Source organism: Homo sapiens, chromosome 11, assembly GCF_000001405.40.
Source record: "Homo sapiens chromosome 11, GRCh38.p14 Primary Assembly".
Taxonomy (NCBI): Eukaryota; Metazoa; Chordata; class Mammalia; order Primates; family Hominidae; genus Homo; species Homo sapiens.
The window spans coordinates 134,569,050-134,639,459 of record NC_000011.10 but is presented as its reverse complement, the minus strand read 5'-3'; the positions used below and the strand labels follow the sequence as shown (position 1 = coordinate 134,639,459).

The window sequence follows — 70,410 nt, the reverse complement described above, 5'->3', positions numbered from 1 at the left end:
CTCCAAACTGGGAAATCCCAGAGGCTGGGGTGTCTCCTGGTCAGCCCTCGAGGCAGTTTCTATTTTCCTCCAAGTCCTCCTTCCCCTCCTTCCCCTCTACTCTTGCAGGATTTTCCTCCAAGTCCTCCTTCCCCTCTACTCTTGCAGTGGGTCTCGTGTCAGGCAGTTTCTATTTCCCTCCAAGTCCTCCTTCCCCTCTACTCTTGCGGTGGCTCCCGTGTCAGGTGCACTGTCAGCTGCAACGTGGGCCCTGCATCAGCTCTCTGATTTCTAGCCACAAAAATTCCCACTCATGCCGGCAGCTGGGGATGCCATCTGGGGCCTCCTCCTGCCCAGCAAGAGCCTGCTGAGGCTGGGCTCCCCGCACTGAGCTCCAGAAGTAGCCCAAATGAAGTGTCCTTCACAGAGACCCTACCAGCCCTGCCAAGACAAGTCCTAGGACCGGGACTGGAGTGCAGAATCTTTAGTGCAGGCATCGAAGGTGCTGAGAGCCAAAGCCGCAGGCAAGACAGAGTCTTCTGGGGAAAGCTCAGATCTAACCTAGAGGCCATGCTCACCCACCTGATCACAGGGTGGGCTACAGAGCTAGGAGTGGAGAAGCCAGAGAAGAAACAGGGCAAGAGCAGGTCTGGAAGAATGAGGGCAAGTATCACAAACCTCAGCACAAGTTTCTGTCATCAGGGAAGTGCTAGCAATGCAGAGAATAGCACCCTAAGATCCAGAGACAGCTGCACACCTTTTTTTTTTAAGTTGAAGGAAGTGTGAGGAGCAGCAATTTGTCCTTTTTCTTAAATGAGATGGACCATAACCTAGTCCCTTAGGCCCTCAAAATTTCATACAGGTGAATGTATTGTCATGATTCTGTCCTCCCATTTCTGGCACACCCGCATATCACTATTTGCACATTTCTTAATCTCCAGGTCCAATCAGTGTGGTGTTTTTTATGTGACCAGCATGATGAGCCCTGGAATGTTGAGGCAGTTAGATCCCGCTGGACTGCATTCGGATTAGAGATCAAGAAAGTTAGCAGAGCTATGGTGCACAAGAGTAAAACTGTACTGCTGTACTTGCTATGTAAGAGCAAGCTGCCATGGGTTCTTCCTCATTATGAGAATTGGCAAAAAAAAATTTTCACCAAATAAGCAGCTGCCTCTCAGGAGTCAGAGATTGTGTCTTATTGTAAGTGCCCTGGCAAGAGACAGAAGCCAACTTTCTGTAATTAGAACAGGGAAAATTTAATGTAAAGAATTACTAACTAGTAACAGTAACATGGTGAACTACTAAAAGGGGTAAGAGAAAAATAACTCAAAGGAATACAGACTTGGCAAATGCAGGGATTTCTACCTACCTCTAGGACTGAGTGGGACAGCCAAGGAGGAAAAGGGCTCACTCAGCCTCAAAGTTAAGAGTCAGACCTGCGGCTGTCAACTGTGGGTGGAAAAGAAGTCCCCTGAGGTGCTGACAGGGCAGGGATGGTCCATGGGAAGTCATCCTCTGGCATGCCGGACAAGCTTACTGGGCACCCCAGGACCCCAGAATTCCAGCCATGCTGCAATAGGAAAAAGAGCACACAGGAATCAGGAACAGAGGGCTCAACCTCTGCTGTACCTTGTAACTTCCCTCCAGGGTCGACTATTGAAAAAGCATCGCATTGCACCCGCTAGCTGGGGAGACACAGCCACAAGGCCAAGCTCAAGGATCACAAAGCAGGCCAAGGGAAGACAGATTCCGGTGGAGAGGCAGTGAGATGATGATCGGCGCATTAATTCACTCCAGTAAGAACACCACTCCAGAGGAGTAGCTGTGCCTGGAGCTTCCCCCTAGCTAAGCTTATGATATTATCCATCAACTGCCAATCTAGTTTGTTTGTATAGGGGCCAGGAGGGTGACTTTAATAAGGATATGGCCCAAGACACAGCCTAGCTGAATGAGGAAAGCACAGACTGTGGCAGATGTCTCTGGTTTCCCACAGCATGTCTTCAACCCAGCTCTGGTTTCAGAGCTGCCTGAGATAGACAACTACATGCAAGTTCAGGTTCTCAGTGGAAATGCCCTGCTTCAAGCAGCGTGTGTCAGATCCTCCCTCATTCTTCCTCAGGGCCCTCCTCCCCCACCACAGCCTCTCTGTGCCTCAGCTTCTTCCAGCCTATGGCACTCGGGCCTGGAGGTCCTGTTGTGTGGCGCTGACCAAGCTCTCACCTGGCTCACCGGCCCAAGGACAAGTAGTGTAGCAGCTGTGGGAGTTAATGTCCCTGGAGACAAATTTCAAACAATGTGAGATGGGCCTCAGTGACTAAATGTCCATCCCAGTAATCTTTATGTGAAAAATTATCAGAGGTCTCAGCAAACTTTAGTCACTTTTTCTCATGGGACTTCCCTCAGTAACACACATTTACACGGGCTTTTCTTCAGGTCTTTCTTAATCTCCCTTCCTCCTCACTCCATCTTCCTGCTATCATCTTCAACATAAAACATAAAACTATTTGCACTCATCGCCGGGTCTTGGGCTCTCTGCTTCCCAAGGAAACCGAGCAAGGGCCCAGCCTGCCCAGGGTAATCACCTCTGACACCGATCATCCATATGGCTCCGATTGCCCTTCACAAGCTGTTCATCCAGCTCCAAAATCTCACCCTGAGAGCTGGCTTTCAAGAACTTCTCTCATACAATTTATGCAGCCCAATTCCCCTAAAGAGTAGAGTCAGATGTGAGGATTTAGACTCAGGCTTTACTTAATAGATGCAATCCTGATACACATGTGAAATAAATGGGAGATGGAGAAGAGAAGAATGAAAAGTAGTTCGAGGTCAGGGTATCCTGCACTGGCCTCTGCTTCCTGGTGAGCCACTGAGAAGGTGGTCAGTCACTCTGCGACTTCATCTATTCACGTCCACGGATCTCCTATGGGCTGTGCTCTATGAAACCAAACTGTGACGCGGTCCAGGGGAGAGGAGGTTGGGAGGAATGTAATTCCTTTCTGTCCCATAACCTCAGGTCTGTTTGTCTAGTTGGCCCTATGGGGAGTGGGAAGACCTCGGCGGCAGGCCCTCCTTGGGCCACAGCAGCTCATCCAAGTCTGAAAGGAGGCAGAGAGGCCCGAGCCCCAGCAATGCAACCAGTGGGCACGGCTTCACAGCCACAGCCAGGGAGTCCCAGCAAGCCAGGAGGAGGCATTGAGCAGACCACACAGCAGCGTCTCAGAGCCACGTGCAGCGGACCGGCCAATGTCAGCCGAGCACAGCGGGAGTCTGTGGGACTGGGAGGCAGGCAGGGCCGGGGAGACATGAGGAGGTGCATGGAGGCATCTTGTACTGCAAGTGTGGACAGGAGTGAGTCGGAGACTTTGTATAAGGAGTGAGATTGTGATGGGGTGGAGCATAAAAGTGATTTATAGTGTGGGAGACAGTTTGGGTCTGAGGAGACTGTGAAGAGGAAGCACAGGCAGTCTCATCCCGAGATGTGTCCAGCTCACCCCAGCATGGCAATGCCCAGGGTGAGGAGCCCCCCGCCCTACACACCGGGGTTCACTACCCCAGCACACCTGCAGCAGGCAGGGAGCTGAGTGTTTAATGGAAGCTGTGTCTGCCTTTTAGCACTCAGATTTATGCAGATATATTTTTTACATTCAGAGTTCAGACTCAAGAAAGGTTGAATTTGTAAACAATTTTGCATCTGAAGCTTCCTCTAAATGTCTGAGCATGAAGCCTGAATGGAAGTAATCAGTACATTTGTGGAGAGGAAGCACAGACCAGTGACACTAGATGGAGCTATGAATGGAGACTGAGCCTGGCCACAGCTCCCTCGAGGGGCCCTGTTCTGGAGCAGCAGGAGAAAGGGAAGCCACCGTCCTCTGGCTTCCAGGCCAGGCTCATTAACCTGGCCTGCTGTTCCTTGTAATGAGTGGAGTGAGGGCATGGGGGTGCCTCTCAGAGACACCAGAGCGGAGGGTTGGTCACGAATGCCACAGGTGTCACAAGAATCTCATCCCCTACCACAGAGAACAAGAAACGCTTTGCCTGATGAACCAGAAGGAGGTGTCAGCAACCAGGACGTCAACTGCATGTCACCCGACCAAAAGTCACGGCCACGATCACATCGGATTTGCCTGGATGCAGAGGACAATGACAAAACCAAATTGTCTTCTTTTCTGTCAGTTCGGCAAATCCATCCTTTTCATCACTGATACCTGTCAAGTCCACCCATGAAATGCCCGTGACTTCACGTATTCATTTCCCCTCGTTCTGCTCCTCTGCGAGTCCAGGCTTCACTGCTGGGGGTTTATCTTACACATCCGTCAATCTGCGACAGTTCAGGAGGGCAGGGGGCTTGGGGGACAGACACATGGAGGAGGCTCAATATGGAGGGAACCCCCCACCTGGTCTCCCCTGTAACCCCTTCCCTCAAGGGCCTCACCGGTGCAGACCCGGCCTCTGCACTCCACACGCCTGTGCACACCCACTCATTCCTTTACGGCAGCCTCGTATTCCACTCCTTGGCTTCCTTGTCTGTGTTTCTGGGCTAGTCTTGAGGGCAGGGTTGACAGCTTATTTATGTCTCTATCCCTAGCTCCATATTCAATACTTAGTGAGAAGCTTGGTAAATATTGGCTGAGTTAATGAAGAAGTAGGGCTCCAAATCAATCTGAATCAGTAAGTCTGATTAAAGTAGCAATGAATAGTTATGAATAATAGGTCAACTGTAGTTTTAAAATAAGTTAGAAAATTATCTTTTTAAAGAAGCACGTTATTGTTCCTTGGTATTTATCCAAAGGAGCTGTAAACTTACGTCCACACAAAATCCTGCACAGATGTTTACAGCAGCTTTAATCATAATGGCCCAAACTCAGAAGCAGCCAAGATGCCCTTCCATAGGTGCATGGTTAAATACACTGCAGTGTATCCAGACAGTTATTCAGTGATAAAAGAAATGCACTATTAAGCCATGAAATGACATGGAGGAAAATTAAATGCATATTATTGGCTGGACTTGGTGGCTCACACCTGTAATCCCAGCACTTTGGGAGGCCGAGGTGGGCGGATCACCTGAGATCAGGAGCTTGAGAACAGCCTGACCAACATGGAGAAACCCTGTCTCTACTAAAAATACATAATTAGCCGGGCGTGGTGGCACATACCTGTAATCCCAGCTACTCGGGAGGCTGAGGCAGGAGAATCGCATGAACCCAGGAGGTGGAGGTTGCAGTGAGCCGAGATCACGCCACTGCACTCCAGCCTGGGCAACAAGAGCGAAACTCTGAAAAACAACAACAACAAACAACAAAAAACCCGCACATGAATAAATGAAAGAAGTCAGTCTGAAAAGGCTGTCTGTTGACTGCATGTTTCCAACCGTATGACATCTGGAAAAGGAAAAGCTACAGAGACAAGAACAAGATCAGTGGTTGCCAAGGGTTACAGGGTAGGGAGGGATGGATAGGCAGAGCATGGAGGATTTTTGGGACAGTGAAACTATTCTGTATGGTACTATCAAGGTGAGTACATGTCACTACAAATTTCTTCAAACCCATAGAATGTACAATACCACGAGTGAACCCTAACATCAACTTAAGGGGGAAAAAAAGCATATTATTAAAACTGCTCACTTTCTACCAATAACAATGATAGTACAGACACAGGAGTAACATCTATTGAGCACTTACTACCTTCAGAGGCCTTGCTGAGTGCTTCACACATATTGTGAAGTTAGGTATCCTCATCTCTCGTTTGCAGATAGGAAAACTGAGGCTTCAAAAGGATAAGGAACTTGCCCAAGGTTATGCAATTAGTATGCAGCAGTGCTCTGACAGCAAATTTCCTGCTCTAAACAATCACATTTTACTGGTTTTCAGGGCAAATTTCTCTCCAGAGGACCCTGCATGGGGCTGACCAAGCACCAGACATCCTGCTAGCAGCAGGACATTAGCTAAAGAGACCCCAAGACTGATCAGCCGTGCAGTCCTCAAGGCCATCAACCCCAGGCCCTATGCACTGGGCATGGGAGGCAGCAGTGTCCAGCTTGATGGCATGATTGGCAAGCACGGGTTTCTCCAACACAACACAGTGGCTCTCCACCCACACGCAGAGTCCTCCCCGTCTCATGTATCTGTTTATCATTGCGTCCCCCAGAATGTAAACTTCAAAACAGCGAGCAATCATCTATCTTGTTCCTAGTTGAATCCTCAGTGTGTAAACCCAGCATAGTGTGGCCTGCCAGTTAATAGATGCATGCAGGAACAAATGAAATGAATAGGTGAACGGGAAAATGTATGAGGATACTACCCTATCACTCACATTATCAAATTCAGCTGAATATTGTTCTACTTATTGTATACAGACAAGAAAAAGGAGACCCAGATTGGTTATTGGCCTGCCAAGATCACTGTCTATGTGGTGTTGGTGCTGAAAAGAGGGCAGGCCCACCAGAGTTTACACCAGGCACACCGGATCCCCACCCAGCATCCCTGCTAGAGAAGGCATCTAGAGGCCACAGCAGAGTCAGAACATCAGCGGAGGCCTTCCCGCTCCAGATCCTGAGCGGTGCAGACAGGCCAGCTTGCAGCCTTTGTCTGGAGGAAGGGCTGTTTCTTCTTGTTGGTGGCACTGGTCCGTCAGCTTCCCCATGGCTCCTGTCTCACAGCTCCTGAAACAGCACAGGTCAATCGAGACACCAGAGCCAGGCCTCCCCATCTTTTTCTCAGCCCTGGCTCCCTGCTTCAGGGAATACACAGATACTCCTGCATGGGAGTAAGCCTCAGCCCCCGAGAAGGTCCACCTTCCCAGCATGAGCTCAGCAGCCCAGGCCTGGGCTCCCCAACTCGCTGCACACATGACCGTCACCCATGGCAGGCCGAGGGCTGCTGGGGCTCTGGGACTGCTCCCGAGAAACAATGGTGGGGGGCAGCCTGCAATGGGGCTGCAGACCTATACCTGGCAGGGGCCCCAGGCCTCCTCGCTCTGACCCGGCTCCTGCACTGCCGTGCTGGCCCCTGACAGCAGCGCTGGGGATGAGGCTGGAGTGCGTATGTTAACAACACAAAGAAGCTTGAGCTGCTAGGCAGGGAAGGGGATGGGCAGCTCTGCATTATTTCTGGAAGTGGTGGGAGGGAAGCAAGGGGGAAAAGTACTTAAAATATCAACGAGTGGTGCTTGGCTTAAAATTAGAAAAAAACTTCCAGAAAACAAGAATAAGGTGAGACTGCAGAAGGCGGCCTGAGGAGCTGGAATGCCATCCTCTGAGAGTGGAGCCGGGGCTCCGAGAAACACTGCGTGCAGGGGATCATCGCAAGTCTCATTCCGAGATGTAACAAACGTAGGCATCAACATTTACTGAGTACTTGCCAGGTGCTATGGATGGGGTGCTTGTGTTCCCCCAGGTCCTAGGTGGAAACCCTAACCCCAGGGTGACGATATTAGGAGGTGGCGCATTGGGAGGTCATTAGGTCATAGGACAGCATCCTCATGAGAGAGATTCATGCTCTTAGAAAAGGACATCCTGGTCGGGCGAGGTGGCTCACGCCTGTAATCCTAGCATTTTGGGAGGCCGAGTGGGTGGATTGCCTGAGCTCAGGAGTTCGAGACCAGCTTGGGCAACACGGTGAAACCCCGTCTCTACTAAAATACAAAATAATTAGCTGGGCGTGGTGGCTTGCACCTGTAGTCCTAGCTACTCAGGATGCTGAGGCAGGAGAATTGCTTGAACCCGGGAGGCAAAGGTTGCAGTGAGCAAGATCATGCCACTGCACTCCAGCCTGGGTGACAGAGCAAGACTCCATCTCAGAAAAAGAAAAAGGCACCCCTCACCCCTTTCACCCTTGAAGATGTCATCAGGAAACAGGCGCTGGCCAGGCATCAAGCCTCCTGACACCTTGATCTTGGACATCCAGCCTCCACAGCTGTTTTAAATCATGTCTGTCATCGGCAGGCTGCCCAGGCCAAGGTGCTTTGCTATAGCAGTCAGAACGGACTAAGACATCAGTGACGGGCACCGCCTCATTACACACCAACACAACTTCATTATTAACCCATCTTAAAGGTGTGGCTTCAAGAGGCTAAGTAACTTTTCAAGATCAGGTGTGCAGGTGGCTCCCCAAGTTCTCAGCCTAGTGGGACTCTGGGGGATAATGTAACCGATGCTTCCCTGTCTGCAGGGAATCAGGGGAGAGCAGAAAACTCTGGTGGGCACCAGGGACCAGGGCCCCAGATGACACTGGGGTACCCGAGGGTGAAACTGCCAATCTGTCCTTCCCAATGTAAATACATTACGGGTCTTCAAACCCCTTTGACTCCTCAACAGGCAGCTCAGCGATGCACCGAGCAGAGTGCTCAGCACGTAGGTAGTGAGCACCCAGCAAAGCGTGGTGAAAGAATGGCAGAGGCCGCGCCTCTCATTTTTACTGTGGTGAGAACACAGTGTGAGATCTGTCCTCTTAACAAACGTTAAGTACACAGTACAATAATGGAGCCATTGGCCGACGTTGCACAGCAGACCTCCGGAAGTTTTCCATTTTGCATAACAGAAAGTTTATAGCTTTTAAACAGAAACTCCCCATTTCTGCCTCCTCTGGCTTCTGACAACCACTATTCTACTCCGTTTCTATGAATTTGACTGTTTTAGACATCTCCTAAGTGAAATCATGAAGTGTTTGTCTCTCTGTGTCTGGCTTATTTCACTTGGCATAATGTCCTCTGGGTTCATCCAGGTTGCCACAAATGGCAGAATTTCCTTCTTTTTTCAAGGCTGAGTAATATTCCACTGTGTGTATACACACACATACACAGGCGCAGGCCCTCACCAGACACTGAATATCCTGGCACCCTGATCTTGGGCTTCCAGCCTAAATCTGGACTTCCAGAGAGCAGCCTGTATACCTGATCTTGAATGAGTTACTTAATGTAACCTCTTGAAGCCACAATTTTAAAATGGGTTTATAATGGAGTAGTGTTGGTATTTAATGAGGTGATGCCTGTAAGAGCCCATCACTAGTGTCTTAGTTCACTCAGACTGCTATAAAAACACAAAAAAGCCACGTTTTCTGCATCTGCTCATTTGTTGATGGACAATTAGCTTGCTTTCACATCTTGACTGCTGTGAGCAATGCTGCATGAAGATGGTAGTGCGGATATCTCTTCGAGATCCTGACTTCAGTTCTTATAGATTAATACCCACAAGTGGGATTGATGGATCACTTGATAGTTCTATTTTAATTTGGGGGGAACTTCCACACTCTTTTCTTTTTTTTTATTATTATACTTGAAGTTTTAGGGTACATGTGCACAACTTGCAGGTTAGTTACATATGTATACATGTGCCATGTTGGTGTGCTGCACCCATTAACTCGTCATTTACATTAGCTATATCTCCTAATGCTATCCCTCCCCCCGTCCCCCACCCCACAACAGGCCCTGGTGTGTGATGTTCCCCTTCCTGTGTCCAAGTATTCTCATTGTTCAATTCCCACCCATGAGTGAGAACATGCGGTGTTTGGTTTTTTGTCCTTGTGATAGTTTGCTGAGAATGATGGTTTCCAGCTTCATCCATGTCCCTACAAAGGACATGAACTCATCCATTTTTATGGCTGCATAGTATTCCATGGTGTATATGTGCCACATTTTCTTAATCCAGTCTATCATTGATGGACATTTGGGTTGGTTCCAAGTCTTTGCTATTGTGAATAGTGCCGCAATAAACATCCGTGTGCACGTGTCTTTATAGCAGCATGATTTATAATCCTTTGGGTATATACCCAGTAATGGGATGGCTGGGTCAAATGGTATTTCTAGTTCTAGATCCCTGAGGAATCACCGCACTGTCTTCCACAATGGTTGAACTAGTTTACACTCCCACCAACAGTTCCACACTGTTTTCTATAGTGGCTGCACCATTTTACATTCCCACCAATACAGTCTAAAGGTTCTGATTTCTGCACAGCCTGGCCAACCTTTACCTTTCGTGGGTTTTTTTTTGGTTTTTGTGTTTTGCTTTGATAATAGCCATCTTTACAGGTGTGAAGTGATATCTCATTGTGGGTTTGATTTGCATTTCTCTAATGATGGGTGATGCTGAGCCCTTTTTTGTATGCTTGTTGGCCATTTGTGTATCTTCCTGGGAGAAATGTCTATTCAAGTCCTTTGTCCATTTTTTAATCCAGTTATACAGATTGTTTTGCTATAAGATTTGAAAATGAGAACTGCAGGGGTAGAATGACTTGCTCGGGGTCACACATCTTTGTGGGCAGAGCAGGGAGAACCCCAGGCCTGCTGCCACCACACGGTACTGACCCTGGGCTCTGTCCGTTTGCCAGGCCCTTGTGACAGAAAAGGAAAAATAAAACTGTTTTCAAACTCCTTGTATTCCTCAGTGGCAGAGCTGTAGAAAGCCACTCCTGCAAAATAAAGTAAAATAAAATGAATATGTTGAGAGCAGAGATATTTAAATAAAAACATGTTTCCCTTGTAACACCACCTGCAGCATAAATGCGGGAACCCAGCTAATCCTCGGTGAGCCAGCCTCACGCAGAACTGGTTACAGGCCCTCTTCAGGCATCTGGCACCCTCCTCCAAGTGCATGGTGCTGTTGCAGAGGTGGTCATGAAGGAAAGGAGGTGGGCATTGCATGGGGTGTCTGCCCGGGTGACAACCACTGTAGTCAGGTATGGTCATTGTATGGGAAATGAAACCCATACAATGACCAAAAGAAAAAAATAGGGGCTGAAAGCAATGCTGTTTTTAGTATCAAATTGTCTTCCATGTCTAACAGATTCATTGTCTTCCATGTCCGCTGTGGCTGTCTTCCTGCTGATGTGGGCAGCAGTGATGGGCACATTACAGTAATGGGTCATCCACTTCGGGCAACGCGACCCAAGTGTGTGACTGTGCTGTGATGGTGAGCAAAGCAGTAGATCTGTGAGTTGCCTGTGGATTAACTTATGCTTCGCATCAAGAGAGTGCTAGTTTAATTTGTAACACTGTGAACATCCTGACCACATATTCTAAGAGTTCAGATAATAGAAACGAGAAGGCTCACAATAATAATAGCAGTACGACACAGGCACCACTGAAAAAGTCTAAATGTCTGTGTTACTTTAATGACAAATGAACGAAGACCTACAGCTGAATTAGGCAAACAACCAAAACAGAGCCCCCCAGAATAATATGCAGAAACAGTATGGGGCAGGCAGGGGCACAGTGGAGAAGGGGTGGGAAAGCTTCTGTGGAGGCTGATCTCACAGGTCCAGGATGAGACAGGAAAGCACGTCTAAATCAATCAAGGTTTGTCATCTCTCAAAAAGATGCCAAAGCTGCATTGTGAAGAGTGAAGGCTGGATGAGCTTGGACACAGGGCAGGAATGAATATCATTATCCTAGCATCCCCTTTACGGTTCCATCAGGCTAAGCAAAGGGACAGTTCCTCCTTTAGAAGCTCCAACTAAAGTGCCCTGTGGGCAAACAAAAGGAGAATTTTGATGACAGATGTGTTGGCCCAGGAGTGCAGAGTTGTTTCTGTCAGATCTTTCTATGGTACCGAGTGACCACATCAATACAAAAGTGTTCCCCGACTCTTAGGGAAACATTTGAGTTCCGATCAAACTTTGATTTGTAAAAAAAATAAAAAAGGTTTTAGTCATCCTGATTTCTGTGAAAAATAATTGTGTAACCACAGAAATCATAAAAATAATGTTATCTAGATATAAACTAGACATTGTTCATATATCTGCATATTCCTCAAGTTTCCATTATGCAAATGTGAACTGTGGCAGATTCAACTCAGCCTGTTAATTTCTTACCAAAGAAAATGATGAGAAGAGTATAACCTGCTAAATGTCGGTTCATCTTGTGCACGACTCTGCTATGAAGGGGTGTGATTTGCTTGCTTGTAACATGGAAACATTCAGAATGAATAATTTTGTCACATTTTAGTTTCTCATTAACCTGCAGAGTCGCTTAATGAGATTTCTGACTTGATAGAAATGGAAGGTGATAGTTTCCTTAGATATGGACTTACAAGCTGTCTGATACTGTTGTTAAAATGTTGGTCTGCCATCAAATCATATTTTCAAAGTGGGGGACAAGGAGAATGTCCTTGTCTCATTTGGAAATGCACTGGCAATGAGAATGGAGAAAAAGATTAGAGTAAAACAAAAACTGTCATGTTCTTTCTCCAAAACTGTGATCTTTCAAGATAAACAGCCAAAAAAAAAAAAAAAAAAAAAAAGACGAACAAACTACACCTATGTTGTTTGACATTATGTACAGGTTTCAACAAAAACTCTAAAAGTGACAAATGACTCATTTCTTGGAGGTAAGACTGCTTTTTAATTCAAAATAATGTCGCAGAAATCAGGCAGTGCAGTTAACCAGAATTTTTTCATTTCTTTCCTAAGACTGTAACTTATTTTGTATATCCAGCTTTAAATTTACAAGCTGCACTCTGCACTTTGAAATCATTTTTCATGAGAAAGAGAGATTTAACTTGTTGTAACACCCAGTGCGCTTTGGAGTGTTTGAAAACGGACACTTCAGGCATGAACAGCCCTGTGATAAACTGAGAATGCAGAGGACCTAGCTGAGGCAGACGTGCAGGTTGAAAGTGGATGGACTTTTTTTCAGAGCTAGAAACTCATTGCTACAATCTCAAAGCCTACTGCTGTTGCTGGTGGATAAAATCCTAACAATTCTATGCTGAGACACTTGTGGAGAGGATATTTAATTTGATATCATCACATTGGACTGGCACCTTGATAAGAGAAGGAAGGTCAAAATGAATTTTACATCGGATCACACTCTGTGTTACTCGTTTATAAAAAAAAAAAAAGAAAAGAAAAAATGATCCAAAGGCTACAGGGAGTTTATAAAAATATTGGGGAAAAAAACCCACACAAAAAAAGTAAAAATATCTTATGGTATCACAAGAAAGAACGGTATCATTGTTTTAAACATTGTTTCTAAAATATTTAATAAGACTTATACCTCTAGAGTGAATCCACTGAAATAAACAACTCATCCTTTTTCTGAGTTTCCTGAGGGCTGGCACTCAAGGGATTCCCTCTGTCCTGAAGGTGGATATGGAAAACCTGGAAAGCTGGAGGCAGCCAGATATCCTGTGTAGACATTCAGGGGACAGGGACCAGCTGGGAGCTTTTGGAAGCAAAAGTGTCAAATCAGGGGCACTTCAGTGGTATAGCCATGAGCACAGCTCTGCACCCTCCCCAGACCAAAAGGGCGGGCACAGGTGATGCAAGAGACGGCTCTCTGTGCAGCCTCGAATGACCAGGACATCTCAAGTGGTGGCATCTGAGCTCCATCTCAAATTTGAGCTCCAGCCTGCTGTCATGAGGGCCTTCAGGAGATACTTCCCCAGGCCTAGGACCACCCACATTCTTGCAGGGAGTTACTGGAACTCTCAGACTACTCAGAGCTCCGTTAATTTGGGGGAGCTTCCCAGCTCACTGGTTTTCAGGAGCTCTCTGGGTTTTGGTTGACAGCCATAGACCCTTCATCCTTAACTCTCTCCCTAGAACTGTCGGCCCTGGGAAGAGGTCCACCTTCACCTGTGCACTGTGTCTTCTGAAACATGGCTAGACTGGCTGCAGTCTCCTGGGCACTGCTCTTCTTCCATCATCCTGTGACTTGGATGCAGCTCTGGGCTGGCCCCATCGGCCCCCAGGTAATCCCACTATGCTAGGTTCCATCATGGATGCAGGGGATGAGGCCACAAACAGCAGCAGGGGAGAACATGTTTGCATTATGTGGCCTCCCTCGTCCACAGAGTCAGGGAGAGGAGGACCAAGGAGGACACTGAATTTCTTGTGATCACCTTTCCTCCAAGACATGCTTGATTGCTTTGAAAGAAATCAAAATATTTCACCCTAAAACATAAATCTTTGACGTATTTTGAGGTGGCTGTTCAAAGGGCCTGCAGGCAGAAGCAGCCATGCAAAGCTGTCTTGTGGGTGAGATTTGCCTCTGTAGAGCATCTGCGTTGATGCAGCCAGGCTATGAAAGATCAACAGAGAGTCTGACCCCTTCAAAGGTCTGAAATAAACATTTACACCTGTTCTCTCTGAGGGCTGCTTCCTGTGGGGTCCATCCACATAACAAGACCACCTCCGCCAGCCACCCCTCTTCTTTGCTCCCTCTCACCCTCTGTCTTGCCACTGAACCTGATTTGCCCTGCCTGTTTTTTGTCAAGCTCCAAGCCCCAATTCTTTCTGTGCCCTTGAGCTTATATAAAAGCTTCTGGACCCCAATGGGCATTTAGGGCAGTCATGCTGTTGTTCTCCTCCACGCATATTAAAACATTTCTGTGCCATTTCTCCTATTAATCTGCCTTTTGTCCATTGATTTTTCGTGAAACTTCAGAGGGCAGAGGGGAAGTTTTCCTTTGGCCCCTACAGTTTCCTCTAAGGGGCTGCAGAACGTCACTATGGAGTCTTCCCCTGAACCACGGGTGGCTGAAGGGGGAAAGAAAGACTGGAAATGCAGCCAGGCTTGGGTCTGCCTCAACTGATACTGTTCTACGCACTCAAGGACCCTGAGAGATGAGCAGCCTCTGCCACACAAGAAACCAGGTAAGCTGGGCTCCTTGTACCTGCCAAGGCCTGGATCAAGGACTTGATCCTTGATCAGAAAAGCATCAGATAAAGGTTCAGTTGGTTTCCAAGAGGCTTGGGAAGCCAGGAGACAGGAAGGTGGACTGCACACCATGACTGGCGCATGGGCGGGGGACCTGCCCCAACTTCTTTCCTAAGTGTCCACTCAAGGGTGTATCCGTTGCATCTGCCTTGGACCTGTTGGTGAGTTCTTCTGTGAGTGCCCCAAAGTCACCCTCTTGCTCCTTCTCAGAATCAACCCCACCCCCTCACTGAGAGGCTCTGTGAGCCCATTGATAGTTTTCCTTGAGGGCCTCTTCCCGGGCAAGCCCTATTTCCTTTCCTACTGAAATTTTCTTGAGTTCCTCACATAGTGTCTTCCTGGTCACCAGAATTCAGCCTTCTTGACACCCTTGCTGCTTTGGCCCTGACACACAGCAGCATGAAGGCCACCTCTGCCACCACCTGAGATGCCCTGGTCATTGGAGGCTGCACAGACAGCCATCTCTTGCATCACCTGTGCCCGCCCTTTTGGTCTGGGGTGACCCTATGTTGCAGGTAGTGCTCAGGCTGTTTCCACGTCTCCTTCATGATAGTGAGTTCTCCACGGAGGACAGAAACCAGCACATAGGACTGAGAGGCCAGGCTGCCTTGGAGAAAGGAGGGAACTGGAGAACCAAAGCCTTCCTGAGACCTTTGCGCCTCAGAAGATAAGCCCGGTAAACTTTCCAATTACTTCTTCCACGTGATTCATTTGAGGCTTGGGACTTCAGTTGTGGTGAAAGATTGTACCTCATTCTGGGTTTTATGGAGGGACACTCCACTGTCCCAGACCTGGCTTGGAGAGTTGTTGGCAGCGAAGGGTAGTTGAGGGGTCCTGGGCTATGCCTGAATGAGATCCAGGGTCTGTCCTTGGGCAGCATTCCAGGTAAGAGCTGGGGCTGGGACTTGTGTTGGGGCAGAGGCTGGGGTGGCACAGGAGTCGGGGTTCTTTAGATTGGGCTTTGGGGCATTAAAAATTACTTTAAGTCAAAAAGAGTCCCTGGAAGGGACGGTCTGCCCAAGATCAGGGCTCTGGCCATCATGCATTCTCTGTGCGTAGCAAGGAAAGCCTAGGCAGCTGCAGCACGTGGCCTACCACAGCCCTAGGGCTTGGGATCTGGTGAAGGTTGCAGCTGCTCTTGTCCGCCTTCAGTGCTCCAGAAGGACTGAGGTTCTCCTTTTAAGCAAGTGACTCTAAGGAATTCATAGAAGCTAGTTCATGGCCTGCCCTCTACTGTTTTGGCAATGATGCCTCCTTCTGTTCTTTCTCCAAGCATATCTGGAAATATACCCTCTTTATGATTCATCGCTGCAGGTATTCTTGAACAGCAAGCCTGAAGATGGAGATGCTACCAGGCTCTACATGCCTGGTTGCAGGCTTTCCCTAGAGAATGGGCTCTGTCTTATTAAGAGAAAGTAGTTCTTGATAGAAAACACAACATGAGGATCAGGGGAGGAGTACACGCCGCTAGATGCGTGCCTCCAGCAGAAGACGCAATGGCCCAGGCCTGAGAATTTTGGAACAAAAGAAGTCAACCTCAGGGCTAAGCTCTCTGTGACCGTGTCCTGCAGGATAGGATGGTGGCCACGTGAGGTGAGTCCGAGTGAAAGTGAAGCTACAGAGAAGAACAGAGGGTGGGAAAGGTGAAAGGGCACTGAACCTGGGAAAATTCTCACCTATGAGTGTGTGGTGTCAGGCAAGGGCACCCATGGTTTTGTTTTGACACTGAATAACAAGAACAACACAAAAGGTGGGGACCCAGGTTTCTCTCTCCTCTCCCTGGGCAAGGTGTAAACATTCATTATCCATGAATACTACCATTTTCCTCTTTAAATCATGGAGCTCTAAGTCTCTTTGTCATTATTCATCTTTCAGAGATAAATTATACCACATTGTTCCTTCTTTGAAAAAGTCAAATGAAGGAAGGCTTTCTGTTGTGACCCTCAGGAACCCTCTGCCAAGATGAGTGCAGAATCTCAGACCTGCAGGTGCAAGTGAGCTCCATTGGGCAGAATCCACTCCCAGAGGCCGACCGTACTTTCCAGGCCTGCTCAAGGACACTGGACATGGGAGGGCAAGGCAGCTGATGAAGAAGTGGAGATGCCTTCTCTCATAGATATCCTACTCTTTCTCAGTAGTTCCCTCCAGGACCACTGGATGACAGTGGTGGGGACGTTAGCCTGGAACCCTCATCACACCAGAGAGCTTTGCCTATGAGCTCTGGATAGAAGCCTTGGTCCCCACCGTAAGTCATGCCCCAGTCAGCATGCTTCCTGAGAAGCCGTTAGCAGCCACGCCATTTTCCCAGGATTCAGGGATTTCCCAAGATGTGAGATTTTCAGGGATAAGTTGGTCCCCCTACAACTGAGATAAGTTGGTCCCCATACAAAGGGATAACTGGGATAAGTTGGTTAACTGGGATAAGTTGGTCCCCCTACAAAGGACGATACTTCCATCTTTCCCAAGAGTTCTTACTAGAGGTGTCTCCTGTGAAAACAACATTAATTTAATAAGTTCGGAAAACAGGAGTCCAAACATAAGCTGAGAGCTGAGTCTAGGGCTTGCTTACCTGGTTTCCACCTTCATTTTCAGGCATGCCGAGGAACATGGATCCTCCTGAAGGGAGCAAAGAAACAGTATCCAGGACCCCATGCCACGAAGCAAACAGAAAATAGATAAAATATCACCTGAAGTTGAGGTGGAGCTCAGTCATGTGCACAAAGAACTCTCACAAACACAAAGATACTCCTCCATCACCGGAAGCTCATTGCTCCCTCTGGTGTGTGGACACTGAGTAGGAGCTCTCTAGTCTGCATTTCCAGGCCTGCATCACAGAGTAGGACAGTCATCAAGGCTTCTCATGGAACAAAAAGGAAAAGGTGAACCGCTAGCATCTCAGCCTTCACCAACCTGACAGGCCCTGGCACCTGCCTGAGCCTCCTCCATCCCTCCATGCTCCTGGGGGCCTTCCTCCTCCCCAGCTCCAACCTTTCTGCATGCCCCATACGTGCTCCATGTAGCTGCCCCACACATAAGCTGGTGCTGACTGGATCCAGCTTTCGCCCTTGGATATCCCGCTTTTCACACCATCAGTTTCACAGCCTTGAAGGTCTTGACATTTCCTGGAATTTGATTCATTTTCAGCACTCTGGATTTCCTGTCTCCTCACCTCCAGCCTCCCTGTATACTATTTTTATCTTGAACCAACCCAGACATAGAACTCAACACCTTCTCAAGGTTTTCTCAAATCAAGCCACTTTCACAGGAAAGCATTAGGAAGCAAGGTATCCTTTATTAAGGATCATGTAAGAATGACAGGAAGGAGTTGCTAAGCCACCTTATAGAAAATTGTTTATATTAAAATTACTGCCCTGTAGTTGTTTTCCTTTCCAAGTCCTTAAGGGTTGCTTTGCCCCTGAGTTCTCTCCACTCTCCTCCTCCAGGCATGCAGTGCCCGCCCTCAGGGTCCATCTCTGCTCTCACCCAGGTCCACAGCCAACCCAACATTTTAAAGTCTTCCCCCATATTATTCATTCAGAGCAATTTAGCTTGCCCACTTCCTACCCCAAGTGACTTAAATCCATCTGGATTTGAAGAATGGGTGATGTCTTCTATTAATCCAAACCCTTTAGGAGGGCAGTTGGAGTTATATATGGCAATATCTTTATTTAGTTGTGTTTGTTTCTTTGTTTGTTTCTTTGTTTTTGTGATGGAGTCTCGCTCTGTTGCCCAGGCTGGTGTGCAGTGACGTGATCTCGGCTCACTGCAACATCCACTTCCTGGGTTCAATCAATCCTCCTGCCTCAGCCTCTGGAGTAGCTGGGACTACAGGCACCCGCCACCATGCCGGGCTAATTTTTGTATTTTTAGTAGAGACAGGGTTTCACCATTTGGTCAGGCTGGTCTTGAACTCCTGACCTCAGATGATCCACCAGCCTTGGCCTCCCAATTCATTTAGTTTTGAGTTATACCTGTGGTGAGCGGCTCCTGATTTTGTATTTACTTTCTTTCTATTAAAATCTCTGTTGGACTCTTAAGGCTTTTTAAGAAAAAATCCATGCAGTCATTTCATCAATGGTAAATAGATGACATGATATGGGAATAGATAAATCTATGATTTGGATACATAGATTTATTTTTACTTTCTGGGTTTTTCCAAAATCCCTACCAGTCTTTCAATAATTCTAAATAATACGAAGTTAGAGTTAGGTAGATAGGTAGATGACAGAGTGGTAGATGATAGATAACAGCTAGTTGACAGTAGGTAGACGATAGACAGATAATAAACAGTTTGGGAATAAGTAGATGTGTGGTAGACAGGTAAGTAGAAAACAGAGACAGAGATCAGGGAGATGTATGTTTATCTCCCCATGTTACACAAGCACGTAATAGAGTTGAAGTACTTAGAGTTTCATCATTAAAACTATATGCTGCTGAAATTTATCTTCGTATCCTTTTCTTTCTGTTACTAACTTGATTTCCCAGCTAATTCTAATGAACTCGCCATGGCCCAGAATATTTCCCCCCACGGGATGGGTCTTTCCCAGCATGGGCAGCTCCTCTCTGTATCTCCTGTGCAACAGGTCCTACCCACGCAGGCCTCCCCTCCCTCCCTCCCTCCCTTCACTGCAGAGACCTTCTGTTTAGACAAGTCCCTCTGCACATCTTCTGTTTCTGGCATTGTCACTTCTGGCTTGATTCTGGCTCTGGGCAGCCCTGAAGGCTGCAAGGATCCCATATGTAAATTCACCCTTCAAAGTCTGAGCAAAAATAAGCTCCAGGATGAGAATTTCCAGGGGGTAGAATTTCTTATGAAAACAGCCGATCAACTGAACTCCTCAAACATTTCAATTATCACAGATGTTTTAAGAGGATTGGAGAACTTTCACAGATTGAAGGAGATGAAAGAGACATGACATCAGAGTAAAATATGTGATCAATCCTTCACGGGGGAAAAACAGTGCTCTCAAGGACATTATAAACTGGAAATGGAGCTAGAGCCATAAATTTAAATTCTCTAAATTCTCTATTAATAGGCCATTTACTGAAGTAGAAAGTAATACTATGGGTATAAAAGAGAGTATTTTTCCTTAGACAATACACACCAAAATATTTTAGAATAAAGGGACATGATATATATCATATATATACGATTTACTATCAAATAAATGTACAGTTAAAAAAATATATATAGAGAGAGAGAGAGAGAGCAAATGGGGAAAAGAATCTCAAAAATAGGTGAATCTAAGAAAACGACAGATGTGGTTCTTTCCTATTCTTGCAACTCTCTGTAATTTTGAAATTATTACTAAATAAAGAAGGTTTTTAAAATGACCCATTGACTCTGTCCTTGGATTTTATCCCCACTTCTCTTACCTTACTTCTCCCAGCTGCCATGATCTCCAGCATCCCCAAGAAGTGCATGAAAAATGTGCAAATGCATCCAGCCCAGGAGGACCAGGACAGGCCTGAAGGGCGGAGGCCAGAGCTGAGGTATTAACAATTCAGTCAAACTCTGAATGGCTTTACGAGGAAGGTGATTGACAGTCCCACGCTGCTTCTGCAGGAAAGGGGGAAAGCTAGGGGGAAACATTAGAATGTTCATGAGAAGCTGTGGGTAAACAAGCACAGGAAGGCTGAGGTCTTCCAGTGACAACTATGCTTACCCTCTGTCATCCGTGGCTCTCCCTTCTGAAATGTGTTCTCTTGGCTTTTTCTCTCTCTAGATGAAGGGGCCTGCTTTCTTATTCATCTCCATATTCCTGGGTCCAAGCAGGTGCTCTATATAAATATGCTGAATGAATGGGGTGGACGAGACATTGTGACCCATTAGAGCAGCACCCACTTTTCCCAGCCCTGCTGAAGGCAGAGGCAACGACCTGCTTAACCTGAGCCATCAACTGCAAGGCCAGTGCCTCCCTAATCCTGCTGCTTCCTGCAATTAACCCGATGGTCCCCCTCCCTCCCACCAGGCAGCAGCCTTTCAGAAGAGAGAACTTGGGTGTCTCTCCTTTTAGTGTATCTGAGTGCCCAGGGCTGCAGCTCCTTTGGACAGATCATTTCATAAATACTGTGGAGGCCAGGCGCGGTGGCTCACGCCTGTAATCCCAACACTTTGGGAGGCCGAGGCAGGTGGATCACGAGGTCAGGAGACCGAGACCATCCAGACTAACACGGTGAAACCTTGTCTCTACTAAAAATACAAAAAATTAGCCAGGCGTGGTGGCGGGCGCCTGTAGTCCCAGCTACTCGGGAGGCTGAGGCAGGAGAATGGTGTGAACCTGGGAGGCGGAGCTTGCAGTGAACCGAGATCACGCCACTGCACTCCAGCCTGGGTGACAGAGTGAGACTCTGTCTCAAAAAAAAAAAAAAATACTGTGGAGACTACTTTCTGCTGGCACTCAGAGCCCATGCTGGACCATGCTTGTCCAGTAGACACCTGCCCAAACCCATGTCAGAGAGAGCCTTCCAGAACCCGCCTGCCCCAGAGGACCCCCATCTTAGACCATTTGTGTTGCGATAAAGGAATATCTGAGACTGGGTAGCTTCACAGAGAAAAGAAATTTATTTTGTGTCTTAACGTTTTCTAGCACCAACTCAAAAGTTCAAAGTTTCATGTCTCACGTGGGACTCAAAGGAAGTTCCTTGCAGTTATCAGCCTGTAAGATCAAACCAAGTTATTTACTTCCAAGACACAATGGTGGTACAGGCAATGTATAAACATTCCCATTCCAAAAGGGAGAAATCAGTCAAAAGAAAGGGGCAACAAGCCCCATGCAAGCCTGAAACCCAGCAGGGCAGACATTAAACCTAAAAGCTCCAAGATAATCTTTGATTCCATGTCCACATCCTGGGCACACTGGCATGAGGAGTGGGCTCCCAAGGTCTTGGGTAGCCCCACTCTCACAGCTTTGCTGGGTGCAGCCCCCATGGCTGCTCTCATTGGTTGGAGTCCAATGCAGAAGTTGCATGCTGCTGATGGCTCTACAATCCTGGGGTCCGGAGGGCTATGGCCCTTCTTCCACAGCTCCACTAGGCAGTGTCCCAGCGGAGACTCCCTGTGGGGCCTCCAACCCCATATTTCCTCTCTGCACAGCCCTAGTAGAGGCTCTATGTGGAGCCTTGCCCCTTCAGCAGGCTTCTGCCTGGGCACCCAGGCTTTCCCATACATCCTCCAAAATCTGGGTGGAAGCGGCCAAGCCTCCTTCACTCACGCATTCCATACACCTGCAAACCTAACACCCCATGGAAGTCGCCAAGGCTTACAGCTTGCACCCTCAGAAGCAGAGGTCTGAGCCATACCTGGAGCAGTTTGAGCAGCAGCTGAAGCTGGAGCAGCTGGGACGTGGGAATAGCATCCTGAGGTGACACCGGGCAGCAGTGCCCAGGCCTGGCCGCTAAACGACGTGTCCTCCTAGGCAACTGGGCCTGTGATGCAGCTGGGACGTGGGAACAGCATCCTGAGGTGACACAGGGCAGCAGAGCCCCAGGCCTGCCCGCTAAACCATGCGTCCTTCTAGGCAACTGGGCCTGTGATGAGAGGGGTGGCCTCAAAGATTTCTGAACTGCCTTCAGGGCCTTTTCCCATTGTCTTGCCTGTTAGCACCTGGTTCCCTTTTAGCAGGGCTCATCTCTCTAGCAAGTGTTTGCTCATTGCACCTTTAGATTCCTCATCTGAAAATGCTCTTTCTTTCTCCACCACGTGGCCAGGCTGCAAATTTTTAAAATTTGTATGCTCAGCTTCTCTTTAATTATAAGTTCCAACTTTAGGTCATCCCTTTGCTCCCATGTTATTTTATAAGCTGTTAGAAGCAGCCACATCACTTCTTGAATGCTTTGCTGCTCAGAAAATGTTTCTACCAGGTGTTATAGGTCATCACTCTCACATTCAGGCTTCCACAGAGTCCTAGGGTATGCACATGACATAGCAGAGTTCTTCACTACAACATAACAAGGGTGACCTCTGCTCTAGTTCCCCCCAAATTCCTAATTTCCATCTGAGACCTTGTCGTTCTGGTTGTCACTGTCCATATTTCTATCAGCATTTTGGTCATCCACTTAACCAGAAGTGGGTTCAAGTGGAATTTTCTAAGAAACTCCAAACTTCTCCTTATCTTCCTGTCTTCTTCTGAGTCCTCCAAACTCTTCCAACCTCTGCCTTTTACCCAGTTCCAAAGTCAATTTCACATTTTCAGATATCCTTATACCCCACTTCTCAGTAACAATTCTTCTGTGTTAGTTACTTAGTTTGCTACAAGGGAACACCTGGGGCTGGGTAATTCATAAAGGAAAGAGGTCCATTTAGCTCAGGGTTCTACATGCTACACAGGAAGCTTGGCACCAGCATCTGCTTCTGGAAAAGCCTCGGGGAGCTTCCATTCATGGTGGAGGGCAAATGGCAGCAGGCATCACACGGAGAGAGAGGAGGAGGGGAGAGAGAGTGGAAGGAGGCTCCAGGCCGTTTTTAACCATCAGATCTTATGAGAATTAATAGAGCGAGAACTCACTCATTACTCAAGGGCAGCACCAAGCCATTGACGAGGGCTTGACCCAAACACCTCCCACCAGTTCCCGCCTCCAACATTGGGAATCACATTTCAACGTGAGATTTGGAAGGGATGAACATCCAAAGTATATCACCCCCCTACACACACACAACCACCACCCACCCCTCAGCAGTGATCACAGAGCTGCCTGTTTTCCTATCGAGCCTAAGAGGTTCACCATCGTGTGGCTCCCCTGGTTGGGCAACATAAAGGGAGTGTCTCCAGAAAGCCCCAGGAGTAATGAGCAAGCTGGTTGAGGAGACTGGGAAGTTTGAGATCCCTCTCCCTCAGCCCTTTCCCAAGATTACACAAGATGTTTCTCTACAGGCTCCAAAGTTTCAAACATGAGAGCATGAAGCCTGAGAAGACACCATCTCCACTCCACTCAGGGCCAACCCCACCAACGAGCAGAGGGAGAGACAAGCTCTGAGAGAAGAGCTGAGCCTGGGACCCCTGGAGCAGTGGCAGGAAGAGAATGAAATCCTCCACTGCACCAAAGCGAGAGGAAGGGCCGTGAGGAAGAGGAGGTCTTGAGGCTGGCTTCCTCAGAAAACACAACCCAGTCACCCCTGGAAGGAGGAGGCAGCCTCACAGTCATGCGTGGGACCCAATCCAAGAGTTCTCCCTCCACAGATCCCCCATTCACACACACACACACACACATTGCACCTCAAAGTGTGAGCCTGGGTGTAACACAAAGGTGCACAGCATCCCTCTGTGGTAGATGCCATCTCACTGGGCTGGACATATGCCTACTCAAGACAGAAAACCAGGAGGCAAGGGGCCCTCAGAGCCCAGAGGGTGCTGGGCTGAGACACATGCAGCCCTGTTGTGTGGTAGAGGAAAACCCTCCCCTCTGAGCAAGGCTGTGGTGAGGCAGCCACCCAGGAGGTGCCACCTTGAGCAAGCAGACCATCAGCCTTATGCTGCAGTGAGGGGCTCTGCTCCCATCTAGCCAGAAGTATGCATCTTCCACACAGCAAGCAGCTCCCCACACAGACTCACCCATAGCCCTCTCTGTGCCATGCACACAGTGAGCACTGAGCCCACGGCGGTGAGCCAGCTGGAGGGAGAGAATAAGGGAGAGGAGGCAAGGACAGCACCCTGCCCTGAGAGCTGAGGGGCCCCACCTCACCACACACACAACCCTGTGGAAGAAAAAAGCCACACCTCGATTGAGACTCCAACGGGAGAAAGCAGCTCACAAACCCCTGCAAACCCAGAAGATGGAAACGGGAATGCACAGGGCTGAGAGCCTAAGACGGAGCCTGCCATGCCCTGCAAATGGACAGAGTGTCCCTCTCAGGCTCCTGGAGGTAGCTTTTTGCTATTTTATTGATTTGATCAGACATTTATTGTTCACAGTTCTGGAGGCTGGGAAGTCTAAGATCAAGATGCTAGTGGGTTTGGTGTCTAGTGAGGGTCTACTTCCTGGTTTATAGATGGCTCCTTCTCACTGGGTCCTGACATGGTGGAAAGAAGATGAAGGAGCTCTCTGGGGTCCCTTTTATAAGGACACTTATCCCAATTATAGGGGCTCCACCCTCATAAACTAATTACCTCCCAAAAGTCCCACTACTTAATACCATCACCTTGGGGGTTAGGATTTCCAACATGAATGTTGGGGGGACCGAAACATTCTGTTTATTGCACTTGCTCAGAATTGTCAGTTTCACTCCAGATGAACTTCTGTCCTTTTCTATGTCAGAAGGGGTACCATGTAATCCACCTTGCCACTGAGCAGCTGGCTGGCCTCTTCAAGCAATGCAGTATCAGGGACTCTGTTGGTTTCTGTTGCTACCAGGCTGGATATATGGCAGTGGTGGTAGCTATATATGCTTGGGCGAGTGGAGCCCGTGATCTGGCTGCCTGCATAGCCTCCATCCCTGCCATCCCTGCTACTCTACTCAGGTGCTCATTGTCCTAGCCCTGGTATGGCTGATGAAGGAGGCTGGTTGACTTCAGCTGGAGAGGTCACTCTGTCTTCTTGCTTGTCTTGCACCTCTCCTGTGGTGGCTGCTCCTTGGTGGATGTTGGTAGGTTAATTCCATGCGTCTGCCATAGGTCCATCCACGTGATGCTTCCTAGGCCTCCTTGTTCTAACCCTACTGTTTTTCCTCTTCCTGGGCTCTGAGCAACCAGTCAAGCCTCCCGCCACTGACCATCACGAGACCACAGCAGTCTCGGCCTCCCTCCTTACCACAAGGCAGATGGCTAGACGCATCACTTAGAGCTCTTCCCTGGGGGAGGCTTTCTAGTCACCACTGTCTTCAACGACACCCTGAGTGGTCCTTCATCCTTTCTGTCTTGCACCTGCCCAAGCATCTATAAACCAAGTTTGGCTTTCTCAGACTCTGCCAAGTGGTCCCAAGGGATTACCCACAAAGCCATGCGGGGACCGGCAGCAGGGATGCTGGCGCCACAATGGTGAACGATGTGGGTGCACCTGCTTGTGCAGCTCCCCAGTGCTCTCTGGCCCCACAGTCTCCTGATCCTGAATATGCCGCATTCACACCATGCTGTGATCTATATGACAACGGAGTGCTGCTGGACCCGCCTGATGGTAGGACTTAGTGGGTCTGATACAATCCCACTCATGTTGTGTGTCCTGGGCACATGCGAATGTGTTATCCCACAGGTAGGCACCCCATCTCTTCCAGGGCCCAGAAGTAAGCCAAGAGCTCTTTTTCAGGTGTGTATATAATTCTATATTTTATTCAAATAGCATGTCCTTGCTTTAAAACCCTGGGTGTCTCCATGTGATCCCCCTGATGTGGCCTACTGAGAACCGCACACCACCTTCCTTTAGACCATACTCCATAGATGGGTAGAGGGGAATTGTGGATGTTCATTGTAGCTGCCTGAGAGCCTCAAGACTGCACAGGGGCTGTGTTTCTTCTTGGTGGAGGGAAGCACAAGGTGCAATAAGTTGTTCTCAAGTTTTGGAGAGGATGCTCTGGCCTGTCCCAGGCCCCTAAGAACAATTCACTGCTATGCAGAAAATCCTTCTTACCCATGTATTTCTCTTCTTTCTTTCTTTCTTCTTTTTTTTTTTTTTAACAGAATCTCACTCTGTTGCCCAGGCTGAAGTGCAGTGGCGCGACCTTGGCTCACTGCAACCTCTGCCTCCCAGGTTCAACCAATTCTCATGCCTCAGCCTCCCACGTAGCTGGGATTACAGGCATGAACCACCACACTCAGCTAAATTTTGTATTTTTTAGTAGAGACTGGGTTTTGCCATGTTGGCCAGGCTGGTCTCAAACTCCTGACCTCAAATGATCCGCCCACCTCAACTTCCCAAAGTGTTATGATTACGGCATGAGCCACTGTGCCCAGTACTTCTACTTCTTTTACTGGAGAACAACCCTTTGCTCAAGCTTCCAGCCAGTCTAGCAGCATATGAGCGCCATTTCCCGGGGACTGCGCCCTGATATAAAATTCTGTTTCAGGGAAGTTTGCCTCTATATCAATAATGCTTTTTCTTATCCAACTTTATATCCAACTCAATCCTCTTTGATCCAATACATTCAGAGCTAGCCCAACAGCCCCCAGAGCCTGCAGTGCACATTGGCTGGGTGCTACGGCTGTGTGCATCTCATGCTGCCCCTTCCTCACCAGGCTCAGCATGTGCACCATGTGACTTAGCCCCAGTATTGGTATGATGCTCGGGAGAGGCAGAGATAGACCATGGGGTATCTGTTGTCTTGCAAAGCAGCAGCCTGCACGGTGTCTGCGAGGGCTAGCCTTCTGCTGGGAGGAGGGGCTACTGCTGTAGGTCCAGAGGGTGAATCCAGAGAAAGCTGGATTCAATATTTCAAGGGCACTGACTTAAATATCCTCACCTTGGCTTCAGGGCTCCACCTCTTTCTAATCAGGGCCCTGAACATGGCAAAGAAGTCCTTCAGGGTTGGAAATTCCAATGCTCTGGAGCTCTGTTACTCACGGGATGTCTGTGCCTCATCCTCAGCCTCTCCTGCCCTCTGCTGAAGGCAAGTGTCTCTGTACACGGTGCTGGGGAGGCACTCTGGATTTCACACTCTGCTTTTTATCAGTGATTAATCTGTTTCTGCCTTTGATCATCTCTCATCGCTTCTCCACCTTTTGGCTAAGATCAAGTGTAGTATCTGATCATCTCTCTCCCATGCATTGGCTCCCAACAAGAGCTATCCAGTTCCATAGTCCTTAATAACTGGGACTGCAAGACAAGCCAGCAGACAGAGTGACCTCTCCAGCTGAAGTCAACCAGCCTCCATCATCAGCCATGCCAGGGCTAGGACAATGAGCGCCCATTTCTCAGATTCCTGGATGGCTCTTCCTAATGGTTACAAACACACCCAGGAATGTGTTCCTTTCCACAGTCCCCCAGCCCGGATCACCACCAGTGAAAGTGTAAACAATCACACTGCAACCTCATGAGACGGCCCACCAGTGCTCCACCACCAGCAGGCCCACCAGTGCTCCACCACCAGCAAGAGGCCCACCAGTGCTCTACCACCAGCAAGAGGCCTGTCGCCAGCCCCCAGCAAATGATGCTTCCCCTAAATCCCATTTCCAAGTCTGCACCCTAAGACTACATCCTGTACTAGTCGATGTGGGCGGGGTTCCCAGGGAAGCAGACTCTGAGCCTCTGAGACTCACGTAGGGAATTACTGAGAAGGGTGGGAATTATTGAGGGAAGCCAGACCGGGTGGGCACGGGGACTGAACTGGGATGCAGCTGCCAAAGAGGTTTTGGCCAGTCTTGTCAGGTGCTCTGGGGCTGGGATGACCCTTCGGCGTATTCCTGTTAAGGCAAGGAAGCCTTTGTAATACTGAAATCATGAGTCATATGATGTGGCTGTTCCCAGGGAGGTGGGTAAACTTGGGAGGTTAATCTGCCTTCAGAAAGGGGTCACTGCTGGAGAAGGCATGGTGATACGCCAACAGCCAGCTCTTGTGGAGCTGGGCATGTGTGTGATAGTCCTGAGGGGGCCCAGGCAGTGCTATGACACCCCTTGTAGAGGTGAGAGGACCAGAAGGCCTCATGTCCCACCTTGTTGGAGAGCATCATGGAACCCATGACAGTGTCCGAACTTCAGAACCAGACCCAGTGAGTTCCCATCCCAGATCCTCCAAAGGGAAAAATACAGCAATAGGGGTCCCCACACCTCTGGCTCGGGCTGTTGTAAAGATTCACTATGTACAATGATGTATTAACAGCCTGCCTTAGGCCAAACACAGACCCACCTCGTGCTCTCAGGGAGTCTTTAGAACGGTGGGAGGGCATAGAAGAGAAGGCAGGCAACTCTCAGAAAGTGTGGGGATGGGAAACACGGCAAGCTCAGGGGCTTGGAGAAGGGGCCCTGGGTTGAACCTGAGGGCAGACGGGAGCTTCTCCCAAGAAATGCTGGGGAAATGCCTGCAAAGTGTCTGGGACTCATTAGCTTCTCAATAATAAAACCCATGGACCGCACGATTCAAAAACTACCAAGCTGGTTTCCCATGGCTTTGCCTGTCTCCTGGGATGTTAAACACGGTTCCGTGTGCACCAGGCCTCGAGGCAGCCAGGGAGACCCCCCATGGGGACTGGCCTGGCTCTCTGGAGCTTTCCATCTGCCTAAGACACTGTCTGAGAAAGGCAGTCCTCAGGGGCCGCACCACAGCTCCTGAGGCTCACACGGCTGCGGAAAGCCAGGCCCGTGCTGCTGGGTGTAGGGCCCAAGCTCCCGGTTCTGCTGTAGCTGCCAGCGATGGCGGGAGGAAGGGAGTGTGGCTGTGGGGAGGGTGTCACAGCAGCCCGAGGGATGCCAAGCCTCCTAGCGCAGGCAGAAAACAGGAGCTAGATCCCTTGTCAGGCACAGGTAGGCTGATAGTGTGTTTGCACAAAGACAGCAAAATGTTACGAAAAGCTAATGCTGAATGAGAGAGATTCAGCACCTCCAGCCCTCAGGGAAGCCGGCAGCCCCCCGGGCGTGGAGCTCCCAGACGGATGGCACCCCTCTGAACTGACAGAGCTTTCTGTGGGCCCCTGCAGGCTGTAGGGAGGGCAGGCAGGAGGGGACAAGTGGGAGAGTAGGCTGAGGGGCTTAGCCGATGTGTCCTTTCCAGGGCCATCTGTGGAAGAGCTGCAGGTAACGTTGGGGCCTCTGCTCCTGACATCTGCAGTCCCGGGCACACACTGATGCACGGCTCTTCTTGAGAGCCCCTCACTCTGCTACATAACTGGGAGATGGACACAGAAGTGCAGAAAGTGGTCCCGGAGTATGAACGAATCTTCCCCAGAGGGACACTTACATCCGAAGCCAGCCCGGGGCAACTGGCAAAATGAGGATGTTTGTCCTCAACATACCTGAGCCCCGCTGGCCCGAGCATTGTCCTCCTGATCCTCCCACCTGCCCCAGCCTATGCCAAGCTCCTCTGGAACCTAACCCACAGCATCTGCTTAAGAGGACCGTCGCGGAGACCGCACCTGCAGGTGTTTCACTCCTTGCTGCTCCAGAACTGCCCAGGTTTAAATCAGCAACCTGACTTCTGATTCTGCCACGTCGGCCCTCACTCTCCCCTACACACAGCCCACACCTTCTTTCCTCCTCCCCGGCATCCCTGCCTGGAGAGCCTGCCTTCCCCTCTCCTAGATGCCCCTGAGGACAGCCTGTTCAAACCCACCAAGCACAACATCCTCCGGTCAGGCTTCCTGATCAGCAGCCAACACCAAAAGCCTGCCTTCCTTGGAGCAGTCCAGCGCGTGCCAACTCCACCCGCACAGCATCTCCACATGCGGTCCCCGCGCACCCAAGGCCGGCTCAGCTGCTGCTCCCCTCCGCGACTCATCTCTCCAGCTCCCGCAGGACCTTCAGCGGCAGGGACCCTCATCCTGAGTGCGTCTGGTGACCTGGAACTCAGTGGGTGTTCAGGAAAAGCACGGGTATTGGTTTCAGCTTCCTTAAGATCTCTTGAAGATAAAAACAAAAACTTTTGTATTCAAAGGAATATCCTCTTGATACTCAGTGTTTGTATACATGATCTGGATGAAGTATCAAGTGAAATCGTCTAAATTAGCGGAGTCATCGAGCCAACACGCCAATGAAAGCTACAAAAGTCCAAAGGTCCTTGATGTATAAAAATTAACAAAAATAATTTTACTTGTGGCAATGTTCTGCACTCAGTGCTAACAGGTAGTCAGCTTCAAAGGACTGAACTTGTTAATAGCTTAAAGTGTGAGTGAACGGGGGTTGTACTTGCTGGTAGGTTGACTACAGCCAATGCTGATGTTCATCCCAGAGTAAACCCAAGTCTTTGTTAATAAAATGCTCAGTGGCGCCATCCAGGGTGGTTGGGGAAGACTAATCATCCCACTCAATTACAGAGGAACAAACATCCAGGAATGGGACATATCCTGAGCACCACTGTGAGGAGGAATTCACAAAGGGGTCATATCCGTGGGGAGCACACAGGGTGATTGATGGGGACCTTGGGATGTGTGAGGCCCATGTCTGTGGGGGCTGTCATAAGAAGAAGGGACCAGAAGCTTAGTCTGGGAAAGAAATGACTCAGATGCAGTGCCGGCTTCCTGGATGTGCAGTCCGGGGCCCTGAGGTGAGAAGGCCTGGTGCTTGGTTCAAGGCTGTGTGGACACCAGCTTGGAAATCTAACCACTTATGAACAAGAGCCCCCGTTTCATTTTGAACAGCGCCCTGGGTTGCATGTCCTGGTCAGAGGGCTGTGGCATGGAAGGTGTGCTTTGTGCTGCTGTGCAGGGGAGAGCTATGAGCATTTGCTTATTCCTTACCTTTTCACAGACTTATGCATTGAGCACTAAGGTAGAGGCTGTTCAGAGGCTGTTCAAACACCAGCAAACCAGTCGGGCAGGGTCTGCTCTGCTGGAGATCATGTTCCAGGGTGGAGAGAAGGTAAAGAAGTAAACAAGAATGTGGGGCAGGATAATTTCAGATTGTGATAATGTTTTAGAGATAAAGAAAAGAGACTACAGTAACAGAGGATGGGCAGAGCTGGGGGATAAGAGACCTGCCTTAGAAAAGGCACCTGAGGCCTGAATCTGAGGGGTCAGTTGTGCAGGCATCAGGAGAGAAATGCTAAGTGGGTACTCATGTCATGAGAAGGTGCCTTGCACACCTGCAGCACAGAGAGGTGCCCGTGGCTGAAATGTCATGGGAGGACAGGGCGGGGAGGGGGTGGTGTGTGGTTACTCTCTGAGGTGACAGAGCTAGCAGGGTCTGGGCTGCATAGGGCCTGGAAGGTTATGATACAGAATTTAGACTTAATTTTAAATGACATAGGAAGCCCTCTCCAGATCTTAAGCAAGGAATAAGTGGGAGAGTTGAGGAGGCTGGTCTGGTGGAGAAACAAGGAAGACATTCACAGTACAGAGCCATGGAATGGGCTGTCATCCTGCATGTGATCAGAAACTGGAGAACCATTCCATAGAAACTGGAGCAGAGGAAAGTCCATGGCAGGTGAGAGGGGGCCTGGATGCTTTCCCGGCTCTCCTCTGGACAACAGGTCAGGAATCCTCCTGAGTAAGATCATTTGATTCAAAATGAGATGCTACTGCTTGCTGGCAGTATAATCTTGGGCAGGGAACCTAGCAGCACGAAGCCTCCAGTTGGTTTGTGTGTTTGTTGTTGTTTTCAATATATACGCTGCAGGTAGCACTTACAACACAAGGACATAGCAGTGATTGAACTACATGGGATGTACAAGTTTCTGAGAATAGTGCCTGGCGCTTAGTGAGGGTTAAGAAATGCAGCTAAGTTATTAGTGACCCATGCAAGTGACATTTTGGAGCATCATTCTGCACAACGTGGACATTAGTCAGCTGGCCTGCGAATAATACCTGCTTTGCTTAAGCAAGCTATGCATCAGTTTTTATATCTGGAAGATGGGATCAAGTCAGTGCCTCATCAGGAGTTCAGTGGGAATGGCAGGAAAGATAGTCTGCCTGATGTCAATGGACCAGGACAGTGGATGAGGTTCAGGAGAATCAGACAGAAACAGCAGCCCAAGACAGGGCAGAAGTTGAGTCAGAGGGAGGCAGCACTAGATCCCAGCTGCTGGGGCAAGGAGCTGTCCAGGTCATGGCTGGACATGTGCATCTTGCTGTCATTCATTCTTCCCTCTGTGCATGTTGGGCTACCGTCGTGCTTGTAGCCAACGCTCGCAGGGACTCTCATAGTTATAAATCTTTCAGCTTATCCCAGCATTCTTGGCTTTAGAATCCAAATCACCAACTGCCAAACCAGGAGAGGAGCAGGTTTCTGAAATATTCTCAGTTGTAAGCATTGAGTGTTCATGTGGGTGGGAGGGAAGAACAGAAAGAGACCTCCAAGATGAATCTGGAGTGGTGCTGTGTATTATAAAATAAGGCAGGTTTGCTAGTAAGTCCATCAAAATCTATACAAATATGAGAAAGTCCCTAGAAAAGGAGAGCAGAGCCCACCTTCAGCACTCCCCACCCTCACAGAACCACACACACTTTCAGAGATGCAGGGCCATTGCCAAGCAATGCAAGATGAGGTTTAAACATGATTGTGCCCTTACTTCATGATTGATAGTTTCTTCCTCCTCTAAGTGAAAAACAAAATAATCCCTTTCTCTAGTCTAGGGAAAATTTGGAACAGGGTGTGTGCCCTTGAAATCAACTTAGAAAAAGCAGATTCAAAGTTCCATTGCCATATGACCTGTAGCCATCACTCCCATCCTCACAACAAGAAAAAAGCTGAACAAACTGAGAAATAACTCTTCTGAGATCTCTCAGAGGATTGAAGTCACGGGCGAAGGATGCTGCAATAGTTGGAGACAGAGGTGGGTACAAAGAATCACAGCTTACTGGGAGCAACATTTCAGGGGCAGAAGCCCTTGCACAGCCGGTTCTTGTAGGAACACTTAAACTGTAATTGACGAATTGCTGGAGGCATGTGACTAGCTTGAGATCCACCGAAGTCAACTTATCTTCAATGGAGGAGCAAAGGCAATTCAATGAAGAAAGAGCGTTTTCAACAAATGGTGCTGGAACAACTGGGCCTCCACATGCAAAAAAGAGAGGAGATCTATACAGAATTCATGTGTCACAAAAATCTCAAAATGGATTATAAACTTAAATATAAAACTCAAAATTTTAAAACTTCTAGCAGGTGACATAGGAGAGAATCTAGATGATCTTGGATTTGGTGATGATTTTTTAAATACAACACCTAAAGCAACACTCCATGAAAGAACAAATTGTGTAAGTGGACATCCGTGAAACTAAAATATTCTGTTCTGTGAAAGACACGGTTAAAAAATGTAAAGACAAGCCAAAGACTGGGATAAAATATTTGCAAAACTCATACTGATAGAGGACTTGGGTATGCAATGAACCCTTAAAGCTGAACAATCAGAAAGTAACCAACTCGGTTTAAAAATGAGCAAAAGATCTGAACAGACACCTCACCAAAGAAGATAGGCAGATGGAAAATGAGCATATAAAAAGATGATCAACATCATATGCCATTATGAAACTGCAAACTTAAACAATGAGATACCACTACACATTTATTAGAATGACAAAATCCAAAACACTGACATCTCCAAATGCTGACGAGAATGTGGAGCAACAGGAACTCTCATTCATTGCTGGTGGGAATGCACAGTGCTATCGCCACTTTGAGAGACAGTTTGGCAATCTTTTACAAAGTTAACTATACTCTGAATATACAATTTAATAATCATATTGCTTTGGTTTCACCCAGATGAGTTGAAAACTTTTGTATACACAAAAACATGCACAAAGATGGTTGCAGCAGCTTTATTTATAATTTCCAAAACTTGAAAGCAATCAAGATGCCCTTCAGCATGTGAAATGTATAAATAAACTGGGGTACATCTAGACTACGGGATATTATTCAGTGCTAAAAAGAAATGAGTGATTGAGCTATGAAAAGATGTGGAGGAAATGTAAAGGTATATTGCTAAGTAAAGATGCCAATCTGAAAACACTACATACTGCATAATTCCAACTATATGGCTGATACAGTTTGAATTTGTCCTCTCTAAATCTCATATTGAGTTGTAATCCCCAGTGTTGGAAGTGGGTCCTTGTGGGAGGTGTTTGGGTCATGGGGACGGATCCCTCTTGGCTTGGTGCTGCCCTTGTGACAGTGAGTGACTTCTCACGAGACCTGGTTATTTAAAAGTGTGTGACACCTCCCCCACCCCTTGTTCCTTCTCTGGCCATGTGAGATGCCCGTTCTTGCTTTATCTTAGTAAGACTGTAAGCTTCCTGAGGCCATGACTGTAAGCTTCCTGAGGCCTCCCCAGAAGCCTAACAGATACCAGCACCCTGCTTCCTGTACATCTGCAGAACCATGAGCCAATTAAACCTCTTTTCTTTATAAATTACTCAGTCTCAGGTATTTCTTTATAGCAATGCAAGAAGAGCCTAACACGATAACATTATAAAAATGGCAAAACTATCGAGATAGTAAAAAGACCAGTGGTTGCCAGGGGTTGGGGGAGAGTGGGAATCATGGGTAGGTGGAGCACAGGCATCTTCAGGTCAGTGAAGCTGTTCTGGGTGACACTATAATTTGTCAAAATCCATAGAACTGTACACAAAGAGTGAGTCCTAATGTAAGCCATGGCCTTGAGTTAGTAGTCAGGTGTCAAGACTGGCTCCTCAGCTGGGTGCAGTGGCTCACACCTGCAATCTCAGCACTTTGGGAGGCTGAGGTGGATGGACGACCTGAGGTCAGAAGTTCGAGACCAACCTGGCCAACATGGCAAAACCACATCTCCATTAAAAAAAAAAAAAATTAGCCGGGCTTTGTGGTGCCTGTCTGTGGTCCCAGCTCCTCGGGAGGCTGAGGCAGAAGAATCACTTGAACCTGGGAGGCAGAGGTTGCAGTGAGCCAAGATCATGCCACTGCACTCCAGCCTGAATGACAGAGTGAGACTAGTCTCAAAAAAAAAAAAAAAAAAGACAGGCTCATCAATTGTAACAGATGGACCACACTCATGTAAGATGCTGATAACAGGGAAGATGGTGTGCCACAGTTGTGGGGGACGGGGTTGTGAGTGAGAACTCTCTGCACTCTCTGAGCAATTTCTCTATAAACCTAAAACTGCTCTACAAAATAAAGCCTACTAATTGTCTTAAAGAGTATGTTTATTTATGTTTTGTTATTTTGTTTAAATAAAAAATCCTCCATAGCCAGGGCTTTCCAGGGATGATAGTGCCAATGTAATTCAAGACATTAACTGAAAAGGGAGAAAAATTACATAATCTTCACAATTTTTTAAAAGCATTTGTTAAAATTCACAATAAAAAAATCGTAGAAAGTTAGAAATACAATGAAATGTCATGAATCTTATAAATTGTATCTATTTTGTTGAATCACGTGAAATTTCCTTTCTTGTAAATCAAATCCCAAAAGTGAATATCATACTTACACTGAATTATTGAAAAAACAAGGAAAGGATGCCGCCTTTTATTCCTTCTATTCAATACTGTACTGGAGTCGCTAGTCAGTGCTTAGGACAAGATAAAGAAATGAAATTCATGTGGAGGGGAAAGAAAGAAAGAAACTTACCTATAAACAACATGATCATGAACATAGAACCAGAAGTCACATAACATTTTCAAAGTTAGTAAGTAGTTTTGTTGTGGAGATTCTCTTTCTCTGTCTCTCTTTCTCACACACACACACTCTCATTCCCTTAGCATAGCCTGGCACCAATCCTCCATCCAAACTGTAGCACAAGGTAAAAAGTTTTATGTTGAGGATATTTTGGAGGATGTCAAGCAAGTCAGTGACTCATCTGTGCTCAGCACAGTGGTAGCCTTCATTCTGTGTCACTCTAGTGGAAGGCTTGCTAGCGAGCCTTCCCTGCAGTATGATGGGTTCATTGTGTGGAGAAGATCTGTTCATTTTGTTATCCCCAGCATCTGGCAAAAGATGGCTTAGAAAAGGGCACTACAAGTGTTTGTGCCTGTTGAATTATGTAACTTACTTATCTCACTCCTGAGGTAGGAATATAGAATTAACTCCCTTTAAGGTAAAATATTCCCAGGCTCTCAGTAAAACGTGTGATCTTACAGAGCTCTGGAGCCCACATCGCTTTTGACCCTACTCAAATGTATCAGCTCTGGAGAGGATCTCCTGTCTCCAGCCCTAGGCTGTGTGCTCTTCCATTGCCTGAATGTGTGGTGGAGCTCCAGCTTACCTAAAACTTCTACTATGGTATAATCCATACCCAATAAAATATTCCAGACAGTAAAGGAAATACATACATCTTAGGGAAAAGAAAATTTAGTGAACTCCATAAAATGCAGGTCAATCTCACTTTGAGCATATTCACTGAGATCTTTTATACCTTCAAACAATTAAATCAAGGACCCAACTTACATAAATGGCTGCCTCTTTTTTGAAGCCAATCAAAGCTTCAAAGAAGCTACAAAAGGAAAGTGAACTTCAAATGCCCATGAAGGGTCAATTAACACCTTGAAATTTTCATCTAAAAGCTTTCTTAATGGGTACCTGACAGATGCATGCTTAAATTCTAATAAGCACTGATAATAGAATCCTAATAGAGTTGTTTAGGTTTGGTTTTTTTTAATAGCGTACCTATTTGATAGTCTACATTGAGCAGTAGATAGAGTGTGAGAAGAATCTAATTTTAAGTAAATAAGTACAGTTGTATATGATTATATAAGTATCACAGAGATACAGATATATTTAAGTACTCATAGTTTTAAAATAAACTTTTAAATTAATAGCACACCTACATAAAATGCTCAAATATGTGTATACGATGATGAATTTCACAAAATAACACACCCATGTAACCACTACCACCAAAAATAATGAATAGAATCCCTACATCCTGTTCCAGCCACCACTGGCATCTTCTTTAAAGCTAACACTGTTCTGACGTCTAATAACACACATTAGTTCTGCGGGTTTGATCTTGAAGTAGAAAAGTATAGCAGAACAGTAGAGTACATAGAAGCTTTGTGTCTGGCTTTTTTGCTCAGCCTTTTATTTGTAAAACACACTGAGGTTGTTGCATGTAGCTGCAGTCTATTGGCATTTTATTATGTGAGCACAGCCAATATTTTCTACTGATACTTGAATTGTTTCTCATTTGAGGCTATTAAGAATCATGCTGCCATGTTTGGTTTTGTACATGGTTGGATTTTGCTGCATCTTGTGTTTCTGATGAGTACATACCAAGATGTGAAATTTCTGCTTCACCACAGCGAATGTATACACTACCCTTTAGTAGACATCTTCGGCCAGTTTTCCAAATGGTCTTACTAATCCATACGCCAACCCTCAGAATAAAGATTCCAGTTGTTCTATGTGTTCTCTGACACTTAATGGTGTCAGCATTTTATATTTTAGCCATTGCAGTGTGTGCATAGTGTTACCTAATTGTGCCTTTAATTTCTGTTTCCCTGATAATTAACTCATTGAGCACATTTTCATGTATTTGTTGTGTATTTTGATATGCTGATGTGTGAAATGTCTATTCAAGTACTTTGCCCTTTATTCTATTGACTTGATAGCTCTGTATATATTCTGGATAAAGATTCTTTGCTCAATGTAAGTGGTGTAAATATCTTCTGATATACCCTGGCCTGCCTTTCCACTCTCATGATGGTCAGATGAAGAGTCTTCGTTTTATTGTAATCCAATTTATTGCTTTTTTTGCTTCCTGTTTTATGCTTTCCTACTTAAGTTTATTAAGATAGTCTCATATGTGCTAGACTCTTTATTATTTTATTTTTCACATTTAAGTTCATAATCCTGGAAATTATTTTTGTTTGTTGAGTGAATTAAAGACTAAAGTCAATTTCCCCTTCTTTTCACTCTTTATTTTTCTTAAGCCACTATCTATTTGGTTTATTTTTTTAAGTCTCCTTGTAGTTTAATCTTCATTTTAATGTTTATTTTTGTTGTATTTCTACTTATTTTCTCAATTATTTCATTTCCTCCTTTCTGAAATTTTCTAACTTTTAATGCTGATTTTCATGTCTTCTATTATTCTCTTAAGTATCTAGAGATGTTTTGAAATATAAGGTTATAGTCTTTATTTGTTTTGTAGACATGTATTTCTGACATTCTTCCTATGGCTGTAAGAATGTGATTCTGTTCTTCATTCTCATTAAATTCTTATAAAAAACATTATGTGGCTTCCTCATATAAGTGAGATCATGAGGCATTTTTCTTTCTGTGTCTGGCTTATTTCACTCAGCACAATGTCCTCTGGGTTCATCCATGTGGTTGTAGATAGAAATTTATCCTTTTATAAAGTATGGATAATGCTCCTTTATATATGTACAGGAATCCCACTTTATTCGTGGTTTTTACTTTCCGTGGTTTCAGTTACCCACCATCAACTGTATTCCAAAAATAGGTGAATACAGTACAATAATGGTGGGCTGGGTGCGGTGGCTCACGCCTGTTATCCCAGCACTTTGGGAGGCTGAGGCAGGTGGATCACAAGGTCAGAAGATTGAGACCACCCCGGTTAACACGGTGAATCCCTGTCTCTACTAAAAATACAAAAGATTAGCCTGGCGTGGTGGCAGGTGCCTGTAGTCCCAGCTACTTGGGAGGCTGAGGCAGGAGAATGGCGTGAACCTGGGAGACAGAGCTTTCAGTGAGCCAGTGAGCCAAGATCATGCCCCTGCACTCCAGCCTGTGCGACAGAGTGAGACTCCATCTCAAAAAAAAAAAAAACAAAATTGTGAGAGAGATCACATTTACACATCACTTATTACAGAATCTTGTTATTATGTTCTATTTTATTATTATTATTGTTTTAATCTCTTATTACGTCTAATATATCAATATTTATTGAATTTATTATATGTTAAACTTTGTCATAGGTATGTATGTATGGGAAAACATAATATCTACGAGTTTGGTACTATCTGCCATTTCAGGCATCCACTGCGGTTCTCAGAAAGTCTCCCCTGTGGGAAAGGGGTAACTCATGTACACCACAATCACCTCCTCCGTTCAACTATCGATGGGCACTTAGGTTGTTTCCATATCTCGGCTCTCATCAGTAATGCCTCAACATGGGAGCACAGAAATCTTCATGAAAAAACTCACATAAATAAAAACAGAGCAGAAGTACCAGGCGTGGTAGGTGGAGGAAACAGGGAGAAGTAGGTCAAAGGGTACAAAGTGCCGTTAGATAGGTTAAGCAGATCTAGAGACTTAATGTAGAACACGAAGACTATGGTTAATATTGTTGCACTGTATATTAAAAATCTGCTGAGAGTAGATTTTAGGTGCTCTTACCACAAAAGAAAAAATAACCGTGGATGGTGATGGACATGTCAGTTTGTTTGAGAATAGTAATCGTTCACTGTGCAAATGCTTATGGAAACATGTTGTACATCTTAAATATATACAATAAAAATAAATGGTAAGTTGAAAAACCTATATGTGATTCAACCATCATCCTTTTCTGTTTCTGATTTTTATATGAAACTAATTTTCCTCAGCTTTTAGCAGGACGAGAGATCACAAGAGCTTTCCAGCTTCACACCTAAAGCTTCCTCTTCTGTTACTTTAGGAAAGTGGGTGAAAAGATGACTCAGCACTTCCTGTGGCCGCCTGGCTCTGTCTCTGCCCCTCTTGTATCTGGACCTTGCATTCATTTGCCCCGTTGGTCCTGTCCTGCCCTGCTAGGTTGACTGCTCTTCCCAGGAGGTTATATAGCCACGTGGTGTTCTGTCTTGGAAGGGATCTTCAGCTGCTTAGATTTCACAGTTCACAAAGCCCAGATTGCTCTGGCCCGGCAGACATCACCAAAGGCCCCTGACCTTCACTTGTGAATTGGAGCAAGCCAAACCCGTCCTCATGACAGCTGCTTTGCTCAAATTGACCCGCTGTTTGCCTTTGGCTGCTGGGGCCTCTGCTTAAGATGTGGTTAAAAACCAAGCAATTAATTCAGCTCATGAGAGCCTGCATGAGAACATCTGTGTCTGAAGCTTTTAGGAGAAGACAGAATAAGATGAGAAAAAAATATAAAAGTAGCAGCTGAAGCACCAAAAACGGTTCTTCCTGCTGAAAGTTCAGAGATTTTGAACAAGCCTCATCTATAAATTCATTATCCATTCTGATTGATTAGAAATACAAGAAATGTAATTAGTTAGAAAGTGTTTTTCTAAATTATGAAATATCTTGGAAACTCATTTCCCATCAATATGTTAATGGACACTTTGATCATCTCTCTTCATTTAAGAAAGTGCTCCTGTTGCCATCATGGAACAAGTTACGATTCCTAGTTTCCAATCATTGGAAAACATTCAATAAATATTTATTGAGTCCCTAATATATGCCAAGAATGGTTACCATGATCAGTCAGGTTTCAGGCATGAAACAAATGGGCAGGCAGTTTGAGGAGCAATATAAGGAATAATTAATAAAGGAGATATTGACAAATGTGTGGGCAATTTGATAGGAAGGACTAGGAATCAGGAATAGAAATATTCAATAGGAAAATCCACAATGGATGCTGAGATCTCCCAGGGCTGTCAATCAATGTGTGGGGGAGCTATAATACCATTAGGCCCCAAGGGGAGTGACCAGGGCCAGGGAGAATCAAGACCCTGCATTCACTCTCCTCCCACCCTCCAGTCTTCAAACAGGGCTCCCCTTGGAGCTGACTGGAGCCCAAAGTCAGGAGTCCCCACTATTGCCCTCAAATGGCCCAACTTCCTGCTGCCCAGAGCAGAGAGGAGAGGGGTGAGGTGGTTGCAGAGGGCCAAAAGGATGATCTGATCTCCAAAGCCTCCAGAGAGAGTCAGAACAAACAGGAGCAGTCCCTGGCCCGAGGAGCTCACGTTCCGGTGGGGGAAGGAAGACAATGACGAACATACAATTTAAAGTCAAGTAGGAAGAAAAGCCAGACGGGACAAAGGAAAAGAGAGTGACTGGAGGCCCGTGCTGGAGCCATCGGAAAGGTGTCTGGGTGCCAACCTTCGAGAATGTGCCCTATGGGCAGAGACTGTGAACCCTTGGGCAGGGAGAACCGTGCAAAGTGGATGGCAATCTGCTTCAGAAGCTCAAGGCATGTTGGGATCGGAAGGTGATTCTTTTTTTTTTTTCATTTTGCTATTGAAACAAGTACAAGGAATTTCCACTTGACTATTACTGCTTAGAAGCAATTGCTGTAAAGCTTTAAGGAATACAAGAAACACTACAGAAAAAAAGACAAGTTCTTAAGCTCCAACATGGGCAGTGTCATCTGTGTCTGAAATGTTTGAGGAGGTCACATCTACCTTCCAGGGTTGCACCATGTTTCGGCTTTTTGAGGAGGGAACAATCAGTAAAATGGAAGCTTTTGGGAACATGCAGTGCCCCACTGGAGGTTACATACAAGATGAAGAGCAAGCTTTGTGGAAAGAGACACCTGAAGAGAGCTGTGCCTCCATGCAGAGAAGCAGCCAGCCCACAGCACTCCAGGAGGAAGACAAGGCTCCATGTCCTGGCCCATGCCCCCCTCCTCTCCACTATTGCTAGTTCTTTCCATTTCTGAAGCCCAGCTGGCAGCCAGAACACAAGAGTGCCTGTTGGTGCAGGGCACCCAGGGAACTCCCAGGGAGGGGACAGGTGCCCTTCCCTTTCCATAGCAGGGGCAGATGGACGCGGTCAGCACAGTGAAGCAATTGCAAGCATACAGCACACAGCACGATGGACTGAGGACTGCAGCCTGGGTGTGCGGGGTCCAGGCATTTGACAGGCAAGTGGCAGCTCTGCTCCAGGAATCCCTGCCCAGCCCGCCCTCCCGCGCCTGCATGAGGAGAAATTCATCGCACTGTTTTAGATTGCACTGGGCACTCTGCTGCCTGTGGTCTTCTAGAATGCCTTGCTGTGAAGTGCAGAAAATCTACCCTACGTTTGATTATACCCTGCTGGCTGCAGTACAGCTAACAGGAGAGGTATATAAAGGGCAAAACCAGAATTTGAACTCTGGCATGCTGGCTTTAAAACCCAAGTCACACGCAAGGAGGTCGTGCATCGCTTCCAGAGCTGGGCCTATGGCCATTTGTGGAAGAAATGAGCAACATTAGTGTTAGGGAATCCAGGTCATATTTAATAAATATAAAAATAAACAGACAATTAAATAAATGCTTTTTTTCCTCTTCAGAGAAGAAAGGTTACTAGATTCTAAAATAGGATACCCTGGGGCATCTGAATTCTTCCAAGAAGGTTTTTAAGAATGGACAAGACTCTATCAGGCACGGGTATTGAACTTAACAGTGTAGAGAGACACAAACTGGGTTGTCTAGGAAAACATTGGCAGCCCAGGGCAGGCTCTAAGCAGAATGAAATAAATACAATGAGAGAGCCATGTCTGGGGCCTTCTCTGATACTGCCACGATTCTTTTCCTCTTGCCTAGTCCTCCCATAGGAGAGATTTTTCAGTCCCATCAGTCTATCCTCATCCCCATTCCTGGTTCCCATTCTGGGGAATCCTGAAGTGTTATGTGCCAGCAGTGCAGTAGCTAATGCGTTAGCGGACAATAAAGAATAACCCTAGGACAATCACTAAGGGCATCCACATTTTAGGGGGCTCATCTCCAAGAACCTCCCTTCTTTTGTTGGTGGCCAATGCTAGAGTGCCTGCTGGGACTCCCCACCCCTGAACCTAAGCTGTCAAGAGATGAGCACCTGGCCCAAAACCTCCTCAAAGCTGCTAACCTCTCGGGTGGCTAAGGAGATGCCTCTGTAGATGAGGCAAGGCCCCAAATAGGCTACCACAGAACCCTTATCTGAGCCCCAGGAGCTCACTGGATTGTAGGGAATCTGAGATTTGGAGTTCACCTACACATTTTTCACTCTTAACTTCAGACCTAGCTATCTAGTTAAATGCTTGTTCTTAGGCTGGATGCGGTGGCTCATGCCTGTAATCCCAGCACTTTGGGAGGCCGAGGTGGGCAGATCACTTGAGCTCAGGAGTTTGAGACCAGACTGGCCAACATGGCAAAACCCTATGCCTACTAAAACTACAAAAAATTGGTCTGGCATGGTGGCATGTGACTGTAGGAGGCTGAGGTGGGAGGATTGCCTGAGCCCAGGAGGCAGAGGCTGCAGTGAGCTGAGATCTCACCATGGCACTCTAGCCTGGGCAACAAAGCAAGACCCTGTCTCAAAAAAAAGAAAAAAAAGTTTGTTCTTTAGAGATGCTGAATGAAAACAAGTTTTAAGATACCTCTAAGAGAAAAAATGCCAGCATGGGCAATACACTTCAGTTGTCCACCACCTGAGTAGGGTAAATTCTGTCTCCCATACAGATTCAGTTCATGTGCAATGTATTATCCCCCCGAGAAGGCTGTACCATCCCACAGATCAGGTCATTACTACCCTCGTACACAGGGGCCAAGGGAGCAGAGAGGAGAGGCTTTAGCAGTAATGACCCCCATGTTTCTTGTTCGAAGGTCATAAATCCTTATTACAGAGATAGAAATAAGGACAGAGTGGCAGGGAAAGGGCCCACATGAAAAATAGCAAGAACCATCACAAAAGGCCTCTCTCTGCAAGGATGATATGACTTCATCAGGGACTGAGGAGTGACAGGAGAGGAACATTTCTCATGAAACAGTGACAGTGCCTTAATCAAGACAGATCAGACCCTCGGTCTGTGGCACACTGATCTCCCCGCCCTGTGCTCACCCTGAGACCCTAGGGGTGGCTGCAACCTAGGAGACCTTTAAAAGCTGATGTTCTAGAAAAAGTGCTCAAATGGGCATCAGGAGACTTGGAGTGGGTCCTGATTTTTCACTAATTAGCCTGTGGCCTTGGGCATGTCACTTAACCTCCTTATTTATAAAATGGTAGGAGTGGACAAAATGAATTATTTAGAGCATTGTTAATGATGAAGCTCCAATCCTAAGTCACCTGTCATGGTGGGGTAGCTTTCTAAAGCATCAAGGTCCCTTTATTGCAGGGTTTAGGCTCATAGCCCATGTATTCACTCAGGAACTTGTTTGCTCATCCACTCAGTCAATTACTATTAATGGAGCACATTTCCAATAAGGGACTAAGAAGCATCTTCAACACTCCTTGAGACCATATTCAAGTTTCTGTCTTTGTTTCTCTCTCTGCTGCATTTATCCGTTACACACCCAAATCAGTTACCATTTCGCCCAGGGAAAAAAAAAAGAGACAAATTCCACATTGGCATTAATTGTTTGGCTACGAAATCCACCCCTATTCCCAGTAACAACCCTACCAGACCCGGAGTATAGAGGCTCCCTCCCCTACGGTGCTCAGAAATGTCCTTTTTACCTTCCAAGATTGCTCCTCATTATTTTTGACAAGGATTACAGTTAAGGAAACATTATCAAATTCTGTTTTGGGGCAATGATGGAGTAACAAGGAACAGATTTAACCTCCTGCCATAAACAGCAAGACAAAATATATAAAACAACTGTTTTGAGACATTGGATGACAGTTATTGAAGAGTTTGTGATCTCTGAGAGGACAGAAGCACATATAAAGAGCCCTATGATTGTGTTGTTATTCTACCTGAAAAGAATTTCAAGGTTTGGTGAGGGAAGGGAAATGCAAACAGAGCCCATTGGCCCCGCTGAGTTTAGAGGCAGAGATTAGATATTAGAGCAGTGGATTCATCTAGAACTCACAGTTAAAGAGCTCCAGAAATTTCTGTAGTATCCTCTCAAGGGTTTGCTGAGTATTAGGATGTGCATGTTTGATTGAATCTCCACAAAGCTGGTGGAGATTACCATGGAGTTAGAAGCTAACAATTTTCAGAGCTGGTATAGGGTAGGGAGATGTTCAATTATATCTTAGCTCAGGCTGCTATAACAAATTACCACAGACTGGGTGACTTAAGCAACAAACATTCATTTCTCACAGTTCTAGAGTCTAGGATGTCCAAGATCAAGGAGCCAGCAGATCCAGTGTTTGGAGAGAGCCTGCCTCCTGGTTTGCAGATGGCTGTATTCTTGTTATATCCTCACATGGTGGAGAAGAGAAAGAGAGGAAGCAAGTTCTTTCTTGTCTCTTCTTGTAAGAAGGCACTGATCCCATGTATGAGATTAACTCATCCTCATGACTTTCCTCCCAAAGGACCTACCTTCTAATACCATCCCATTAAGGGCTAGGTTTTAACCTACAAATTTAGCAGGAGGGAGGACAGGAAACAAACATGCAGTCTACAGTAAATTTCAAACAGCCACAGTGAAGAGTCTTTAGTGAACACCCAAGACATTCGGTGAAGAGCCAGAGGAGACATACCTCAGTTGTAGGGTTGAATTTCCTAGGGGGAAGATTACTGTAGACTCTCCCTAAGACCATTTAAAGATAGACCTCAAAAAGATCAAACTGACTTACAAATGACTTGATTGTAAAACAAAGTCTGTCACTCTTTAAAGGATGACAATAAAACCCAAGCATTCATAATGTAACATATCATGCAACCAGAATGCAATCAAAAATTAGTAAACATGCAAATAAGCAGGTACATGTGACCCATAAGGGAGAGAAAAAGAATACAACACAACTATTAATAATATCTCTTATAAAGAGAGATGCAAAATTTTCTAATAATATAGTAGCAAACCAAATTTAGCAACATTTAAAAATTCACCATGATCATGTGAGATTTATTCCAATTATGCAAAATTGGCTTAACACGTAAAAATTAATGTAATGCACAATATGAATAAAAAAGGATAAAATCACATTTTTATCTCAATAGATGCAGAAAAAGTATGTGACAAATTCCAATACCTTTTCATGATATAAACAATCAACAAACTAGAAATAAAATAAAACTTTTCCAACCTGATAAGGGAATCTACAAAAATCCCAAGCTGATAATCATACTAAATAATGAAAGACCGAAGGCTTTCTCCCAAGACCAGAAATAAGTCAAGAATGTCTGCTGTTTTCAGCTGTTACCAGCCAAGGCAACTGGGCAGAAGGTGTCAGATAAAAGGCATCTGGTTTAGAATGCAAAAAGTAAAACCATCTCTTATTGCAGATGATAAGATTTTGTATACAGAAAATCCTAAGCAACAAAAAAAAATTAAAAATAATTTTTTAAAATTTTATTTGCAATAGCACTCAAAAGAATAAAACACTTAGGAATTTGTCTGATATATTTTTAAAAGAAATGCAAGACTTACAGTCTGAAGATTATTAAAATTAAAGGAGATCTAAATAAATGGAAAGGCATCCCATGTTCATGGATCTGAGAACTTAATATTAAGATGTCAACAAGCCCCAAATTGCTCTATAGATTTGACACAATATCAAAATCTTGGCTGGCTTCTTTAAAGAAATTGAGAAGATGATTCTAAAATTCACACATAAATTCAGGAAACCCAAAATAGCCATAACATCTAGAAAAAGAAGAGCAACATTGGAAAAGAGGATTATACTTTCTGTATTTTCAGAACTAAAATTTCAAGTACTGCTTGACAACTCTGAGCCATACAGGCCCATGAGTCTCTCTGCTCTTAGCAGATATGCTCCCCTACCCATCAGGAAAGGCTCTCTGCTATACTTCTTCTCCTGCCAACTAAACCAGCATTACCAGGTTGGGTGGCTTTTTAACCTTAAAGGCTTCAGTTCCCTGCCAGCCCATGAAATTATTCAAACAAGCCAACCCCATTTTCCTGTGGCAAGAGGGGCAGTCCATCCTCTGGTACTACACAGCCTACCTGCACTGCCCCCTGCTGGTTCACTCTGCTCTTTGTGCAATCATCCTGTGGCCCTGAATAATGTGTGGCATCTTCCTTCCCAGACTGTGAGCATATGTGACTAATAAACTGCTGTCATCTCATCTGTTCAGTATCAAATGTTGTATGTTCAACCATCTCATACTTTAGGATGTGACTCCCCACTGTAGCAACAGAGTTAATAGAAGATATTCAGAACATGTTCCAATTATAAACTTATTACAAAGCTAAACAATCAAGACTGTATAGTACTAGCATATATGTGTATATATATATAGATATATATATATAGATGTATGTTAGAATTGAGAGTCTAGAAATAAACCATTACATTTATGGTCAGTTGATTTTCAACAATGGCACTAACATGATTCAAATGGTGCTAGGACAACCAGATAACCTCATGCTAAAGAATGAAGTCAGACTGCTGCCTCAAAACATACAAAAATCAACTCAAAATGGATTGAGTTGTCAATGTAAGAGCTAAAACCATAAAATTCTTAGGGAAAATAAATAGTGTTCATCTTCATGATCTTGGCAAGGCAATGGGATTTTAGATAGGACCCCTAAAGCACAAGCAACCAAAAAAAGAAAGATAAATTAGACTTCATCAAAATTAAAATTTTTTGTGTTTCAAAGGACTCTATCAAGAAAACAAAAAGAAAAATCATAAAATAAGAAAAGTATTTGAAACCCATATACCTGGTAAGGGACTTGCATTCAGACTATATAAAGGATGTTTATAAAAATAATTTTTAAGAGAATATCAATAATAAAAAGACAAAAAATTTTAAAATTGGCAAATTATTTGAAAAGACATTTCTCCAAAGAAGATAAATAAATAGTCAATAGCACATGAAAAGATGTTTGACATCATTAGTTATTGGGGAAATGCAAATCAAAATCACCTAATTCCCACTAGCTATAGTGAAAAAGACAGGCAATTTAAGTGTTGAAAAGGAGAAATTAGAAAAATGGAAACCCTCACACATTGCTGATGGGAATGTAAAATGATGCAGTGCTGTGGAAAATGGTTTGGCAGTGCGTCAAAGTGCTTAACATACAGTAACCGTATAATCTAGCAATTTTACTCCTAGGAATATGAGAAATGAAAATGTACTCCTACCCAAAAAAGTGTACTTGATAGCCAAGAAGTGGAAATAATACAAGTGTCCATCAATCGATAGATGGATTAACAAAATGTGATCTAGCCATATACTGAAGTGGTATCAGATATAAATGAAGTACTGACATGTGCTGAGAAATGGATGAATCCTGAAAACATTCTGGTAGGTGAAATAAGCCAGTCACAAAAAAAGAACACATACTGCATGATCCTACTTATAGGAAACATTCAGGATAGCCAAATCTATAGACCTAAAAACTAGATTAGTAGCTGCAAGAGGCTGGCAGAGAAAGAATGGGAAGTGAATGTTAATGAGTAAGGGGTTTATTTTTGGGGTGATGAAAATATTCCAGAATTAGTGGTGGAAAGTTGCACAACTCTGTAATACACTGAAGGTACTGAATTGTACATGTTAAATGTGTAAATTTTATGGTAGCAAATTATATCTTCATAACACTGTTAAAAATTGTATCTGAAAATGTAAAGTCCTAATGTAGCCCCTAAAACCTTGAAAAGTAAAAACAAAAATGAAGACCTTTTATTATGTGATTCCTCGGCTCATAATAAACATATACTAATCAATAAAATATGCAGTTGGTCAATGGAACAGCCCAGACTGACATATACCTAGACTGTCAATTGATTTTTACAAAAGTGCCAGGGCAATTCAATGGGCATATATAGTAATTTCTACAAATGATGCTATAAATCTGGATGCTATATGCAAAAACAAACAAACCTTTACCTTTATCTCACGTCATATGCAAAAAGAAGTTTAAAAATGGTTCATAGACCTGACCGTAGGAACTAAATGTAAAAAACTTCTAAGAAATAGAAAATAGAGAGAACATTTTAATGTTTGGTTAGGCAAAGAGTTCTCAAATATGACATAAAAATATAAACTATAAATAAAACTTTCTATAAAGTGTACTTTATCAAATTAAAATTTTTGTTCCTTAAAAGACACTGTTAGAAAAAAAAAAAAACAGCAAGACACAGACTAGGAAAAATATTTGCAAAATGTATATTTGATGTCTGTCCATTTAAAACATTCTTACAACTCAGTAATAAGAACACAAATAATATAATAGAATTAATAAAATAAAATGGGCAAACATATTTATCAATAAAGATATGACAAAGATACTTGATGACAAAAAAAATGACAAAGATACTCAAACTCATTAGTTACTAGTAGAATGTAAATTAAAACCATGAGAAACCCGTTACACATTCATTAGAATGGCTACAATTTAAAAGACTGACTATATCAAACTTTGGAGGAGAGGTGAAGCAACTGAAACTTTCATATATTACTGGGGGGAATGCAAAAATGGTACAGCACTTTGAAAACTATTTGGCAGTTTTCTATAATGTTAAACTTACACTTACCATATGACCCAGCAATCCCACTTCTATGTATTTATCCAAGAGAAATTAAAATGTATATCTGCACAAACACTTCTACTGGAAGGTTCATAGCAGCTTTATTCATTATAGCTCAAAATTGTAAAAAGCAAAACAAACAAATCATTGCACATCTATACAATGAAATACTACTCAGTGAAGAAAAAGAATGAACTAATGCATGCAAAAGCATGGATGAATCCCAAAAGCATTATGGTGCATGAAAGAAGAAACACAAAAGACTATACTGTATGACTACATGTACATGAATTCTAGAAAAAAAAATTAGTGACAGAAATGGATCAGTGGTTGCCAAGAACCAGGGACTGCGGGAGGGAACTGCTGAAATGGGACATTAGAGAAATCTTCTCTATTTTGATTGTGGTAATAGGTCCACTACCATATATATTTGTCAAAATTTATCCACTGACACACTTAACATTGGTAACTTTTTTTTTTTTTTTTGAGAGACTGGATCTTACTCTGTCGCTCAGGCTGAAGTGCAGTGGTGTGATCATGGCTCACTGCAACCTCAACCTCCTGGGCTCAAGTGATTCTCTCATTTCAGCGTCCTGAGTAGCTGGGACAATAGGCATGCAACTTCATGCCCAGCTAATTTTTAATTTTTTTGTAGACCTGGGGTCTCACTATGTTGACAAGTCTAGTCTTGACTTCTGGCCTCAAGTGATGCTCCCACCTCGACCTCCCCAGGTGTTGGGATGACAGGTGTGAGCCCCACACCCAGGCTGGTAACTCATATTAAGTGCAAGTTACACCTTGATAAAGCTGGTTAACAGTAGCAGCAACATCTAACTGTGGAAGTAATGGGCAAGCAGTTTCCTGGAAAGGGCGTGTGCCATGTACTGGGGAAGAGCAAAGCAACGTCGCTCTCTATTGACAGAGATCTGAGTGGAGGAAGGTAGGTTTAAATGTCACAGAAATGACTGCAGTTAGATTTTAAGAACACACTCCACCATTCTCTTTCTGACATGGAAACTGGAATTGTAGGATTTGGCACAAGCTCCTTTCTAAACATAGATGTAAAACACTTCATCTGCTTTGAGGAATTGGGCAGACCTTGATGGAATGTCGTCTTGCTTAGAGCACCAACCTTAACTGGTGAGCAATGGTCTCTCAGGCTTCCCAGATGCAGCACTCGGCAGGGAATCCAGCACAGGTTCACATCGCAGGTGCAGCACATGGCAGGGAATCCAGCACAGGTTCACATCGCAGGTGCAGCACTCGGCAGGGAATCCAGCACAGGTTCACATCGCAGGTGCAGCACTCGGCAGGGAATCCAGCACAGGTTCACATCGCAGGTGCAGCACGTGGCATGGAATCCAGCACAGGTTCACATCGCAGGTGCAGCACGTGGCAGGGAATCCAGCACAGGTTCACATCGCAGGTGCAGCTCTCGGCAGGGAATCCAGCACAGGTTCACATCGCAGGTGCAGCACTCGGCAGGGAATCCAGCACAGGTTCACATCGCAGGTGCAGCACTCGGCAGGGAATCCAGCAGAGGTTCACATCGCAGGTGCAGCACGTGGCAGGGAATCCAGCACAGGTTCACATCGCAGGTGCAGCTCTCAGCAGGGAATCCAGCACAGGTTCACATCGCAGGTGCAGCTCTCGGCACGGAATCCAGCACAGGTTCACATCACAGGTGCAGCTCTCAGCAGGGAATCCAGCACAGGTTCACATCGCAGATGCAGCACTCGGCAGGGAATCCAGCACAGGTTCACATCGCAGGTGCAGCACTCGGCAGGGAATCCAGCACAGGTTCACATCGCAGATGCAGCACATGGCAGGGAATCCAGGCTGTGGCCCCTATGCTGACCCCAGTCCGCAGCCAGGTCAACTGGCCACTCAAACCCCATTTGTGGGTGTCAGGGGCTGGATTCAGCCACCAGATTTAGACACTAAATTATCCTTTATTTTAAATCATGGTTCTATTTCCAACCCTGAGATAAATCAAGGTAGAAACACTATGGATTCCAGAGATATTGAAATGTTTTAAATACTTTAAGCCAGCTGCAGAAAACGTGATCTACAAGGCAAAATTCTTGAGTCCCACTTCTGGTTTCAAACCTCTAGCTTCTCTGAGGTCTTCTCAAGGTCTGCTCAGTTCCCCAAGTCAGAGGAAGTGTGTTGCATCTTTGTTTAGAAAGGAGCTTGTATTAAATCCTACAATTCCAGTTTCAATGTCAGAGGTTTCTGGCATCAAGGACCCTAAATCATCATTATAGATGCTAAACCACAGTCTGGAGCAGCAGGACAGGTAACATGCAGGCCGCCTGAAGATTAAGTGGGCTTATTTTGTTTTGTTTCTGGAGGAAACGAAACAACCCATCTATTTTCACTTCTCTTATAAAGAGTATTTTCATTTGTCTTGTAAAATGGTAGGGAAAAGCCGTCACCTTCACAGCCTCTGTGGGTGTGTGCGCACATGCAAAGTGACAGGCAGGTGGTGCTCCCAGCAGGTGTGAGGCCAGGATCAGCAGCATCCCCTGTAACCTCACAAAGTGCCTGTCTCTCAACGCCAGGCCAGTGTCTGTCCAGTTCTGTCATTCTTTGGGAGGCAGGTGCACCGGTGGCAGCCTTCACCTTTTCCCTACCACTCGTAACATGTGGAAAACCACTACTGCTCTTTGCAGCTCCTGGATAATAAGGAACCATTTTGTGAGTTGAAGGACAAGTGAAATAAAGAGAAGAGGCGCCGAGAGAGGTGGGAAGTGCTTCCTCACCTCAGGGGTGCATTTGAAAGCTGCCAGCTCTCAATTAACAGATCCACAGTTCAATTCCCAAGCCAGGTTTGTCTCTGTTCAGGTCAAGCAGAATTATTAGAAGTGTTAAGAAAAGTTGTTTTAAAGAGTCTCCAGCAAGAGGAATAGCTCCTTCCAAGGAAGCACCAGCCCTGATGGGTCAGGAGGCACCTGAGACATGCTGCTCCATTTTCAAAGCAGTGGGTGTTTTAAGGGGCCCCTTGAGTGTCCAGGCAGATATGCTTAATTAGTGAGGATTCTTTCTCCAGAGAATGAAGACTGTCTCCTGCCCCCTCTGGTGTCTGTGTGTTCCATGAGCCGCAGGACCCCCACACTATGGCACTGCACCCTCTGACCTGCTCCTTCCTCCTGTGCAGCCCTCACCAACCCACTTTCACGAGATTCTTCTCCTACCGGTCACCAGTCCTCTGCCTTCTCCCCGAGCCTCCACTCCCTCTCTTGTAATTGTAACAGGTCCATTGCCCGATGATGCACCAAGACAAGGGTTGCTGCAGAGACAGAGGTTGAATTATACGGCCCCACATTGAGGACAAAAGAGGAAACCTCCAATCCATCTCCAAGAGGAGTTTGGGACTAGGGTTCTTAAGGGTTTGGAAGTGGGCTGAAGTGTGGAGATCATTGATTGGTCAAAAAGTGCAGGGTGGGGTAGTGGGATGGGGAGATGAAGAAGCTGTATTCTCAGGCTGGTTCCGTCCTTCTGTGGGGGTCTTCAAACTGGCTGGCATTGGCTGTCTCACTGGCATTCAGGATCTGTCTGATCAATTCTTAAACAAAAGCCGTGCCACCCTAATGTCAGAGAGCATGTCTACAGGAGCGACTGGGATATGCATGGGCAGTATCTACTGATTTTTGCCTACAAAGAAGTGGGTCAAAGTGCAGGCTGATTAGTGTGTAATTACAGCTGTATTTCCACCCAGAATTCCTGTTAACTCTGTGAGAACAGCTCCACTGTCTGCACAGGATGAGGGGCTGGGAACTGGGTGCTGACACCTGGGGCTGGCCGTGGGGCCACTGCAGCAGGATGTGAGAGAGGTTAGGGGTCAGGGAGCCCCATTTTGAGGCCCATTTTGCCTGGGCCTTAGTTTTCTTAACATGCATTGAGCCAGCTTCTGCCGGCACCTGAGCCTCCTCGCTGGAGAAAAGCAATGAGGGTTCTCTGTCCCTGGGTGGGAGGCCCTGGCCAATCACCCAGATGAGATGTCCAGTGGGCCTGGAGCCCAGGGGCTTGAGCTGACGAGATGGAGATGGTGCAGCATCTCAGAGGCAGTGTTCTGCCTGGATCGGGGTGCTTTCTGGGGTGGGAGTGCGTGGGCACACACCCCAGATGCCCTGGTTGCTAGCTGTGCAACCCCAGCCTGGACACATGGCTTCCCTGCTGCAGTGTCCAGCAGAACAGAGGTCACAAGCGTGTGTGGCCTGCGGGCTGGTGGGAGGATAGAGTGCATGGATGCCAGGCACGGAACTGCTGTGCCTGAGCCCTCGCTATCATGCTCCCCTCCTTTCCAACCTCTCGGGCCCCTACCTGCCTTGGGTCCCAAGGGGCATTGCTCTATGTGTGGCAAGGGCATGTGGCAGAGTGTCTGGGCACACGAAGGATCTCCAAACATAACAAAGTGTGGATGCCCCTCCCTCACCTGAGTAGGAATTACTCCCTGCTTACTGGCCTGGTTTCCTTTCTTCTCCAGAAATAACTGAGGGATCCTTCCTGTTTTTCCTGTAACAGGAATAAAACCAAACACTTGCGTTTTGGGCTACAGGTTATCCTACACAATCTATACAAAGCTCTCAGACACATGACCTTCCTTATGAGACAACTAGGGAGCAAACTGAAGCATAAGTTAAGAACCATGGAGTCAGCTTTGTCAAGGTCACACAGATAAAACATGCCAAGGTCTCCAGGAAGGCAGAGAAACACAGTTCCATGGGCTTCCCCAGGCCAGACCACAAGCGGAGCTATGGCCAGGCCTTGTGACCAAGTCAACAGCCACCACTGCTGGGGTAATGCTGAGGTCGGAATGCAGAAGTTGGGGGCTGGGCAGAAATAGCTCCCGCAGGGTGTGGGCCACCAGCTATAGAGGAACGTTTTGTTTAGTAAACAATGAAAGGTAAACAAAAATATCCAAGAAAGAAAGAAAAATTGACAGCAATAGTGAAGGAATTCTGGAGGCTCAGATGAGAGGATTGCTTTACTGAATGGTTGAACTCAGCCAGGGACAAAGAACCATTGTTCACGGGACATTGCCAAGGTCCTGGTAAGAAACCAAGTAGGAAATGGAGAAGGAAGGACTCTCGGCCCAGGGACAGTGTCACCTCCCATCATGCTGGATGGCTGTGGGTGCAGCCGTGCCGGGGAGGAGGGGGAGCCCTTTCATCCTCAGCCCTGCCTGCTGGTTCAGCCTCACAGAGCATCAGGAATCCCCTAAGAAAGCTGTACCACGTGAGCTGCAGAGCGGCGAGAGGGCCGGCAGGTGCAGAGGCCTGGCCCTGATGTGCCTCGGCGCTGTGACCCAGGGTTAAAATTGCTCTACAGCCAAACTTCAGACTTTCCAAAAACCACATTTCAAAGCAGTGGCCATCAAGATCGAACCGCAAATCATCTGTTGCTCTGGTTCTTAATTATTTCAGGGAACTGAAGACACGAATAAAGGTCAACTAATGTCCTAGAAAGAGAGAGAGAGATTGCTTGCTCAATCAGCAAATTAATTCTTCCTCAATTCATAAACAGATAACAGGAATGAGTGTGTGTCTCCCGAGCCCTCACAGAAGGCCTGCCCCTGGCTGCCCCTGGCAGCTCCCTGGCCAGGAGCTGGAGCTGCTGGCTTCTCTCCCATGTGTGGGGAGGCAGCAGGGGGGTGGGGTTGAGGCAGGAGCAGCACTTATTTCAGACTCAAACACCACACACAGGGATTGTCGATGAAAACTGACACATGAAATAGGGCATCGGTGGGATCTGAGGTGTCAAGAGGCCTTCGAAGAGGGCGGCAGCTTCAGAGGGTGTCGCCCAACACACCCCCTGTGATGTCGAGTGACCACATGCAATTCCAGTGTTGACTGCAGAGGCTCGTCACCAGCCTGCCTCACGTTGTCATCTTTCCACCTGCTGGGCTGCAGGTCACGGGAAATCCCCATAATGGGGACACAATCTATGGGCACAATCACTATTTCAGATTCCAACTAGACGCTCGGATGCAGGCCAGTGCTCGGGTTCATGCAGCCACTGAGTGGTTGCATCGGGGGCTGCACGCAGGCTTTCTGCCCTGCTGCCCTCAGAGACTGCAGCCCTCTCCCTGCATGTTTGCTGAAGCCACTGCCAGCTCAGAATGTAGACATGGCCACGTCCAAGAGTGAGAAGAGCAGTGTTTTCTTCCAGCTGTCTTATTCAGAAGAAAACCTTTTCCAAAAGTCCCATCTGACTTTCTTGCAGCAACCTTTGGCTCAGGATGGGGCATCCTCCCATGACCTAGCCAGAAAAGCAGCTGAAAAAGTGAAGTCAGATGTTTTCAGCACATTGTGGGTGACGGAGAGACAACTTTAAGAAAGCAGGTAAGTGACAACAGATTCAGCCTCCTCTGTGCCTGGGCACCTCTGTTCCCTCTGCCCTTGCTGGCTGTCCACCCTGACATTTTCTATTCTTAGAAAACCCTACTGTATCTAGAGAGCTCACCACTTCCCCCTTGAACTTCCTGCAGGCTACCACATAGTCACTTGATTACATCTAGCTCCGTACAACATATTTCTCCAGCTTCCAGGTCCGTTCTTTGAACGTGAATGCCTTCATTTCAGAGATGTCATCTCTACCTCTGTGTGCTCCAACCTCACCTTCTCATGTTCCCATCTCGCCCCCACACAAAGCCCAGTCTATTCCACTCACAGGCTCTGCTCAGTAACTCTTTTTTTTTTTTTTTTTTTTTTTTTGAGATGGAGTCTCATTCTGTCACCCAGGTTGGAGTGCAGTTGTGCGATCTTTGCTCACTGCAACCTCCACCTCGCAGGTTCAAGCAATTCTCATGCCTCGCCCTCCCTAGTAGCTGGGATTACAGGTGCCAGCCACCACATCTGGCTAATTTTTGTATTTTTAACAGAGACGGGGTTTCACCATGTCGGCCAGGCTGGTCTTAAACTCCTGACCTCAGGTGATCCACCCCACCTTAGCCTCCCAAAGTGCTGGGATTACAGGCATGAGCCACCATGCCTGGCCTCTGCTCAGTCACTCTTGATGAATGAATGAGCAAGTGAACAATCAAATGGGTTCAAAGATAACCTACACAGTGCTCATACCCTTTAGGACCTTTGGCCTGCCCACGAAGGAAACAGATAACATGACCCTCATTAAGTCAACAGGGCTGTGAGTGCTCACTGGCTTGGATGCTGTGTCTGCTCAGGGAAGAAGGAAATGAGGACTGTTGTCCCTCAGTCACATGGGGCTGTTTTCAGGGTGTCCAGACCTCAGGTGTGACCCTCATGTTAGTTTATCTAGAAACTGTGGTTCTTAAAGTCCCTCATGAGACTGTAACAGTGGATCCGTGCCATTATACCTTCCACCAAACTGAAAGAATGCGCAGCACCAAGAGTGTGCTCTGATGTCAGCCATGGGCCTTGGGTGATGATGATGTCAGTGAAGACTCCTCACTTGTAAGAAATGTTCCACTGTGGTGAGGATGTTGCTGCTGGGGGAGGCTGTGCATGTACTGGGGCAGAGGGTATCCGGAAACTCTCTGTACCTTCCACTCAGTATTTCTGTGAACCTAAAACTGCTCGAAAAGTAAAGTCTATTAAGATAAATTAATTAATTTTAAAAATGTAAAATGTACCCTTGGCAGGGGGGAGGGCAGGAGGAACCCAGTGTGTGTGTCTGGTTCCCGTTGCTGCTTTCGCAGCAAGTCACATGGTGTAGTGGCTTACTACTGCAAACTCCCTGTCTGCAGTCCAGCAGATCAGGAGTCCAGCACAGCATGGGTCTCAGGTGCGTGCACACCACAGGTCTCTGCATCTCTTTCTGGAGATGCTAAGGGAGAGCCCACTCTGCTTGCCTTCCCCAGCTTCTAGAGGCCACCCTCCATCCTTAGACCCTGGCCCCTTCCTCCATCCTCAAAGCCAGCAAGGTCAGGGGGTCCTTCTCATGTTGTATCTCTGACCCTTCTATAGTGAGTGCTTGCAACTGTATGCTGACTTCGCATCCATGTTTATATGGTAAGTTTAGGCCAGGCACGGTGGCTTATACCTGTAATCCCAGCACTTTGGGAGGCCGAGGTGGGCAGATCACCTGAGGTCTCGAGTTTGAGACAAGCCTGGCCAACACGGCAAAATAAAAAATTTAAAAATAGCCAGGTGTGGTGGTACGTGCCTGTAGTCCCAGCTACTCATGAGGCTGAGGCAGGAGAATCACTTGGACCTGGGAGGTGGAGGTTGCAGTGAGCCGAGATGGGCCACTACACTCCAGTCTGGGTAACAGAGTGAGACTCCATCTCAAAAAAAAAAAAAATAGTAAGTTTAACTTTCTCATACAAGAAGCAGGGCTCTGTCACCCTTGACACAGTTCCCAATACTATACCCCACCCAATGGCTTCAGCCAGGGGCCAGAGATAAAATGTAGAGGCATCTCTCCTGCCTGCCATGCTGGACTCTTGCTTTCCCACACTTCTTTAAAAGGACCATTCAGACATTTGCCATTGAACTTAAAGGGACCACTTCTCATTCACAGTATGACCTCCTGGAACTTGTGCCTGCTTGCTCTGAACCCACCGATTAAAGCTCCCACAGGAAACCTGTTTGGATAATGCACTGTTTGGATAACGCACTGTTTGGATAACACACGGGGCCCAATAAAGGCGTTGGCCAAGAGGTCTCTTTTCTCTCTCCGCCTGCGCCCCTGATTTCCATGTACCATGTACTCCCTCAGATCTGTAAGTGCCAAAAACTCCTAAATCTTCACATTAGGGTTGTGTCATTGACACCATGCCCACGGTCCAACCTCTGAGGACTGGCGAGGTCCCAGAAGCCCCATGGACATGGACTCCCTGCTGGTGCTCTTTCGTCCAAGCCTCTCAGCAACTGGGACAGTAGTTACCAGCTAAATTGATAGAGTGTCATTCAAAACACCTTCCCCATTGCCTCTGAATACAGCTGGTAAGGATTCTCTTATTTTAAGGACTTATGTGATTAGATTGGGTTTACCCAGATAATCCATGGTAATCCCCATCCGTAACCATAATCCCATCTGCAAAGCCCCTTTTGCTACCTAAGGTGCATATTCATAGGTTCTTGGGATTAGTGGGGTTCCGTAGGCTGTCATTCTGCCCATCGTGTGTGAAAGATCCACCCCGGGAACTTGGTCTGTGGAGTCTCAGGCCGCACCTGCAGAGATTCAGACCCAGTGTGTCTGGGGCCAGGCCCAGGGACTGGCAGGTGTAACAAGTACCCAACCAGCTAGCGCAGGTGGCCTGAGGAGCTCACCCTTGAGAAGCACCAACTTGGATGCACACCAGGCTGCCACCCCCATGGCTCGCCCCGATGCCCCCAGGAGCCCCTGGAGACAGAAAAGAGGAATACTCATGCCCACTCTGAGGCTGGAGGCGGGCACTCAGGCTGAGAAGAGGGCGCCTTATTGACCAGGACAGAGACAGGGCTGGGGCTCCAGTCTTCAGGCACACAGTTGGGTGCGGCTGTGTGGCAGGGGGAGGGGGTGGTGGCCCCTCCCACAGCAACCCGCAGGCCTCAGCAGTAACTGAGCCCCCTCTGAACCTGCCACCCTGGACCTGCATGAGGCACCTTCCACAGGGCTCACCCCTCAGAGCTCCCCACCCACAGACCTCTGCTCCAGGAGAGAGATTCCATCTGCAGGGAGGGTGCTGGCACCGAGCCCTGCCAGAGCCACTTCCCTTGCAGGCGCGGCTGCGTGTGTGTCACCTGTGCTGTGTTCTGATCTAATTGTTTGTAATTACAAAGTAGCGGGATGTAAAATACTAATTGAAAATTGTTGGTGCTTCCCTTCTGGAGTCTGGAGAGAATGTGTGCCTGTCTGGTTACTAGGAAAAGGATTGTACTTTCTAGACCATTGATCTGCCGTCATTAAGGCTCAGATACAGCGCCCTATGAGTCAGCACGGGAACACTCTTTGCTGGATTCCTCTACCTGGGACTGCAGTCTCCTCCAGCTCTGCGAATGACAGAGCCGCCAGATTTGATGCAGTGTGCTGCCACCACTGCCCTATCAAGGGTTATTTATCTCATTTACTTTCAGAATGGGTGAGTTTAGTGAGCCTCACAATGGTCTCTGCATAGCACGGAATATGAAGAGACAGCCAGGCTGGGGTGCGTGGCATTGAGCTGCCACTGTGGGGAAGGGTGGCGGGAGGGGCAGCCAGCCCCATTGTCCCTCTTCCCCTCTCCACATACCCCACCAGTTCACTGCCCCAAGTGGCTGTGTTCTTACTGTACAGGGATTTCCCAGGACAAGGGGAGCCCAAAATGACAAATAGGCAGCCTCCACCCTGTCAGGACCTTGGGATGCGATGGATACAGATTCCTGAGGAAGGCATTGCCTGTCAAACTCAATAAAGGTCCGCACCTCCCCAAACCCTCACCTCTGGCCCTACTCCTGGGAGCACATGCCCCGCACAGCTCCACTGCATCTGTGCAGGGTGCCTGCAGGCCTGGCCTCCCAGATCAGCACCAGCAGGTGGCTGTAGTGTCCTAGGGGCAGTCACACCGTCACACAGAGAGACACCCACAGAGGCCCCTGCAAAGGGTGACACAGGAGACACACACAATCCTCCAGGCTCCCTTCCCCTTTCTGCCGTCTTCATGCAGATGAGCTCCGTGAACACGCTCTGAATTTTACATGAATACAAAATGAATTTATGTAGCATTCTGCCACTGGGATTTGGGGCTTTATCTGTTACAGCACCTCGCATTACCTGAACAAGTACATACCTCCAGCCAGAAAGCAAGCTCCATGGGGCAAACGCAGTTCCCTCTCCTACCACACCCTCCCTACCTGCAGCACCGGGAACAGCAGGTTTCAGCAAATAGTTTTTGGATGAATGAATGAATGAGTGAACAAATGAATGAATGAATCTGTGTGCCTAGAGACCTTCCCATGCCCTGACTTTGCCTACTCACCATCTCTTCAGCACAGGCGCCCCCAGGGGTGCAGAAAGGCTGGACGCATCCTCTGGGAGCGGTGGCCGCACTGCCTGGCTTTACCTGTCAGTCTCTCCCCAGTGCCCGTGAGCGCGGCACGGCAGGGACCCTGGGATCTCCTTTACCGTGTGTTCCCAGCTCTCGCCAGGATGCTTGTGGTACAGCAGGCGCTCAACAAACATGTGTTCTGTGACTGAATGCATAAACCAATATTTGTGAGCACTTTGAGTCCACAAAGCACTTTCACACACAAGGCCCTGCGCACTCCAGCTCCGTTTGACTCCTGGCTTCAGAGTGAGGGTTATGGTAACAAGGACAGCATTATCTGGATCTGCTGGTTCTTGAGTTATACATAGCAAGTACTAAGAGAGCAGTTTTTTTTTAAGATGTGAAAAAAATATCATTTTAGTTAATCTTTTTAGTTCCTAAGTTCAGATACTAAGGTTGTTGCCCAGGAGAGTGAAGGGCTAGTTGCAGTATAATCCATTTGATCTTCACAGTAATCTCTGAGGCATTAACATCCTCATGATAAATCCCAATTTCGGTTCAGAAAGGTTGAGTGATGGCGGACTGTACCGCATGGGAATGGCAAGGCCAGGCCTGCAGTGCAGCCACAGAGCTCTCTCTCCCTTTATGCTCCCTTCAGAAACCCAAGGGGCTACCTAAGAATAGCAACAGCGTGGCCTGGATTTTCTGAGAAGCCCCAATTTTAAATAGGTTTTCCACTCTGCCTGTAAGTGCACTAGAACATACACAGTTCTCTCTTGGAGAACACGGTCCCCATTCTTCCAATGCACAGCTCAAGCAGACATGGCCAGCCTTGCAACTGCTCACTCAGACTCTGCCTGCTGTGAATTGAGCCCTGAAACCATCACACTGCCGTGCCCCTCCCCAGACCCCCCATCCCCTGCCTGCCAAGCTTATTCTCTTACTCCCATCCCCACCATTGCCCTCCCACCCCCTAGGAAGCAAGCGGCCAGCTAGGCAAGTCCTTCCTATTTCTTTGGCCTCTGAGGCTTCAGGGATCCCAGTGAGTGGAGTAAGTTCAGGGAGGGCTGCAAACCAGAGGGACAGGGCCCCCAAATCACAGCCAGGGAGTCGCCTCACAAAACACCACTTGAAATAATTGGCTTCCGTGCCTGCGGAAATGTAGGTCAGTGCCTCAATGCGACAGCAAAAAAGCATGACCATCCAAGAGAAAGACAGAAGGGGAGTAATTACAAAATATAGATTAAACAACCATCAGATAACAAACCGAATAATAAGCATCAACACACGAGATGAAGGAAAACAGTTAAACCAACGGATTGTAGCTGGTTCCCGCGCTTGTCAAGAGGCCCCCTTCCCCTTTACGGCAAATGCAACTCCAGTCCCAGAACGAGCTTTCTCTTCTCTCAGCTCCATACTTGGAGCAGTCCCAGTAGGGGCTGTTCTTTGTCCCAGAAGAAATCAGAGCCTGGTCCTGCTGCGGGTTTTTGAGGCTTAGAAGGAGTTTTTGGATCCTGGAATAAGGGGACCTTTGGGGATGCATGGGGAGTGCAGAGAGCTCCACGCTTTGCACTGAAGTTAGCCCTGGAGAGCGTTCTACATGAGATCCTCCAAAGACTGTGTCAAAAACCCTGGTTTAAATGGAGTTGTCCTAATACCTTTACAGCTTCGCCCCTTCTGTTGGCAATTTTACCACCAGAAGGGGAGGTATCTGGAAGCTCGGGTAATAGAGACATCTCTTGACCAGGTGCCAGGACACCTTGGCCTGCACTTGGTTCTGTTAGTCGGGTATTAACCTACTGTGTGACCTTAGGCAAATTAATTAACCTCTCTGAGCCTCTGTGTCTTTGTCGGTAAGATGAGAGTCTCAGGAGATGATCTATAATGCATTGCTCTTCCTAACATGGAGCCGGGCAGGCTTCCTGTCTGCTGAGTGAGTGGGGCCTGTCTTGATTAAAGCCAGCAGAAGAAAGGGCGCCTTCCCCAGGCCCACCCAGCAGGTTCAGGGACTCACCGAGCCATGTGGGGCCAGTGCATCACCAGAGCTTTCCCCAGGTCCAGTGCGGGGCTCCTGCTCTCCTCAGGGCATTCCTCCACTTGAAGCAGAAGTTGCCGGCCCTTGTGGCCATGTCCCTCAGCTTCCTCCAGGGAACAGGAGGCCCAGGGTGTTGGAGTGCCCCCACTCCCCTGCCCTGAGCTCCCAAGCTCCTGCAGGCCTGGTGCAGTGAGGAGGCTGCCTGGCCCAAAGATGCCCCGAGACAAATCCCAGCCTCCACGATTGCTAGCCTGCCTGGGGCTTTGAGCACACCACCTCCCATTCAAACCCTCGGTTTCCTTACAGGGAGAGCAGGCTTCATAGCAACAGTTCACAGTGTTAAGAAACACGGACTACACCCAACTCATGTGGGTGTTCAAAAGTGATGAGTACTTTTAACACCACAGTTCTCACAGCTAATGCATGGCAGGCCCGAAACCAGGCTCCAGGAGTCCTATGAGACCCCTATTCTTCCGACGGCAACGTGTTGCTTCTGGAAAGAAACAGCACCTGCTCCTCCTGCCCCTTAGACACTGCTAAGCAGAGGAACTGAGCAGAAGTCCATGCTGGCTAAAGGGCAGTGACTTAGACCTTGAGAACAGCAGAAGGAGGGCACTAAACAGGGGCAGAATCCCTGAGCTCCAATCTCAGCCCCACAGTGGGGCAGCTCTGCTGGGTAACGTGGCAGGACTCTCCGCCCTTCTGCCCCTCCTATCCTGTTCTCATCATCAAGCAAGGATCGGGGAGCTTCGGCATCCATAACTTCACAGATACATTGCGAGGACCTGTCAGGAAAGGCTTTAAGAATATACAAACACTGGTCCAATGAAAACATTTGTAGTAGTAAGGGGCTTTTCAAACTTTGTGTTAGGATGACGATCACAAAAGATGATGGATGTGAAGGCATTTCGTGGATGTTAAAATACCGGGCAAATGCCAGGACCCTTCTTATTAGGAAGGCTGGACGGGCTGCTCCAGAGCTGAGAGAGGACCTGCTTAAGGTCTCATGGCTTGCCGATGGACACAGGACACCGAGCCTTCCTTCCCCTGGGCACTCTCCCCCAGTCTGCATGAGCCGACGGACACAGGACACCGAGCCTTCCTTCCCCTGGGCACTCTCCCCCAGTCTGCATGATGGGGTATCATGCTGAGGGAGGATAGCCATGGGCAGGCTCCCAGCTGGGTTTGTTTGCCTGACGAAAACCCTTCTGTTACAATCCCACTTATCGAAGCAGCTTCCATTTGTCAGAAAGAGCAACTTTGCATAATAAATTACACAGGTGTAATCAAATATTTCCATAGATTTAATTAGGTTTAATTTGTTGTCCTCAAGACGGTTCCCCTCCTTCCCAGCAGAGGTGGCCGCCCCTCCTGCTGCTCCCCTTTTGTCTCTTGTGCCGGAAACAGCCCCTAAAGCAGCCTCTAAGACAAGCCCATGGCAGGGCCTGCCCTGAGACCACCACGGCCTGATTAGACATAGTTGGGTATTTGGCTGGAGGGTGGGCGTGATGACCCTGGATGCTGTAAGGGCTTCACACTCTTAGGCTCTATGTCAGTATGGGCAGAGTGTTTACCCAGTTCTTTCTAATAGCTGCAAAGTGTGCTATTCTATGGATATAACACAATGATTTATCTCTATTAAGGGAACGGATCTGTGTGGAAACTCAGCCACTTACTAACTTGGACAAGTTGCTTTATTCTTAAGTCTCCATTAACTCTTCTGTAAAAAGGAGAAGATAACACGTGCTTTGCAGACCTCACAGGACAGCTGTCAGGCCTGTTATAGCTCATGTAAGCTGCCAAAACAAAATACAATAAACTGGGTAGAACAACAGAAATTTTATTTCTCACAGTTCTGGAGGCTGGGGAGTCCGAGATCAAGGCACTGGTATATTCAGTGTCTGGTGCAGGCCCACGTCCCGATTCACAAGCAGCCGTCTTCTCGCTGTGTCCTCAGGTGGTAGAAAGGGCACGAGGGCTCTCTCAGGCCTCTTTCATAAGGACACTCATCCCACCCATGAGGGCTGTGCCTCATGCCTCATCATTCCGAAAGGCCCCACCTTCTAAGACCACCACTTTGGGCATTAGTTTTAACATAGGAATTTGGGGGGACACCAACGTTCAGCCTACAGCAATGGCCATTTCCCCAGATTGAGTGATTGCCACGTGGCAGGAAAGCTCCATACCACATAAGAGCTCCACACTCATGACTTCATTTCATCCTAGAGCAACGCTACAAAACAGGAACGATGATCCCCACCTGCAGGTGAAGAAACCAAGACTTAGAGAGCTGACTTCGCATTTCCAAGGCTGCATTGCTGGTAGGTGACATGGCTGGGCCAGTAACAGGCCCAAGAGCACCACGGTGTGTGAAAGCCATTGAAAGTGGAAAAGCTCCACCAGACACACCTCTGCGGGGTAAGGGACAGCACAGAGGGTGCCCCAGCGGGGGCCAGGGCCACACTGAGCCACGTGCGGATGCCTTATTTTGCTCTGAATGGAGCGGAAGCCCAGTTTGCTGGAAGATCAGCAGGAAGGGGCTAGACCCACCCTCTAGCAACCAGGCCCACCTGCTTGGCCCCAGCTCCCCAGCCAGTGCTGTGCCTTCAGCAGTGACTTCACTACTGTCTTGACCTTGCTGCTGTTACTACAGTTTTGTTTCCTGGCTGTACCCCCAATGCACAGCTCACTGCATAACACAAGGTAGATATCTGATACATGCATGTTGTATGGAATTAAATTTCCTCTAATTTAAAGAAGCCAGTCAATGGGTGTGAATAGGGAGAGGGTTTCATGGGTGGGAAGCAGACAAAGCAGGAGAAAGAGGCAGTGAGGACCCCTCCCACCACGGGCTCCTCGTATTTCTGGACTGTGAACTCTAAGGAGGTGGCCAGCGGGGGGCCATGGCGAGAGGCAGGCAGAGTGTCCCATTATGGGCACGTGACAAGTCACAAGCTAGGATGCAGAAAAGCAGGTTTCTCCCACTCCCAGAGAGCGGCATCAGCCATCCTCATGCTCCTCACAGCCTGTGCACTTGTCACACTGGGAGGGCCCCCTCCTTGGCCTTCCTGCAGCATGCACCATGTTGGGGCTGGTGTGGGCAGGAACCTGGGACCAAATCCAGCCTACCACCCGCGTCTGTAAAGAAAGTGTTATGGGAACACAAGGCCACAATGAACAGAGCCAAGCCCACGCTTTTAGCGACTGTCTATGGAAGGTTTGCTACAATGCCTGCATTTAGTAGTTGTGAGAGATACCATATGGCCCACAAAGTCTGAAATATTTGCTCTCTGACCCTTTCCAGGAGAAGTCTGCTGATGCTGGCCTCGAGAGAAGGTCGGGGACTCCATTCTCCACCACAAGCAGCTCCATCCCCTTCCTGCCTCCTCTGCCCCCATCCCCAGTCTTAGAACAAGGGCAGCTCCCAGCAGGGTCATATTCAAGATATTTAAGAACTGGTGTGACGCGTGCCACCACTCACAGCAGAAACCTCAGACCTGGAGCAGAAAGGGTGCTGAGTCCGCAGGTTGGCCCTTTGACTCCAGTAAACTCAGGGGCCATCAGGAGGCCAAGGAAGGCCAGGGCAGCGTGGACTACAGGGAGATGGGCACTGGGGAGACTCAGGGCAGTCTGCCAAACAGCACAGCCACAGTGGGGCCTGTCAACACCCCACCAGGCATACACGAGAACTGAGAAGAGGAATGGGGGCAAGAAGCCTGTCTGCAAGCCCAGCCGCCAGGTCTCTTTCCTCCCTTGACCACAGTGAATAGAGCAGGAGAGGGTGAGGCTTGGGTTCCAGCCCTTTCCGGGTCAGGTTCCCAGCTGAGCTGGGCATAGAGCTGCCTGGCACATCCCAGACCTGCTCAGCCTCCCTGGCAGCTGCCTGGCCTGGGCCGCCTGAGGCAGCCTCATCTCCCCATGCTGGGGAGGACGGATAAGAGCCGGCCAGAGGGAAAACTGCCCAGGGTGCCTCTCAGCACGTTCTGGCCATGGTCTGCAGAATAATCTTTTTTAAAAATAAATCCAGCTGGAGTCTCAGCTGAAAACAGCTTCCTCAAAATGGCAGGATAAATTGGACACTTTATTTCAGTGGTAAAACAGCTAGGCTGCTGAACGGCTGGGGAAAGGGCTCATTTCAGCAACTTCATTTCAGGCTGGAGTCTCAGGCTCATCCGGGGTGGGCAGGGGCCTCTCCCACCGTGCCTCTGCGTGGAGGGGTGAGAGGGTGCGGGCAGGACCCCGACCAATCATGCTGGACGCCCCGGGTGGTCAGATCAGTCCTGGAACGATCATCACTTCTCAGATTTTTCGCAGTGGTCCGAGTTCCCCAAAGCACAGCCTCTGGTCAGTCCTGAGGGAGCGCAAGCTGTGTCTGCTTGCTTGAAGATCGTTTCATCTGAAGGCCGGACCTCTGGATGCTGTTTTGATCCAAGAGAAAGACTCTCAAATCAAATAAATGAATCCTGAAATTGAATACCGATTTAGAATAAAAATGAGTGAGGCAATATTTCTCCTGGAGTGAGTCTTCCGTGGGTGTCCGCCTGAGGAAGAGAAGTGTCTGCGCCTTAAAGGTGAGCAGATCTTTACTAGTCCACGGCTGCAGAACTCACAGGGCCCTTCTCCAAACTCTGACTTGTTTAGCCCTCACTACAACCCCGAGAGAGACACGATTCTCTTTTCTCCATTTAACAGTTAGAAAAACAGAGGATGCAAAGACTTACATACCTTTGCTCAAACTACAGAGCTGCAAATGGAACCAAGTCCTCTCATTCAAAATGCCACGTGGACTGTGCATGTTCCCCCAACCAGAAAGGAACGGTTCTCTCCGGTTAGTCTAAGTGTCTTTTGAAACTGAACCAATAGACAGACAGCATGGCACTGTGGATGAAGCATGAACTGGAGAAACTGGAATCTCTGTTATCCATCTGCCTCTTGCCCTGGAAGGTTCTGGAAGGATTCTACAGACTTGAGTTGACATATGTTCATTCTGCACCCATTCCTATCCAATTTCCTTAACGCTGAATCCTGTAGTGCACACCAGACGGTCATTTAAGGGAAGGACCTCATACCCTGACCTGCTCAGCCAGCTGTCCCTTCATCTGCACTATCAGCTAAAGGGAACACACTCCACCTTGCAGGGGCACAGCAGAATTCACTTCTGGAATTAAAAGAAAAATGTTAACTTCTTCTGAGTAGAATGTAGTAGGTCATAACAGAAAAATACTTCTTCTGCAGTAATTAAAATAAGCAGAATAAATTTTTTAAATCATATTTTTAAAGGCACTAAAATTCCAGACCCAAAAGAGCCCTGCCCAGGTGAGCTGAGGCCTGCAAGCTATTCTTTCCCAATGGGCACATTTGCTGATTCTGGGTTTAGATCAGTGGCAGTGCCTGGCCCAGCCCTGCTGGAGGAAACTCTAACTAGTGAAGCTTGCAGCCATTGAATAGGGCAGGAGCAGGGAGCTGCATGCTGGAGCTACCTCAGCACACAACCGGTTTCTGCCGTGGGACCTTTGCTGATTCAGGCAAGGAGACTGTGGATGCAGCTCAGAGCTAGGCCTGATGCTTCCAAAAGTCAGCTGAAATCACCTGAGGAGTCTTGTGTTCAGGAAACAAAGGTGGGCCAGAGGTCAGGGGATCTGCCTCAAAGCACTGCAAGTCTTCCCATCAAGATATTCACTAGGTTTTGAGCCTCCTTGGACAATGAGGCTGGAGTCTTGGCTCTGGGACCCTGAAGGGCAACAAGGAACATCCCACAGTCTTTCAGGGCTGAGGCGAACAAGGGCAAAACAGAGAGAGGCTGAGTTTGTGTTTTTCCTTTCTTTTGCATTCCGCGTATTTGTATTTAAAATTCATGTTGTCTACATGCTATGCCGGTGGGCATTACCTTTCAATCCAGGCTTCCATCTCTGCTTTCTGATTAGAACCTCTAGTCCATTTCCTCGGAATCTAATTGTATGGGCTGGTGTGAATCTGCCTTCTGACCAATTGTTTCCATTTTTTCCTTTGGCTTTTGCTGTTCTGTTGCTCCTTTTCTGTCTTATTTTAGGTCAATGGAATATTTTTCAGCATTCCATTGTGTCTTCTCTATTAGCTTTTAGGCTAGACCTCTTTGTTATTATATTAGTAGTTACTCTAGGGATTACAATATTCATCCTTATCCCAGTATAATTAGCATTAACATTGTATCACTTCACACCTGGCCCTCCACTCTTCCTACTTCATATTTCACATATGAAAGAACTTTGACAAGGTTTAATTTGATTAACCTGGCTCCGTCCTCTGTGCTGTTATTGTTATACCTTTTACTTCCACATGTTAAGCCCCCTACCTTGGAGTCATATTATTTTTGCCTTGAACACATCAACTGTCTATGAACAAAATTAATTGAAAAAAAGATGGTTTTTATATTGACTCATATATTTAATGTAGTAAACATTTAATGTATTAAACTCCTCATTTCTTCCTGTAAATACCAATTTTTATCTGGCATAGTTTCCTTTCGGCCCCAAACACATTCTTTAGTATTTATTTCAATGCAGTTCTGCTGGAAACAAACTCTTACAACTTCTGATTATCAGAAAATGTCTTTATTTTTGCAGCCATATTCGAGCAGTATGTATTGGATATAAAATTCTGGGTTAGCATCATTTTTGTTTTTTACTTTCAGTTCTTTAAAGGTTGCTCTATTATCTTTTGGCCTTTGTTGTTTCTTATGAGAAGTCGCGTCATGCATATTGCTGGCCCTCTGTAGGTTTATTTGCTTATGCTGTTTCCAAGATTTGATCTTCATCTTTGTTTTTTTATGTAATCTGCATAGACACGACGTTTTCCTTGTATTTATCCTATTAAGTTATTGCTAAGCTTCTTAGATCTCTACGTAATGTTTTTCTTCAAATTCAGGAAATATTTGGCTATTATTTTTTCAAATAATTTTTACTACCACATTCTTATTATCTACTCCTTCTGGGACTCAAGGATATTGTGCTGTGTTGTCTCATTGGTTAGTGACACCTTTTTCTTCATTTTTTCCATTTCTTCTGTGTTCTTCAGTTTGCATGATTGTATTGAATTATTTCAAATTTTTCCTTTTATTTCCAGTGTGCCATTTAACCCATCCAATGAATTTTTCATTTAAATTGTTAAGGATTTTAGTCCTGAATTTCTTTTTTATTCTTATTTATAAATTCCATTCCTTTGTTGGCAGTTCATATCTGTTCATTCATTAAAATTAATTTTATAAAGTTCTCTAACATATTTATATTAGCTGCTTTGAATTTTTTGTTTTCTAATCCCAACACCTGGGCCATCCTATTTCTTTGCTTTGTTAATAATATTTTTATTGTACGTTGGATGTTGTGATCACACATTCTAGAAATTCTGAATTCTGTTATAATCATCAGAAGACCGTGGATATTTTTTCTAGAACCTAACTCAGTTACAAGTGGACTGCCTTTAAATGCAGTCTTGTTTTCATATTTTGTTATGGTGTAGGTCTGTGAAAATCCAAGCCCTTCTAGCTGGCAAGATTCAATCTCCAAATCCTAAATTATCTTTAAAGTGCTTCATTAATTTTAGACTTTGTTAAGGTGACTGTAGAGGAGTCTTGACTCTAGAATAAGGTCCCTCCTCCAGCGCTGTGAGCTCCTTGGTGTTCCAGTCAGATGCCCAGGGCGTCCAAGTTCTCCTCGTCTGGCTAGGCTAACGTTCTGATGCCACCGTTAACCTCTAGCACCTTTATTCTCTTCCCAAATCCATAGCAGCTGCTCCACGGCAGACTCCCCATAGTCCCTTCCTAATCAAAAGCATCCTAGCCATTGGAAAAGAGCTCAGAGACATCTCCACACAGATCTCTGTGACCTCCCTATGCAGCTGTCCCTGCTCTCATCCTCTGCCATCTGAGCCTTAGTAAAACAAGCAACCTAGCCCAAATTCAGCTCATGTCACTAGCAAAGTGAGATAAGCCCATCGCCCTTCTGCCCAACAGAAGAGAGTGAAAGTGCAGGAATAATCTATCACTTGAGTCTTTTATAGACACTATGCAGTG

The 70,410-nt window shown here is 46.8% G+C and overlaps 9 annotated features.

Annotated features, from left to right (window-relative positions):
* Positions 1,963-2,093: a silencer, noted in NCBI's record as "fragment chr11:134507261-134507391 (GRCh37/hg19 assembly coordinates)". NCBI's record gives its function as "represses an EF-1alpha promoter that drives an FKBP-Casp9 reporter gene in an ReSE screen in HepG2 liver carcinoma cells {active_cell/tissue: HepG2}" and the evidence as "EXISTENCE:reporter gene assay evidence [ECO:0000049][PMID:32094911]".
* Positions 24,180-24,681: an enhancer, noted in NCBI's record as "H3K4me1 hESC enhancer chr11:134484673-134485174 (GRCh37/hg19 assembly coordinates)". NCBI's record gives its function as "activates a minimal SCP1, AML or CMV promoter by ChIP-STARR-seq in primed H9 embryonic stem cells {active_cell/tissue: H9 hESC(primed)}" and the evidence as "EXISTENCE:reporter gene assay evidence [ECO:0000049][PMID:30033119]".
* Positions 53,344-53,513: an enhancer, noted in NCBI's record as "experimental_19765 CRE fragment used in MPRA reporter constructs". NCBI's record gives its function as "activates a minimal promoter by MPRAs in K562 erythroleukemia cells, with activity observed for both the introgressed and non-introgressed 11:134455926 variant alleles {active_cell/tissue: K562}" and the evidence as "EXISTENCE:reporter gene assay evidence [ECO:0000049][PMID:34662402]".
* Positions 53,540-54,184: an enhancer, noted in NCBI's record as "H3K27ac-H3K4me1 hESC enhancer chr11:134455170-134455814 (GRCh37/hg19 assembly coordinates)". NCBI's record gives its function as "activates a minimal SCP1, AML or CMV promoter by ChIP-STARR-seq in primed H9 embryonic stem cells {active_cell/tissue: H9 hESC(primed)}" and the evidence as "EXISTENCE:reporter gene assay evidence [ECO:0000049][PMID:30033119]".
* Positions 54,185-54,829: an enhancer, noted in NCBI's record as "H3K4me1 hESC enhancer chr11:134454525-134455169 (GRCh37/hg19 assembly coordinates)". NCBI's record gives its function as "activates a minimal SCP1, AML or CMV promoter by ChIP-STARR-seq in primed H9 embryonic stem cells {active_cell/tissue: H9 hESC(primed)}" and the evidence as "EXISTENCE:reporter gene assay evidence [ECO:0000049][PMID:30033119]".
* Positions 54,830-55,475: an enhancer, noted in NCBI's record as "H3K4me1 hESC enhancer chr11:134453879-134454524 (GRCh37/hg19 assembly coordinates)". NCBI's record gives its function as "activates a minimal SCP1, AML or CMV promoter by ChIP-STARR-seq in primed H9 embryonic stem cells {active_cell/tissue: H9 hESC(primed)}" and the evidence as "EXISTENCE:reporter gene assay evidence [ECO:0000049][PMID:30033119]".
* Positions 62,999-63,499: an enhancer, noted in NCBI's record as "H3K4me1 hESC enhancer chr11:134445855-134446355 (GRCh37/hg19 assembly coordinates)". NCBI's record gives its function as "activates a minimal SCP1, AML or CMV promoter by ChIP-STARR-seq in naive H9 embryonic stem cells {active_cell/tissue: H9 hESC(naive)}" and the evidence as "EXISTENCE:reporter gene assay evidence [ECO:0000049][PMID:30033119]".
* Positions 63,500-64,000: an enhancer, noted in NCBI's record as "H3K4me1 hESC enhancer chr11:134445354-134445854 (GRCh37/hg19 assembly coordinates)". NCBI's record gives its function as "activates a minimal SCP1, AML or CMV promoter by ChIP-STARR-seq in naive H9 embryonic stem cells {active_cell/tissue: H9 hESC(naive)}" and the evidence as "EXISTENCE:reporter gene assay evidence [ECO:0000049][PMID:30033119]".
* Positions 66,152-66,762: an enhancer, noted in NCBI's record as "H3K4me1 hESC enhancer chr11:134442592-134443202 (GRCh37/hg19 assembly coordinates)". NCBI's record gives its function as "activates a minimal SCP1, AML or CMV promoter by ChIP-STARR-seq in naive H9 embryonic stem cells {active_cell/tissue: H9 hESC(naive)}" and the evidence as "EXISTENCE:reporter gene assay evidence [ECO:0000049][PMID:30033119]".